The sequence below is a fragment of the Pelobates fuscus genome, chromosome 10 (assembly GCF_036172605.1).
Source record: "Pelobates fuscus isolate aPelFus1 chromosome 10, aPelFus1.pri, whole genome shotgun sequence".
NCBI classification, from domain to species: Eukaryota; Metazoa; Chordata; class Amphibia; order Anura; family Pelobatidae; genus Pelobates; species Pelobates fuscus.
In genome coordinates this window covers 134,068,912-134,141,000 of record NC_086326.1, presented here as the reverse complement: position 1 = coordinate 134,141,000, position 72,089 = coordinate 134,068,912, and the positions used below count along the sequence as shown (strand labels likewise).

At 42.6% G+C, this 72,089-nt stretch overlaps 1 protein-coding gene across 1 annotated transcript; it reads left to right on the top strand.

The window, feature by feature from the left end:
• The first annotated feature begins 26,779 nt into the window (after positions 1-26,779).
• On the top strand, positions 26,780-61,079 carry LOC134575400 (protein NDNF-like). The gene is made up of 4 exons (XM_063434702.1): positions 26,780-27,255; positions 54,859-55,036; positions 58,448-58,572; positions 59,679-61,079. The coding sequence occupies exons 1-4, from the start codon at positions 27,249-27,251 to the stop codon at positions 61,031-61,033; spliced, it is 1,665 nt and encodes a 554-aa protein (XP_063290772.1). The 5' UTR covers positions 26,780-27,248; the 3' UTR covers positions 61,034-61,079.
• The last annotated feature ends 11,010 nt before the right edge of the window (positions 61,080-72,089 follow it).

Below are 72,089 nucleotides of genomic sequence, written 5' to 3'. Positions count from 1 at the left end.
ATGTTGCGGTGTGCGATGGTGGTCACCCGTGGGGACCAGGATGACCCCCCCAGAGGGGGGGGGGTTGGCAGACCGCCGGCCAGAGAACTGGGTGAGCGGCCGTCCCACCCGAGCTCAAGCCCGTAGGCCTCAGGCCTCGATCGGGTGACTTTGGTGCCTTTGGGGGTCCTATTGGGTATCCCCTGAATCGCCATCGCCTGGGAGATTTTGTGATCGCATTTTCAGGCTGGTGTTTGCTCATGGCCCGCGGTTAACTCCAATTTTCCCAGCTCCGAGGCAGGAGCTCAGACAAAGTGTGTCTGATCCGACCAGCGGCCAGGCCCCACCCCTACATATTCCTTCCTTGAGCCTCATATTTATAACTGCTTAAGGATCACAATATTACCCTGGAGATTCTATGCTAGGAAGGAATGTCTTGCCTATTTTGCATGTGCCTCTATATACAGCTCTACATTCATTACATGTGTGACATTCCGTTTTAAAATAGGATCCTTTTTATGATGTATCATTACATCATTAGTCCTCAACAGGTTACAGGTGGTCCTCACTTTGCGACCTACCTGTTTTGCGACGGCTCGCACTTACCACCGGCTCTCTAGCGTGGGGATCAGGGCCGCCACAAGAAATTTTGGGGCCCCTAACTCAGCTCAGGGTCTGGGCCCCCTGAGGCCCGCCTCCAAATACCGTTCACTGGGTCCACACACAGACACAAACGCACACACTGATACATACTAAGACACACATACTGAAACAGACATACACGCATACAGGCATACATACTGACACACACATACTGAGACATACACACAGGCATACATAGTGACAGACAGACACACATACATACAGACACCGACATACATACATACATACACACACACACACACACACACATTCATACATACAGACACTGACATCCATACACACATACATTCATAATGGCATACAGACTGACATACATGCATACAGACATCCATACACACATACACACAGACCTACGTTCATAATAATATGCAGACATACATTCATACTGACATACAGACATACATATATACATATATAATGACATACAGAAATACATATACACATACATAGACATACATACAGACATACATGCATACAGACATACATGTATGCATACATACATACACAAACATACATAGACAGACATACATACGTGCATGCAGTCAGACAGACATAGACATACACACAGACATGCATCCAGACATACATACATACATACACACAGACCTACGTTCATAATAATATGCAGACATACATTCATACTGACATACAGACATACATATATACATATATAATGACATACATATACACATACATAGACATACATACATGCATACAGACATATACATACATACAGACAGACATACATACATAGACATACACACAGACATACATACATACACACATAGACATACAGACAGACAGACATACATACATGCATACAGACATACACGCATACAGACAGACAGACAGAGACATACAGACAGACAGGCATGCATCCAGACAGACATACATACATAGACATACATGCATACAGACATGCATACAGACATACATACACATACATGCATCCAGACACACAGACACACACGCATACAGACAGACATAGACAGACAGACAGACATGCATGCATCCAGACCTACATACATAGACATACATGCATACAGACATACACATACAGACAGACATACATGCATACAGACATACATTCAGACAGACATACATACACAGACATGCATACAGACACACATACATACATACAGACATACACGTACATGCATACAGACACACAGACATGCATACAGACACACAGACATGCATACAGACACACAGACATACACATACATGCATACAGACACAGACATGCATACAGACAGACAGACATACACAAACATGCATACAGACATACATACAGACAGACACACATACACATACATGCATACAGACAGACACACAGACATAGATACAGACACACACACACACATACATACACATACATGCATACATACAGATACATACATTGCTGCTTGCACATCTTATGGGACATGTTTTACATTACCCAACTTTTATCAAGGAGCACAGTTTATGCTGGTGACACACCTCACCCCATAACAGCTCTATAATTACCAGCACTACCACCAGCACCCCCAGGTAATGGTCAAGGTCTAAGTTTTTGTCAAACTGCCCCAAAGTTGTTTAGGAGATGGCACCATAAAAGCCATCTCACAGACAGACAGACAGACATACACATACATGCATACAGACACAGACATACATACATACATGCACACACACACACAGCTCATTTTCCAGCCACCCTTCTGTCTCTTACCTTTTCTTTGCAGGAGGGTGGCTGGGGATGATGGGAGTCGGCGCTGCTCCCTCTTCATTGCCGGGCTCTCCCTCTTCATTGCCGGGCTCTCCCTCTTTACGGCTGGGCGGGCGGGCGGGCGCGCTCCTCCCGCGCGGAGTGAGCTGGGAGGAAGTGAGCACTTCCTCCCAGCAGCACTTGCGGCTGCTTTTTTTTTTTTTTAAAGGGGCCCGGTCGCGCTATACAACGGCCATAGCGCTGACCGGGCCCCTGAAGGAGGGGGCTCATCGGGTGGCCCTAAGTGTGTGGGCCACCCGATGGGCCCCACACGTGGGGCCCGGGCGGCCGGGCCCCCCAGGGCCGCCGGGCCCATGACAACTGTTATGGTTGTCATGCCCTGATGGCGGCCCTGGTGGGGATTCAAGGGATTCTCCACGTTAAAGAGCTGGTCTATGATCGGGGAATTTTTCCTGAACATAGATTAGAGGTATTCCCTGCTCTGGTGCATATGTCTACGTTCGGGGAGATTTACCCGAACATAGACAAGCACATCAGAGCAGGGAATCCCTCTAATCTATGTTCGGGGAAATTTCCCCGATCATAGACCAGCTCTTTAACGTGGAGAATCCCTTGAATCCCCACGCTAGAGAGCCGGTGGTAAGTGCGAGCCGTCGCAAAACAGGTAGGTCGCAAAGTGAGGACCACCTGTAACCTGTTGAGGACTAATGATGTAATGATACATCATAAAAAGGATCCTATTTTAAAACGGAATGTCACACATGTAATGAATGTAGAGCTGTATATAGAGGCAAATGCAAAATAGGCAAGACATTCCTTCCTAGCATAGAATCTCCAGGGTAATATTGTGATCCTTAAGCAGTTATAAATATGAGGCTCAAGGAAGGAATATGTAGGGGTGGGGCCTGGCCGCCGGTCGGATCAGACACGCTTTGTCTGAGCTCCTGCCTCGGAGCTGGGAAAATTGGAGTTAACCGCGGGCCATGAGCAAACACCAGCCTGAAAATGCGATCACAAAATCTCCCAGGCGATGGCGATTCAGGGGATACCCAATAGGACCCCCAAAGGCACCAAAGTCACCCGATCGAGGCCTGAGGCCTACGGGCTTGAGCTCGGGTGGGACGGCCGATCAAAGCCTACATTGCCTCAGAAATGGCGGTCCTGAAAATGGACCTCAACACTCTGGCAAGCAGGATCACCTCCACAGAGGACACTATCCCAGCCTTGGAGTCAAACAAATCACAGCAACTCAACCACATGAGGTGTCACATAAGTGTGCAGAATTAACAGCAAAAGTGGGACAGCTGGAGGACATTGCACGGCAGTGCAATTTAAAAATCCGTGGGATCCCAGACACTTGTAGCAGAGAAGAGTGGCAAACAGGCACAGACTCACCTCGGCGACGCAGGTGGACGGCTTCCAGCAATCTCTGGGACTGGCTGCTAAAGCTACTTCTAGGCCGAACAGACTTATACATCAGTGGGACGCTGACAACATAGCTGTCTTCGCGCCTGCAAGCTCAATGGCCCCAGGATGAGGCAACTAACTGAATGGCCAATTGTGGTCCTATGCAAACCTATCCTTTGTCGTTAAATTGTTTACTACACGATTGTCCTGCGCACTTACTTAGCTTTAAGGTTTTATGTTCTCACCTTGATATGTCCTCTGGGAAACTAAGACCCTTATGAGTTACTGCAATACTGCGCAATATGACAAGATTTAAAGTCGCTCTGCAAACGCAACATTCTTCCCCCCCTAGAGTTTCTAGGTTAAGGATTTTACCTATCACCCTGTACCTAGCCTAATCTCAACTACATAATTCTCATGCAACACAATCTTACTTCATATACTAATGTTCGCTTTTGAGAATCGTTAGATACATTAAGCTTGTCCATATAAATAGTGAAAAAGGTGTTACTATTCATACCACTGTCAAGCCTGTTTATATCTGTGTACGCTGTTGTGGCGTTCTGTGTTTATTTGTACCTACCTGCACAATAAAAATATAAATTAAAAATAAAAACATAAATAAAAAAAACATAGAGATGAGGAGGAACCCAGACAGACTGGAGGTGGGTTTACAGTAGTGTAACACACATCTCTACCTGTATAAGAAGATCATGGCGGGGGAGCGGAGGGCCAGGTTAGTTATGACAATGTAACTATTTGCCCACTGGCTGCTAGTGTTTTTTTTTTTATCTGGGGGTGGTTTTGAAGCCTTTGGGCCCAGATTTGAAGCATTCAGTCCAGATTTCAGGTGTTCATTGGCTTCCGGCCTAGGCTGAAATCCAGACCAAATTTAGGCCCATTTCGTTACCTGAATCCCTGAATCCCAAAATCCACACATTGTTAAATAGTCTGAACAATGTTCGTATTATACAATCTGGATGGTCCAGCTATACACAGCTGGCTGGTTTTGGCCATTTGGACTTTAGTGAATAACCCTATTACACAATATCTGGACCAGTGGCGTCACTGGGGGGGGGGCAGAGGGGGCCATGCCCCCCCCTACATTATGCAGTGCCCCCCTTGTGCCCCCCAATTCAAATTAAAGTCGGGAGCTCTGCGTCTCCCTTCTCACGCTGCAGCAGCACTGTAACTGGAGGGCTTTTCCTGCCTGCGGCCGGAGGGGGCGCTGTGTGCTGGGAGGACTTCCTCCAGGATCATAGAGAGCAGCGCAGGGGAGAGACAAGGAGAGGAAGATCAGCTCTGCACAGAGGCATCCAGGCAGCTGCTGGTAAGTGTTACTAAGACTGTGGGGGTCAGTCTGTGTGTAGGGGGTCAGTCTGTGTGTAGGGGGGATCATTCTGTGTGTAGGGGGGTCAGTCTGTGTGTAGGGGGGATCATTCTGTGTGTAGGGGGGTCAGTCTGTGTGTAGGGGGGTCAGTATGTGTGTAGGGTTCAGTCTGTGTGTGTGTAGGGGTCAGTCTGTGTGTGTGTGGGTCAGTCTGTGTGTAGGGGGGGTCAGTCTGTGTGTGTATGGATCAGTCTGTGTGTAGGGGGGTCAGTCTGTGTGTGGGGGGCTCAGTCTGTGTGTAGGGGGTCAGTCTGTGTGTGTATGAATCAGTCTGTGTGTAGGGGGTCAGTCTGTGTGTGTATGGATCAGTCTCTGTGTGTATGGATCAGTCTGTGTGTAGGGGGGGGCAGTCTGTGTGTGGGGGGGGGGGGCAGTCTGTAAGTGTATGGGTCAGCCAGTGAGTGTATGGGTGTGTGGGGGGGTCAGTCTGTGTATGTATGGGTCAGTCTGTGTGTGGGTGGTCAGTCTGTGAATGTATGGGTCAGTCTGTGTATGGGTGTGGGGCGTCAGTCTGTGTATGTATGGGTTAGTCTGTGTAAGGGAGCAGTCTGTGTGTGGGGGGCAGAGTGTGTGTGTATGGGTCTATCTGTGTAAAGGTATGTCTGTGTATGTGTATGGGTATGTCTGTGTATGGGTCTGTCTGTGTATGTGTATGGGTCAGTCTGTGGGTTTGTATGGGTCAGTCTCTGTAAGTGCTTGAGCTCCAAGAGACAGAACTCTCATCTCGTGAGCCCCCCTGTACCCGATGGATAGGCAGCCTTCTCAACCACCATGGATCTGATTGTGACACCCCCTCCCTGCAAGGTAAGATGAGGGAAAGGGGAATACAGTATTCTTTTTTTTTGTAAACAATTATTAAAGTAAAAATTGTAAAGCTGTTCACTGTCCCACTCTCTACACCCCCTGAACACAGTACACCCTCACAGACAGTGAAACCCCCCACATACAGTACACTCCCGCCAACACAGAGTACACCTTTGCATACACACACAGTGCACACCTCACACATCATCTCTTCACCCACATACCTTTACCCCCACAAACACATGCATATATGCATACATGCTTTACCCCATTACACACCATATCTCATATATATATATATATATTAATTAAAGGACCACTATAGGCACCCAGACAACTTCACCATTTCATCTCAATTAAGTGGTCTGGGTGCCAGGTCACTCTAGTGTTAACCCTGCAGCTGTAAACATGGCAGTTTCAGAGAAACTGCTATGTTTACACTAGGGTTAATCCAGCCTCTAGTGGCTGTCTTACAGACAGTCGCTAGAGGCGCTTCCGCACTTCTCACTGTGAAATTCACAGTGAGAAGACGCTGACGTCCATAGGAAAGCATTGAGAAATGCTTTCCTATGGGCGGTTTGAATGCGCGCGCGGGTCTTGCCCCACATGCGCATTTGGCGCTGACATGGGCAGAAGGAGGAGAGTTCCCAGCACCGAGGGAGCCCGGCGCTGGAGAAAGGTAAGTGTTTCTAACCCCTTCAGCCCAGCGGGAGTGGAACCCTGAGGGTGGGGGGGACCTAAAGACCCTATAGTGCCAGGAAAACGAGTTTGTTTTCCTGGCACTATAGTGGTCCTTTAAATATATATATATATACAACGCCTTAATAAGCACACAGTGCAACCCCAATACACATTTACTCACAATGCAGCCCCTAAATGCCCACACACACACTTTACAGGCCCTTCCAGCACACACACATATTTTCTCACACAATCACAATTTAATATTTTTGTTTCAATTTAAATCCACCCAGCCTTTGGAAAAGCTGAGTGGATCTTTCCCTGGCGTCCAGTGTGTCTACTCCCAGTCTTCCTGCAGTTTCTCTCTGCTCCTCTGCGCGCTCTCTGAAGTGATGCTGGGGGCGGAGTGACATCATGTTACTAAACAGCGCACAAGGGAGCAGAGAGGAACTTCAGGAAGGTTACTGCTCCCTCACGCACCATCTCCATGCTCCCTGCGGCGGCCGGCTCTAATGTTTCCTGCGCGGCTTAGCAAAGGGCTGACAAATGCCAGGTGCCAGGGTGAAATGTCTAGTCGTCATGGCAACCTGGCGCCTGGAATTTGTCGAGCCCTCTGTGTGTGTATGTATGTGCCCCCCTTATTTTGTCCCTGGCTCCTTATGTGCCCCCCCCAAGTATGAATCCTGGAGACGCCACTGATCAGGACCCATCCGTCTATATCTTATTTATCTCTTTCTAACACAAGATACTATCTGCTGTTGTGAAAGAAATGCTTTAATATTGGCTATGTGATAGACCTACTTGTCTATACGTGCACACAATTGTTATTTTTGTATGGACTTATAAGCATGAACTGGGTGTTGTGTCCCAAACCACATAAAAATCAAATATCTTAAGCTATTTCTAAATCATTGTTTTTTTACCCAGTGTCTGCTATTGAAAACTGGTTTGCATTATCCACATATATTCTAGCATTTGGTACAATAAGTGCACTAATCTAAAATCCCAACGCATGCCTTCAGAACAAGGATAATATTACTGCGAGCATACCACAGTCTATAGATTTTCAAAGGAACGTTGACATTCTGATTCAATTACTGTCTTCAGAAATGATACAAAAAATTATTTTCAATAATCATGTCAAAATGTTCCCTCGAGGGAGAAAAAAGCAATTGGAAAAACAAAAACGAAGAAAAATCTCTCTCTATTTTTTGAAAACAAATTAAGTATTACATGTGCCAGAGTTGTCGAGAAATATATGCTATAATTGCTGAATTACTTTTTTTCCATTTCTATCTAGAAGTACGGAAATGATGCTTGCAATGGGATATTAAATTGTTATCCTCGGAATTCTCAGCTGGGGAACGTATTATATAAAGGCAGATGCATTTTCTAAATATATGTATTGCCAACCAATATTGATTCAAGCTAAACACTACTATTATTAATGATTTAGTGAAAAATAGATGATCCGATGCATAGAAAAGTGGTGTATCAAAATGTCAGCTGAGGCAAATTACATAGGGGATATACACTGGTCTACCGCAAAAATGATAAATGGCAACTCACACATACATAATTTATCCTCAATAGAAAAACGGCAAACACTAAAACATCTGTAGAATCTTAAGATTATTATTCATTGGACTGTTCCTTCTCCTGACATTTCTGCTACTTGTTTTTCTGTAGAAAGGCAGAGTAAATTGAGGTTATCGGAAGTCATATTGGCTGAGCAAGAGTGTGTTAGCTATAAATTCTACAATTAACACTGTGCAGCTGAGTTATATGAAGACCACTTGAACTTAGGTACTACCATTACTGATTCACCATCATTACATTAGTCAGATACATTTAGACTACAGTCTAAAAAGATCCCAATATATTTTCTCAGAATACATTTTACACTACATAAATATATATGCAACGAGTTGAAACAGTGTTTTAAAATTCCTTTGACTGTAGTAAGTTTCCAAATATCCAACATTATTTTATTCAAAAAATCTAACTTTATAAAATGTGATCCGATAGGTGGATAGATATTAGCATACAGTACTTTGGTAAAATATTAATATTAAATGAGTCGTTAGTAGTGAGGTCGCGAACGCGAACTTCCGCAAATGTTCGCGAACGGGAGAACCGCCATAGACATCAATGGGCAGGCACATTTTAAAACCCACAGGGACTCTTTCTGGCCACAATAGTGATGGAAAAGTTGTTTCAAGGGGTTGTTTCACCTAACATTCCTAAATTGTTTGGAATAACGTGCTTTAAAACATCAGGTATAATGTTGTATCGATCAGGTAGTGTAAGGGTTACGCCCGCTTCACAGTGACAGACCAAACTCCCCATTTAACGCACTACAAACAACTGCAAACTATCCATTTGCACAACCGCAAACTCCCCATTTGCACAAGGTTGGATACCAAGCTAGCCATGTCCCGTTCCATGTCCTCACTGATGTCCTTGAAGGTCTCTTCCTCCACCTAGCCACGTACAACACCAAGGGTCCCCGAAAGGTGACAACAAGCCCCCTGGGACGCCTGTTGTGGTTGGTCTTCCTCCTCCTCCTCAAAGCCACATTCCTCCTCTGACTCCTCTTCCTCACAATCCTCTTCCAGCGTTGCCGCAGGTCCAGCAAGCGATGCTGATAAGGCTGTTTCTGGTGGTGATGGTGACCACAACTCTTCCTCTTCACGCTCATCTACGGCCTGATCCAGCACTCTTCGCAGGGCACGCTCCAGGAAGAAAACAAATTGTATGATGTCGCTGATGGTGCCTTCGGTGCGACTGACTAGGTTTGTCACCTCCTCAAAAGGCCGCATGAGCCTACAGGCATTGCGCATGAGCGTCCAGTAACGTGGCAAAAAAATTCCAAGCTCCCCAGAGGCTGTCCTAGCACCCCGGTCATACAAATACTCGTTAACGGCTTTTTCTTGTTGGAGCAGGCGGTCGAACATTAAGAGTGTTGAATTCCAACGTGTCGGGCTGTCGCAAATCAAGCGCCTCACTGGCATGTTGTTTCGCCGCTGGATATTGGAAAAGTGCGCCGTGGCCGTGTAGGAACGCCTGAAATGGCCACACACCTTCCTGGCCTGCTTAAGGACGTCCTGTAAGCCTGGGTACTTATGCACAAAGCGTTGTATGATCAGATTACACACATGTGCCATGCACGGCACATGTGTCAACTTGTCCAAATGCAATGCCGCCAACAAATTTCTTCTGTTGTTACAAACCACTTTGCCGATCTCCAGTCGGTGCGGAGTCAGCCACTGATCCACCTGTGTGTTCAGGGCGGACAGGAGTGCTGGTCCGGTGTGACTCTCTGCTTTCAGGCAAGTCAACCACAAGACGGCGTGACACTACAGTATCCGGGATGTGGAACAGTACCTGGGGAGCTGGGGGGGTGCCGTTGATGTGGAGCAAGACGCAGCAGCAGAAGAGGACTCAGCCGAGGAGGTTATGGAAGAGGATGGAGTAGGAGGAGTAGAGGAGGTGGCAGCAGGCCTGCCTGCAAGTCGTGGCGGTGTCACCAACTCCTCTGCAGAGCCACGCATTCCATGCTTGGCAGCCGTCAGCAGGTTTACCCAATGCGCAGTGTAGGTGATATACCTGCCCTGACCATGCTTTGCAGACCAGGTATCAGTGGTCAGATGGACCCTTGCCCCAACACTGTGTGCCAGACATGCCATTACTTCCTTTTGCACAATCGAGTACAGGTTGGGGATTGCCTTTTGTGCAAAAAAATTTCGGCCGGGTACCTTCCACTGCGGTGTCCGAATAGCTACAAATTTTTGAAACGCCTCAGACTCCACCAGCTTGTATGGTAAAAGCTGGCGGGCTAAGAGTTCAGTCAAGCCAGCTGTCAGACGCCGGGCAAGGGGGTGACTTTGTGACATTGGCTTCTTACGCTCAAACATGTCCTTGACAGACACCTGACTGTGGGCAGATGAGCAGGAACTGCTCAAGCCGAGAGACGGAGGGGCGGATGGTTGAGAGGGGGCAAGGAGGACAGCAGTGGTTAACGTGGCTGAAGATGCTGGACCAGGATGAGGATGGCGGCTTTGAGTTTGTGTGCTGCTTGTACTCATGTGTTGATCCCATAGGCGTTTGTGATGTGAGATCATGTGCCTTCGCAAAGCAGTTGTACCTAGGTGGGTGATGGACTTCCCATGACTCAGTTTCTTTTGGCACAGGTTGCAAAGGACATCACTGTTGTCAGAGGCAGACACACAAAAAAAATGACACACTGCTGAGCTCTGCAATGACGGCATTCTGGTGGTGGCAACAGCATGCGTTGATTGGCGTGCTGTCTGGCTGACCCCGGGTGCCGATGCATGCTGTCTGACTGTCCCACTAGCTCCTTGCGACGACCTCTCCCTGCTTCCAACTCGTCTCCTTCTCCTCCTCTCTGTCTCCCAATCTGAACTTTCCCCCTGTTCTTCTTCTCTTCTAGCGGGCACCAACGTGACATCCACGGACGCATCGTCATCATCAACCGCTTCACTTGTATCTGACAACTCAGCAAAGGAAGCAGCAGCGGGTACAACATCATCATCATCATCATCACACCGTACGTGTGTAATGCTGTCTGACTGAGACATATCCCTGTTATCTACATCCTCTGGCAATAATGGTTGCGCATCACTCATTTCTTCCAACTGATGTGTAAATAACTCCTCTGACATACAAAGTGAAGCGTCTGTGGTGCTAGTGTTGGTGGTGGTGGCAGGCAGGTGAGTGGTAACTTGAGAGGTGCCCGAAGCTAAGCTGGAGGAGGATGGTGCGTTGAGGTTCCGAGCGGAAGCTGTAGAAGATTGGGTGTCCTGTGTCAACTATATCCTCAGAACTTTTCAAGTTCAGCGTACGTGGCCTCTGAACACTGGGCATTATTCTAGGGCCAAAGGGAATCACAGCACCACCACCACGACGGCCCCTGCGGGGTGGCCTGCCTCTGCCTATCATTTTTTTTTCGATTAGTGGTACTATGCTTGCAAGCTACTGTGACAACAGATATGAGTGGCACTGGTGTGACACTGTGCCCTGGCAGGCCCTGAAACGCACACTCGTGAAGGAAACTGACTGCTATTATATTACAGTCCAAAAAGTTTATTTTTTATTAAATGGAAGCTATTGGGACACCAGATATGAGTGAGTGGTGGCACTGGGCAGGCCCTGAAACGCACACTAGTGAAGGAAACTGACTGCTATTATATTACAGTCAAAAAAGTGTCGTTTTTTTTAATGCAAGCTATTGTGACACCAGATATGAGTGGTGGCACTGGGCAAGTGGGCACAGTATACGCTGTGAGCCTGACACACACGCTGGCAGACAACTAACTGCTATTCAATCTATTACAGTCAAAATTTTATTATTTTTTTTTAAATGTACACTACTGTTACACCAGATATGAGTTGCACTGGTGTGACACTGTGCCCTGGCAGGCCCTGAAACGCACACTCGTGAAGGAAACTGACTGCTATTATATTACAGTCCAAAAAGTTTTTTTTTTAAATGCAAGCTATTGTGACACCAGTGAGTGAGTGGTGGCACTGGGCAGGCCCTGAAACGCACACTAGTGAAGGAAACTGACTGCTATTATATTACAGTCACAAAAGTTTAGTTTTTGTTAAATGCAAGCTATTGGGACACCATTAAGTGAGTGGTGGCACTGGGCAGGCCCTGAAACGCACAGTAGTGAAGGAAACTGACTACTATTATACAATTTTTTGGGTTTAAATGCAAGCTATTGTGGCACCAGTAAGTGAGTGGTGGCACTGGGCAAGTGGGCACAGTATATGCTGTGAGCCTGACACACAGGCTGGCTGGCAGGCAGGCAACTGCAATTACATTACACAGAAAAAAAAAAAGCAGACTGATGTTCTAGCCCTAAAAAGGGCTTTTTGGGGTGCTGTCCTTACAGCAGAGATCAGATGAGTCCTTCAGGACTGTAGTGGACACTGAATACACTAGCCTAGCTATCAATTTCCCTATCAAATCAGCAGCAGCTACACTGCCCCTACTCTCAGTAAGAATGCAGCTTCACAATGAATGTAAAAATGGATGCTGTCAAGGAGGTGGGAGGGTCTGGGAGGGAGGGTCTGCTGCTGAATGTCTGGAATGTGTCTGCTGACTGTGAGGTACAGGCCAGGGTCAATGTTTACTCAATGATGGCGAATAGGGGGCGGACCGAACAGCGCATGTGTTCGCCATCTGCAGCGAACGCGAACAAGCGATGTTCGCCAGGAACTTTTCGCCAGCGAACAGTTCGGGACATCACTAGTCGGTTTTTACTGGTAAAGGGTTGCTCCAACCAAAAAAAAAAAAAAGTTTTAATACATCGGGGATCCCTCTTGCTTCTTTTATAGGAAAAGAAATAAAAGAAAAAAGAAAACGCCCCCTCTCAAAGCGAGCATGTTGGTTCAATGCTCTTTCAGGGCTGCCCATGCACAGAGCCTCGCTGAAGAGCTCTTGCATGAGAAAAAGGCCCCGTGTTTATGTTGCGCAAGCAAATTTAATGACACACTTGCGCTGTGTTTGGTTGTGACTTGTCTCTGATGTCTCCATAAGTGACCAGAGACCCAAAAGCGGATTATGTATGTGTTTGGAATCTGTGTGTGGGATTGTGTGTGTGTAGAGTGAGCTAAATGTGATGTTTCCTGCAAATAGGTCAGTTTCAATTGTGTTATGTTTGTGGTGTAATATGTGTGGCTAAGGGCTGTAGAGAGTGAGAGTTTGTGAATAAGTGGCATAGTGTGTACAGGGCTGTATTGTATGTGTGTATAGGTGATGTAGTGTGTGTGGGACTGTGGAGAGTGGGTGTTTAGGAAATCTGTGTGTAAGGGGTGCAGTGTGTGTGGATAAGGGGTGCAGTGTGTGTGAGGAGTGCAATGTTTGAAAGTGCTGGGAGATATTTGACCTATATTGTGTGTGTGGGGAGGGTGAATATATTCATTTTTTTAAAATAATTTTATTTAAAATAAATAATACATGAATACGATTTATATCCCCCCTCCTTTCTTACCGTTGGCCAGGGGTTGGGGGGGGGGGCACTTTAAACCCCTGTGGTCCGGTGGCATTGAGTGAACTCTAGTCTGCATCTCTTCCGGCTGGAGTTTGATACTCTGGCAAGATTCGGCACTATCGGAGCATTGCCATGGTTACTGCGGCAATGCTCCAAGCTCGCAAGAGGAGCATACCCAGTAGAGCAGCATGCTAGACATCTGGATCCTCCTTCCCTCGTCTTTCCTCTCCTCTAGCCAGCAAGCTATAAATGCCTTTGAAACTTTTCACGTACAGACGCTTTAAAAAAAAAAAATGTACAGTGGAACCTCGGAACTCGAACTTAATCCATTCCAGAAGGCTGTTTGAGTTCCGATTTGTTCGAGAACCAAATCAACATTTCCCGTAGGAATTAATGCAAATTTGTTTAATCCGTTCCAGACCCCCAAAACTACATGGATGGGGATAGGTAACTGTTCTTCTGGCATTACATACAAAAGCATATAAAATGGCTGTATCAGATCAAAATATCTAATATCCCTCTTTACTCTGCTTGTATCCTTATGTCCATAGTCCCTCTTCCCTTACTTGTGTCCCTTTTTCCTCTGGTGTCCTTCTCCTCATATTGTCCTCTTTCTCCTTGCATAATAATTCTGTCTATATCCCATCACCCTTTACTTGTGTCCCTCTGCCCTCCTGTTTTCCTCTCCCTATATTCCCCTCTCTCCCTTTACATAGTCCATCTGCCCATATTTCCTCATCTCACACTTGTATCCCATGCTTCCCCACACTCATGTCCCTCTGTGAATGCCACATGATGTGTTCGGGTACCGAGGATCTTTCGCGTACTGAGACATTTTTTACGCAAAATTTTAGTTCGACTTCTGAATTTGTTCGAGAATGGGTATGTTCGAGTTCCGAGGTTCCACTGTATTTATTTTTTGTAAATATTGTTTTTATTGTTAATTTTCATTTTTCGAAAAAAAAATTCCAGTTGCAAAGATCACGCATAAAAGTCATAGGATAAAACAGTGAGACACGCAGGTCTCATAAGAGAATTATACAGTAAACGTAGTGGTTCAATGGATGAGTAGACTTGCAGGTCTGCAAAATTGGAGTGTAACAATGAGACTCGCAGATCTCAAACTGGAGACAGAGTATCAGTAATAGTTTATCAGAAACTCTTATTTAGTCTCGGTATATCAGGACATGCATATACTCAGCAGACGGTCATCAAGCTTTATCATCTTATCTGATGTTACGATATGGTTATGGGGCTTTTTACATGGCTATTCCCTGCGCGCGGTGCCCAACGTAGCTGGCCTTTATATGTCTATCGGTTGGATACCCCGGCTCATTCTCATCATGGTAAAAAGAGAAAAGGTGAGGTAGAGGGAAAAAGGGCAGGTAGGCAAGGACTGTAGTGGCGGAAGTGAATTACGAGGGAGAAGGGAGGAAAGATGAAGGGTACCAAAAGAAAAAAGGGGGGGTATTCCATCCCCACTGCCACGCCTAGTTTTCTTGTCCCGGAATATTGCGACTATGCGGTCCCCCGGAAGGGGCAGTTCTAACTCAGGTTCAGTGGGTAGAACTTATAATCTATTGTGTTAGTGCTTGGAAGTCAGCTGACTCCGTGGTAAGTAGCCAGTGAGTCCAGACACCATAGTATACCTGAGTTCTGCCATTCGTTTGGAAGGTGAGATCTTCCATGGAGCAGAGCTCTTCCATGCATTGGAACCAAAGGGTTATGGGTGGGGTGCTCCCTTTTTTCCAAAAGAGTTGTATCAAGCACTTTGCTACATTAAGGATTCTAACTGTCAGGGACTTTTTATAGACAGAGATCTGGAGTTTGGTATGATGGAGTAGGAGCGGGGTACCAGTGAATTTTTGCATCGTGTTTCCAGACATATCGGGGCACAGCTCCACAACAGATGGAGAAGGGTGCCTACCTCCCTTTCTCATCTCCAGCATTGCTCATCAATGGATGTATTATGATGTGTAGTACCTGTGGGGTCTTATACCAGAAAGTTAGCAATTTATGGTGTGTCAGGTCAAATATTTTTTGCCATTGTGCTAGGGTAAAAGTCTCCCTTAAGGCTGTCTGAGACTGTCTCCCATTTCCCCATTAAACTGCGAGGTGATTGCCTCCTCTGTGTCATAAGAAAGTTGTATAGGAAGGAGATCATGTGTTCCATTGGATCTTCCTCCATACAGATGGCCTCCAACGAGGTGAGGGCATGTTTCATAAGTTGCCTCTGGGGCATGGAATAGAAAAATTCTGTTAGCTGTTTGTAGAGAAACTGTTGCATAAAGTTTGGGTTCCCTGTGCCCATCAATGACTGATTTTACATTAATGGCACAGATTTCTTGCTGTGTTGGTGTTGGCTTATTCATATGTTTATTTATAACTCGACACATAACCTAAACATCATGTTACAATAATTTAGTAAAATACTTCTGGTTTCAAATATTTTCAAATATTAAAATCACAATAGTTACTACTATAATTAATAACAACAATAATAATAATTTATTAAGGTATTTAAAAAATGTTACAACAAAATGCACGTTTCAGGTGTATATCATTATTAGACCATTTCTTAAAGTATTTATTTAGCATCTTATGTAACTGGGCTTATTGTATCTCCCAAAGTGTGACCCAAAATATTATTTTAATCATGTACAATCATTGTAATGTTTTTGCCCTTATTACGTTTATTATTATTAATATTATTATTAACATTATAACAATTATTATGTTAATGTCTTGTAAAATTAGAGATAAATACTATATCCAGTGACGTAAAAAAAACTAAATATCTTAAGGGTCTGTAAATTAATTTTATATACACGGAAACACATTGTTTTTTTTTTTCTTTTTCTTTTTTTTCTACTTTTATTTTCCAGAATTAAGGTAAACATTTAATTCCCCTCCCCATAAGTGCATATGGCCTTATCTCTGTTACACTGTGTGAGAATAGATTCTCAATAAGTCAATGTTTTTTTCTCGTCACATAGATAACAATTTACTTAGTACAATAACTGTGTTTTTTTTTTTACATCTTCTCAAGAGTTTTGTACGATCAATTAGTAACAACAACCCTAACAGATGTTAATGCTCATTTCTAAAGACAGCAGGACAAGATAATAGGATATTTCTTAAATCGTTTATTTTCTTTCACATCCGAAATTAAAAGAAACATGTTTGTAATTTCCTTATAATTAGGTTAAACCATTTCACTGTGTTTATGAATATTAACAATCAATGAAAGGGTCTATCAATGCAATTGTGAGTTATGATCAATTGATTACTGACTTTTAAATTTAAGGAAATAGTCGGGGGGGAGGGGGAATCAGCAATTTGATGGAGATTTTGTAGGTTCTCAAATCAATACAGCTCTCTTTTAGTATATAAAACCCATAGTCATCACAATTCAGTTTACAAAATGTGTCAGGAGTGATTTGAACTATTTCTGCAATCCTATTTCTGTTAATATAATTATTACATTCTCTTCAAATTTGATATAGTTTTGGTACCAGATGAGATCTTTGCTCTTGTGTGTTCAGTTGCCTTGATAAGTATTGTTAGATTTGGTTCTTTATTGCCTTTATGACTATGGAGGATTGGATTCTCTAGCTACACTTTCCCTTTTGTTAGGCTGTCAATACGGCTCAGTTCCTTTACCGAAACAACTCTGTGGGGTCCCCTTGTTCGCACCTTTTAATTACCGACCACTCCTGGCTGTTAACCACAAATTGGATATTAGTTCAAGTGTTCCGCTGTTTGGCCGCCGTTTGTATAACCGAACGCACGTATTCAAACAATTGGCGACCATCTTGTCTCCTGAACGTGGGCAGCGGTACATAGTCCTAGATGGCGTGGAAATAATATGCAACCCCGAGAACGCCTGGGAAACTGGTACCGTTGCCCATGTAACTTCCCGAACAGTTAGGGGAACGGCATTTGGGAGGCATAAACTACCAAACAGAGGGAGCATTCATATACTAACAGCCGGGGATAAATTCATCAGTGTTCTTGTGAGAACCCCCGAAAGATGACCGGCCGTTGCCTTGTTTTCTCTGGAACTGTTTTGGGGCATCACCTCGGTCAAAAATTCAAATTGCATTGCCGAACCACCAAAGGGATCTGAGGGATATTTTGGCAAAGTGTGCACTCAGATCAAAGCTATTCGGTGATATGACTTTCGTGGGGTTCTGAAGTTATTAAAATTTATTTTTCTATGTTTTTAAATATTGTAGTTTTTTGGTACCTGAGAGATAATTGAGGTATAGTTTTTCACGCAATTATCTCTCAGGCACAGAGGATCTTGGGAAGAAAAGCCCCGTAATTGTGACTAAGAAACCCCATACTAGGAGCAATGTATAAAAGCCGTGTGTGGCAGGAAGAAAGGTTGTTGTACTCCCAGAATATCTACGGTGTGTTCCTGATTTTACTCTGATAGGACTATGGCTCTGCTACAATGACTTTTATTTTATTTATGGTAAAAAAATAAAAAAATATGAAATTCCAATCTTATATCTGGATTTTATCGACATGTTAATGGTTGCTGATGAGTTGGTAACCTTGGCAAAGCGATCACAACCCCACCATTCCGACACTTTTGCCTTTGAAAAAAGAGCCCTTAACCTTAGCCACAAGTTTTTGTAGATGGTAATACTGCCGATGAAGAGTTAGCAACGCATTAACGGGACTATAAAAAACATAGCACATCTCAAAGGACTTGAAAAATTGTTCATTGGCGCAAGAGTAGAATGAACTCTACAAACACCAACCTGACTTGATGTCATGTGCAAGCATTGCTAACTAACAATTCCTCTTTAATCAGTCGCGCCAATTAAAGGACAAATAAGCACTGTAGCTAAAATACAACCTAGGAAAGTTGATTATATAATACACATGGGCTCAATACATGAAAAGTCCATTTAGATTGTCTCTACGGAACATAATTAAATGAATCACACTTCTGTCACCTATAAACGCCATTAAAGCACTTGGCTCTGTAACGATCACTGTGAGATGTATTTTGCCTCGTTTCCACTGAGCGGATCAGTTCGGGCTGGTACAGTTTGGAAGGTTTAGAATGGACCAGCCCATTCTGGTGAGCGTTTCCACTGCAAGTCAGACCTTCAGGGCCATGCGGGGTTTAGAAAAAATGTTTTTCCTGTCCACCAATCAATGGATTGTATAGTAGATCCGCCCTAACCGAACCGTTCCATTTTCTATGGCCCTACATCTGAAGCAGGACCCTGAATCGATTGGTACGGTTCGCTTGTATGGACCACTTTCATAATGGAAACACCCAAAATAGCGAACCGTACCGAACTGAACCGAACCGATCCGCTCAGTGGAAACGAGGCATTTGAAAACCCTGTAATGCTGGCAGTTTTTTTTGTTGTTATGAAATCAGGATGTTTGTAATGATACAGAGAGTGTTTGGGTGCAGTTGGTGCAGACTCCATAGTTTGTGTAAAAATGTTTTAGAGTGGATTTGAGAAAAAGTAGGGTTCTCTCCCACTGCCTTATGGCGGGCACATCTGCTGTGGTTATAATAATGCAAAACCGAGCTTCTTTCATAGTGGCAGGTTAGCCCAATGCTTTTAGCTAATCCCTGAAGGACTCACATGAAACTTTTTTTTTTTAATCTTTGACATTTTCTCTAGCCCAGTGGCCCCTACCCAGCCCTCCATACACACCAACTGTCCAGGTCATTGGAACGTAAGTGGAGAATGCCTATGGACTGCTGGTGTGACAACTCTATTAAAAACCATTGCTCTACCATAAAATAAAAAATGAAATAAAGAATGCTCAGTTAAATATATTAATATTGTAATTTTCAGCAGTTTCTTGAAAGAAGAATAAAGTAATTGGTTTTCAAATGCAGTGAGCATCTAATATTTCACAAAATCAGGTTACGTGATCTTTTCCAAACATTGGTGGGGTTTCAGAAACAGGCTAGCTAAATGTGATAGGAAATATAATATATTTAATAAAATAGTTCACGATATTTAACTTTTAAAAGCTTTTTCGTAGACCAGGAAAAATTCAGTGTGTGCCTGGTGTCTAAATTGTTATTGTTATTTTATTAAGTGTGGGCTTTCTAATAAACATCTACGGAATTAAATAACTACTTATATCAGTTACTTGATCCAATTTGTTGATAATGTTATAAAATGTCAAAGGATTTCGTGCTTTAATAACCACACAATATAAACTCACAGAATGTAAGGTCATTGTTTTATGTGAAATAATAAAGTCATTTTCCAGGTTCCCCCATTAAAAGAGGTTTGAATATTGGATCAGTTTCAAATATTAAAGGGACACTCTAAGGACCATAACAACATATGCTTGTTAGTTTGCTTACAGAACCCATTATATAGCCCCATTGCTGTGTCCCTGTCTATTGTAAAATTCCCTACTGTATAAGATTGCTACTTCTGGTGCGGATGTCAAACAAAATAAAGATGTTTTACTTCTCGATATTCACAAGCCATCCATTAGTTGCGTATGGTCTTCAGTTGCTTAGTTCCTCAAAGTCACACTGTGCACTACTGAGGTCTTTGATTTGGAAAAAACCTCTTTGCACAGAAGGTTTAAAAATGTGTGAATGGAGCAATCAACAAATTGCCATCAGCTTTTTGAGCAGTCTTGCTCATCAGATCTGATGAGTGAAGCTGAAAAGAATTTAAGGGGATAATATCAAACTGCACAGACAGAAATGAAAATGTTCTGGTTGCTCGGGCTTCTACCTGGTCTAGAAGGGTTGCCTGCTGATTTATAATGTAGAGTGCAGCCGATTAGGGAAAAATTAGTAAGTTTGTTTTTGGCATTTTGTAATTTGTAAATAATTATTATTTCACTTACAAATATGCACAAAAAAAGCTAATGTTATTAACATTTCCCAAAGCTGCTGCTCACGAACTCTGCATTGTACTGCGGCAGATGGCCAATTTGTTAAAATATTGTATTTTTTTAAAGCAGTAAATGCTCTTTAACTTACATTAAAAAAGCAATAAAATATATTTAGAAAATATAGAAGATTAACATATAAAAGATAAACAATATTTAAATATGCATATTTATTTAAGAGAGACCATTTTTCGAGAGAGGTTCTGACACCTAAGGCAATTCCTAGAGATACACAATAGTGTGCCTTGTGGGGGATATTCTAAGATAACAGTTACTTTTTGGCCATTTTACAACCCAATAAACTCAGAATATACTTTTTATTGGCAAAAACGTTTAACGATAATTTTAAAGTAACCAATTAAACTAGGTCTTAGTAGATTTGCTATGATGGTTCTCTCTTTTTTCCAGTTAGCAAGTCATGTGACTGCAAGTACGCAGTCATTATCGAGTCATTATATAGACCAACAACAAGCGGAAATATTATTTGTCAAAACCTTCCCACATACGATGCCAAACTGTACTGGCGTTCTCAATACCCCTTTATTAGTAGAAATGAAAAAAAATGATCTGTGTTGTCCATGATCCCTATTAAAGGAACACTCCGGGCACCATAACAACTTCATTGGAATTAGTCATTGATTGGCTGAGAGCGCTGCAGAATATGTTGGCGCTTTACAAACAATGATTATAATAAGGGCTTGGTTCTCTTGATTACACTGGTACTTGTGTTGGTACTGGCAGTGAGGGGGATTAGGTACTCTATTTTTATTTTAATGTACTGACTTTGTCATCTCGTCTGCTAAATCGTTTTCAAGGCTGAATAAAGATTGAGGCAAACTGAGCACCACCTGGTGACAATGAATGAAAACCCTTTGTTTTTTCTTCACTGTTTGTACTTGTCTGTGCTGCTTTATGTCTTCATATCGTTTACTCTTCTCCTTTTGCATATCTGTGTTAGCTCTGATTTGGGTGAACCATATTTCTAAAAAGGAAAGTAGGAGGTAGCAACTGTGCCTCCAATCCAGAGACGACCAGACTCCAACGGTGATGCACAATACGAGAAACGATTGGGCGCAGGTCTATGGTGCAGGCAGGCTTACTGTATTAAGAGCTGCAACGTGTAGGCTCCTAATAGAGCCTATATCAAGCTTGGTGAAGGCTGTGTTATGAGAAGAAATGTTGCTGCTTTTAATCCAATAAATTAGACCTGTGCCCAGTCTTTTTCTTACTGTTGATCACTAGAAATATTTCATGTGAATTTCGGTTTGACTCTGCTGTATTTCGGCACCAAAAAACAGTGCAGTGACCGAATCAGACGAGCGAAAATGAAGCGAAAATGGGCTAATCAGTGAACTGCAAAATATTATATAATATCTGGCAGGACACTGATAGGAGCATTGTCATTATTTGGTTCATATAACAAGTGAGAAAAATTAACCAAGAGAGGGAAAACCAGGAGAAGCAGTACAATAAACTATATTAACATATTATATCAAATATCTATAATAAATATATAATACATACAGATGTATTTTCCCCGCTCTTGCTTATTTATCACTTGATCTATGACTACCAACATTTAGTGACTGTTCCCTAATTATCAATCATCTTTTTTTTACCCATCAATCATCTCTTTTTTGATGCCACAGATGAAATCCAAAATCACGACCCAAAATAAATCTGCTTGGCCACTGGTTTCATTTTGCATGTTTATGTTTATGAATATGCCCATATGAATGCATGTTATATATATAGTAAGCATATGAATTAATTTAGGCATTCTTGGAAAACTCTCCTGAATGTGTTTTGTATTGTATATAGAATTATTATTGTGAGGAATATGGTATCATAAAGGAACACTGTCTGCACCCCCAAACAGTCCCAAGTCCAGCGGGACAATCTCAGTTTTGGGCTTTTGCCTCTCCATCTCAGTTTTGTTACATGGTGAACTTCATCGGTGGACATTGGGGAAATAGTTCCCAACAAGAGAAATACAATCACATCATTAGATTTTGTTGCACTGTGAAACATTCACGTAGCTCATGGGGAGAGTGCAGTGCCCTGTTCATGTGCAGCCCCATTGGGGCAATATGACACACCCCTTTTTGGATGATGCTGTTACTTTGCTCGGAAGGTTTTACCACAAGGCAAACAAGGCATTTGCCTAGGGCGGCACTTTCGGGCGGTGCGCCACAAAATGCTACCCCAAGCTCCCAGACAAATGCCTTGTTAGCCTCGTGTTCTGGGCCTGTCCACCTTACTGTGAGTGAGTGAGTGAGTCTAGCTGTCAGTGTGTGTCTGTGAGTGAGAATGGGTGTGCCTGTGAGTGTGTCAGTGTGTGTGTGTATGTAATTTTATGTGTATCTGAGAGTGTGTGCCTGTCAGTGAGTTGGTGTGTCAGTGTGTGTCTGTCAGTCAGGCCCGGACTGGCCATCGGGCACACCGGGCAAATGCCCGGTGGGCCGCGGTGGCCATGGGCCGAGGCCGGCAGGGGAAGTCCCAGGATCTCCCCTGCCGGTCTATGCAGGGCCGGCACTATCTGAGCGCCGACCCGTTGTTTTCAATGAAGGGCCGGTGAGGAGATCAAAGATCTCCCTCACCGGCCCACTTAAATAGAGCTGCGGCACATGCGGCTGGGGAGGGAGGGAGAGGACCCGGCGGAGCTCTATCTTGCAGCTCCGCCGGGTTCCTCTCGCGAGATCCGGCGCGTTGCCATGGCAACGACCGGATCTCGCGAGAGTGAGAGTTCACTCACCCACTGGACCACCAGGGAAGATACCAGCGTGCCGGTCCCCTCTCCCACTCACCAGCGTGCCGGTCCCCCCCCACCTCCCAGGCTAAAGGTAAGAAGGGAGGGGGGGGGGGACATAATGCTACACTCAATCCCTTCTAACATTCACACACAGCACAATCACACACAGCACTATCACTCCCATCACACACTGCACTCTTACTCCCATCACACACAGCACTCTCACTCCCATCACACACAGCACTCTCACTCCCATCACTCTCAATCCCATCACACACAGCACTCTCACTCCCATCACTCTCATTCCCATCACACACAGCACTCTCACTCCCATCACACACAGCACTTTCACACACAGCACTCTCACTCCCATCACACACAGCACTCTCACTCCCATCACACACAGCACTTTCACACACAGCACTCTCACACATCACACTCAGCACTCACACACATCATCCACAGCACTATCACACACAGCACTCTCACTCCCATCACACACAGCACTCTCACTCCCATCACTCTCACTCCCATCACACACAGCACTCTCACTCCCATCACACACAGCACTCTCACTCCCATCATTCTGACTCCCATCACACACAGCACTCTCAAACCCATCACAGCACTTTCACACACAGCACTCTCACACACATCACACTCAGCACTCACACACATCATCCACAGCACTCTCACACTCAGCACTCTCACACACATCACACTCAGGACTCACACACACATCACACTCAGCACTATCACAAAACACATCATACACAGCACTATCACACACATCACACTCAGCACTCACGCACATCACCCACAGCACTATCACACTCAGCACTCTCACACACATCACACTCAGGACTCACACACACATCACACTCAGCACTATCACAAAACACATCATACACAGCACTATCACGCACATCACACTCAGCACTCACGCACATCACCCACAGCACTATCACACTCAGCACTCTCACACACATCACACTCAGGACTCACACACACATCACACTCAGCACTATCACAAAACACATCATACACAGCACTCTCACACACATCACACTCAGCACTCACGCACATCATCCACAGCACTATCACACTCAGCACTCACACACACATCACACTCAGGACTCACACACACATCACACTCAGCACTATCACAAAACACATCATACACAGCACTCTCACACACATCACACTCAGCACTCACGCACATCATCCACAGCACTCTCACACACATCACACTCAGCACTCACGCACATCATCCACAGCATTCACACTCAGCACTCTCACACACAGCACTCTCACACACAGCACTCTCACACACAGCACTCTCACACACAGCACTCACACACTACTCTCACACACATCACATATCACACTCAGCACTATCACAAAACACATCACACACACAACACTCTCACACACAGCACTCACACACATAACACACAGCACTCTCACACACATCACACACAGCACTCTCACACATCATCCACAGCACTATCACACTCAGCACTCTCACACACATTACCCTCAGCACTCACACACATCATCCACAGCACTATCACACTCAGGACTCACACACATCACACTCAGCACTATCACAAAACACATCATACACAGCACTCTCACACTGCACCCTCACACACATCATACACAGCATCCATCATACACACATACTGCACCCCTCACATACACACAGAACCTCCCCAACACACTGCACCACACACATACACAATACTTCCAAACATATATATATATATATATATATACACACACACTACATTCCTGACATACACACTCTGGATCCCCTATACACACACTAGATTCCTTGTAAGCAAACACATACTACACCCCTAAACACACACTCTCTACAAACACTACATCACATATATACACACACACACACTATAGCCTGTATGCACACACTTGCTACATCCCCTATACACACATTCTCTACAGCCCCTTGCCACATATGCATTACATTACACCACAAACACAACACGACTAAAACCGACCTTATTACACAATACCACACCACAATCAGCTCACTCTATATACACACACACACACACAATCCCACAAGCAGGCTCCAAACACAGCACAATACTCTTTCCTGGCATTTTTGTCTCCTGGTATCCATTTATAGAGACACCAGAGACAAGTTGCAAGGAAACACAGTGCAAGCATGTTATTAAATTTGCTTGCACTGTGCAGAACAAATACAGGGCTTTTTTCTCATGCTAGAGATCTTTAGCAGAGCTCTGCGCATGGTCTGCCCTGGCCTGCACTTTGTGAAGGGGGTGTGTTTGTCGTTAGTGACGACAAAACACACCCTCTCTGCCCCGCCCCTTCTTAGTGGGCCGCTCTGATAAAAAAATGCCCGGGCCGAATTTTTATCCCAGTCCGGCCCTGCTGTCAGTGAAAGTATGTGTTGGTTAAACAGTGTGTGCCAATGACTGTGTATCTGTCAGTGAGTGTATATCAGTGCATGTATCAATGAGGGCATGTGTCAGTCGAAAAAATGGCCTTGACACGAATTGGGGGGGCAAATTTAGATTTTGGGGGTGCCCGAATTTAGTCGTGCCTAGGGCAGCACAAATCCAAAATACACCACTGTAGCAGACACATATTGCTAATTGTCTTCTAGTCCTTAAAACCCATTGCTGTATTCGATACGGACCATATAAAGAGACTTAAAACTTTTGAGTGGAATCTGCCCTTCAAATAATGGATTGACATTTTGTTTAAATTTGAAGTTATTTATTTATTTATTTATTTATTTATTTTGAGTGTGAGCATTTCTCAGAGAACTATAATTAGGTCCATTAGATAACATCACAGCACAATTATTTTTTTTTAATTTTTATTAAATACTTGCATTTTTTCCCCCAAATAGTCTGTTTTGATATGTTAATATACAATCCCTTAATACCCAATACTCCACAATACTCTCTCAATTCTCCGCTATTCCTAATTTACTGATTTTGAAACCTAAACTGCTTCAGGCATTTTCTAAAGAAATTGTGAACACAACAGAAATAAATTAAATTAAAAATCCTCTACTAAAGTACACGTCAATGACTGTCATAAAATGGAATAATGTACACACACATTTTCTCCAGCGTTATATTTTGTACATAAAATCACAGAGGACTTACCGCAGGATTAATCTTTCCTTTATCCTACAAAGCAGCTATGGTTAATTAAAGAGACAGATTTGATTTGCTGTGCGGGATTTAGTTTAGGTTAGTGACCCCTTCTAAAAACATAAATTGAAATTGACACTCCAATCTCAAGGCATTAATGTCTCAAGTGTATGTGGAGATTGTGTTCTGTGAATGTCTCCACTTGCTCAGAACACATTGCAGCCCCTATATTCCATATTAGGTATCATATCCCTGTGTTTTATTGTGATTCCAAAGTACTAAAGGGGGGAGGCTCAATCAATCACAGCACTCAGAGGTATTAAACTGATATTCTATGTTCTGAATAATTCCAGATTGTTGACATTGTCAGGTCAGGCTCCCTTTAGAGCTATGCTCATGGCTTAGAAGGGGTTAAGTGGGTGTCCCCTTAAGCCCGTCTCCCATTCTGTTATCCTTTTGCAGATCTGCCAAACACAAACTCTCAGAATATTGGAGAGAGAGAGAGAGAGCAGGGACTGAGAATTCTTGTGAGAGGGGAGTCTAAATCCTCTCATCTTTCAAACAACCAAATAAGAAGAATCTCAGAAGAATTAATATTCTACAAGAAGAGATCCTCAGATAGGAAGAAGAACACATATTATTCTAAGGAAAGTCTCCTGTCAGGATCACCATGAGCTGCTATAAGCCTTGGGCATGTTTTATGTCACTTAGAAACAGGAGGATTTAATGTATTGTATTTCATTTGAGTGCAGCAAAGTATCTTGTGATCTACTTCTTCAGCATGGCAGGTAAGTACCTTTTATACCAGTGGTGATCAAAAGGTAGGTCCCCAGCTGTTAGAGAACTACAAGTCCCTTTGATGCTTTATAGTGCTAGGATGAGAACGCATCATGGGTCTTGAGGTTCTATGCCAGCTGCTGAGCTACCCTTGAACTCATCATTTTAAGCCCAAATTTGATGGAAAGGGGGGTAGAATTTTGAATTACAAATTGCTGCGGACAATATATTCACCATTGACTCACTCAGCTCATGAATTCATCAGATACAAAACATTTCATTGGGTTTACCTGAGCAAGTGCCCTCATGTGAGTTAAAGTGAGAGCTTATATTATCAAACAATCTAGACAGTGTTTTCATAACAAAACCTGTTTCTTATAGGGACACTTTATTAAAAGGATTCTAATGCATGCACCTGTTTAACATTGCACTCACATGTTTTAGAGTAATAATATAAATTCTTGTTTATATATATATATTTTTTTTTTATGAATATCAATTGGATTTATGTAGTTAAAATATAAGCTGAACATTTTCAGCTGTCAAGCATATACAGTATACCAAAAAATCTGTATATATATATATATAAATATATATATACATTTAAATTTGTAAAAAAAAATACTAAAATATTTTTTTTCTATTAATTGTAAACTTGCACATGTTTATGCCTAGATATTCAGTGTATTTCTTTAGGATGTCCACCAAATGGATTTTTTAAGGTTTTTTTTTTTTATTTTTTTTTACATAAAAAGATGATATTTTATATAATAACATGGGATCATAAATATTCATAATATGAAATCACGAATGACATTTATTTTTATTCGTTAACTATAAAACTTAATTGAGTTTCAAAAAAATAAAAAAAAACACAAAAACTACTAAATATTAAAATAAAATCTTTAAAAGAAAAAGAGACACAACATTTTAAATATTAATATTTTTCCAAGTATATACACAAATAATATATATATATTTTAAAAAATTATCCTTCAGCAGATAATGAGCTAACCCAAATTTTCATGAAATTCAACATAAGTACTTGAATTGTATACAGGGTACATTATACGAAAAGGTCCCACCCTTTGCACATGCCCATATGTATATATTGTCTTTTATAATGACATATTGCAGTGTGTATGTCAGAGTTGTGATGGTAACTTAACAGTTAAATATGAAATCGCAGAATGTTAGAGTAACTGTTGAGAATGAAGGCAGCTTCAAGGATCAGAGGTTTGTGGGACTAACCTAACTATTGTTTTTAAGGAAGGAACATCATTATTAAGAAAATGCAATAGGCGTAGATGCTATCAGACATTTAGAAAGCCCAGTTCCTGTATGCCTACAGCTATGACTGTTACGTTAGCATGATGGGGAATTCTGTGTCAATACACACAGAATGCAGTACGTGTTCTTACCCTGACCTACTTAAAAATAAAATAAACTTTAAATTCAGCCCACATACAGCAAAGTCTGCCGTACTTTAACAATTTGATCAAATCTAGATTTCTGCTGATATTTTTAAATTAAAAAGATTTTACAGAAAGTCATGTTATTCCTTAAACCACAAAAACAAATTGCTGCAATTACTGTTATAAATGTTCCCAGTTGTGAAAGGTTTGTAATGTTCTATAGACTTAATTTTAGCATGAGTCTCAATAATATATTTCCCTTCACATTCAAATGATGGAGAGATTTGTTTTATTTGTGAAATATAGTGAAAATGAAAGATTACAATTTTGGCAGCTGACATAAAATTTGTGTAGGTTTTTTAAACTGTCTTGGACGTCCAGAGGCAAAAAGTGATTTATAACATTCAGGCTGAAATAGCCAATCTCGCAGAATTCTCTGACTCACCTAGTCAAAGCTTGGCTGGTCTAGCCTGAATATTGCAAATTAGTTTTCAGTGCATTTCTATTTAATTAATACAACCCATTGTCTTGACAAATGTTTCAGGTACACAGTTCGAAGTGATACATTTGACTTGGCTTTACACTTTAGCAAGGCACATTGATCCATTGGAGAGGCCAACGTTACGACCCTGTCTATTCAAACCTTCATGCTGCTGTCTAAGCCACGTGTTGTCATTATCAGGATTCTCAGTCGTGCTAGGCTTTACAGTGTCAGTGTTATTTAAGAATTATATATACTTAAGAGTCCAGGTTTTTTGGTCGAATACCAAGAAAATAAATTATGTTAATTATGATAATTCCAATATGGCGTTATCTTACAGTCAGTTTCAATGTTCACAACAAGTTGCATTGATCCTATTGCTTGCTCTCCCTGGTACACAGTTTGAATATTGTCATGTTAAAGGGATACTCTTCTCACCAGAACCAATACAGCTTAATGTAGTTGTTCTGGTGTCTATAGCCAGTCCCTGCAGGCATTTTAATGTAAACACTGCCTTATCAGAGAAAATTGCTGCCTGAAAATGTACATTGCTGCCTAGTAAGACCACTAGGTGCAGTAACTACTTCCTAGTTCTCTTCATGGAGGCGGTGACCGTTCCTATAAGGAGATGCTGACTGGCGCAGTCGCACAATGGCCTCCCATTGCTTTCCCATGGAAAAGCATTGATTGGCTGATATCATCAAGTTTTATGATCTAAACCAGGAATAGGCAACCTCCGGCACTCCAGATGTTTTGGACTACACCTCCCATGATGCTTTGTCAGCATTATGGGTGTAAGAGCATTATGGGGGATGTAGTTCATAACATCTGGAGTGCTGAAGGTTGTCTATCCCTGATCTAAGCCATGGAGGTGAAGTACATTGTGGGGAAAAAAGGCGAGTTTAAGCACCTGTTACTGCGATTTAAAGGGGGTTGGGGACCATAGGTAGGTAGGTAGTTTAACATTATAGTATCAGGTTCCTAACACTATAGTGTTCTGTTAAGTAACTGCTCCTCTGGGTCATATGAATGGGTCCTAGAATCAGCCCCTGGGAAGTAGCATGGTACATCACATAATGGTTGATTGCTCTGTACTGACCATATCATATATACCTTTTTGGCACTTGTTACTTCGTGAGCTTGTCTCATTGGTTACTTGGAGTGCTCCATGTATCCTTATTTGCTAACTCCCCAATATCTTTCAGTGTGAACTAGTGATGTCCCGAACGGTTCGCTGGCGAATAGTTCCCAGCGAACATAGCTTGTTCGCGTTCACCACGGACGGCTAACATATGCGATGTTCGGTCCGCCCCTATTCATCATTATTGAGTAAACTTTGACCCTGTACCTCACAGTCAGCAGACACATTCCAGCCAATCAGCAGCAGACCCTCCCTCCCAGACCCTCCCACCTCCTAGACAGCATACAATTTAGATTAATTCTGAAGCTGCATTTTTTATTTTTTTTATTTTTTTTTATTATTTTTCTGTTTTTTTTTTAGACAGAAGTGTGTTATATTTGAGTGCCGGGTTCGCGGCTTGAGGTGGCGGAAGCTTTTGTCGGGTGGTCGGATCTGTCCCGGTGGTGCTTCACGTCCGGTGCAGGATTGTGGTGGCTTAAGGTGGAGGCGAGTGCTTGATGTGGGGCAGGCTCTGCATTTCTGTTTGTGCCTCCGGTCCCATCTTTGACGCCTTTTGCGTTGGTGGATTTTAATGGGGACTGCTTCGCTTAGCTGTGGTGGAGCTTGTTGGGGCTGTGGTGGAGCTTGTTGGGGCTTCCTGCTTGTTATTTGCTTCCAAAATTGATTAAAGAGTCTGTCCAGCTTAGACTCAATATCCTGCCATGCTTTGCTGGTACCAGGAGGACACGTGGCTGGGAGAGTCGCAGATGAGTATGTCAGCCTGGGCGGCTGTGCTCTGTGCGTCCATTAGCTCCAGACAGCCTCTCAGGGGTGGACCGGGATAACCCCCACCGGTCCGAGGGGGGAGGAGGGGGTAACGGAGCTCCTGCCGGGAAGTAGCTGCTCCTGGGCATCCCAGGATCGGGAGATCGTCCGCCTCTCCCGCCCGGTGAGCACCAGGCCACTCTTGCCACGCGGAGGTAAGTAAGACTCTGTCGAGTTGCTGACCGCTATTAAGCATGTCGGGTCGGTCAGGTAGGAGCAACATTGCTGGGTCATCCCCCTTCTGGGGGGAAATTTGCTTGTTGATAGCTGCTTAAAGTGAGATATTGAGGGAGCTCACACGAAGTGCGTCTTTCCTCCATGACCGCTAGGCCCCGCCCCCCGGAAGCTGCATTCTTAGTGAGAGGAGGGACAGTGTAGCTGCTGCTGATTTAATAGGGAAATCGATAGCTAGGCTAGTGTGTTCAGTGTCCACTACAGTCCTGAAGGACTCATCTGATCTCTGCTGTAAGGACAGCACCCCAAAAAGCCCTTTTTAGGGCTAGAACATCAGTCTGCTTTTTTTTTTTCCTGTGTAATCTAATTGCAGTTGCCTGCCTGCCATCGTGTGTGTCAGGCTCACAGCGTATACTGTGCCACAATAGCTTGCATTTAAAAAAAAAAACCTAGAAATTTGACTGTGAAATAATAGCAGTCAGTTTCCTTCACACGTGTGCGTTTCAGGGCCTGCCAGGGCACAGTGTCACGCCAGTGCAACTCATATCTGGTGTAACAGTAGTTTACATTAAAAAAAAAAATACAGGGGGCTTGTTGTCACCTTTCGGGGATCCTTGGTGTTGTACGTGGCTGGGTGGAGGAAGAGACCTTCAATGACATCAGTGAGGACAGGGAATGGGACATGGCTAGCTTGGTATCCAACCTTGTGCAAATGGGGAGTTTGCGGTTGTGCAAATGGACAGTTTGCGGTTGTTTGCGGTGCATTAAACGGGGAGTTTGGTCTGTCACTGTGAAGCGGGCGTAACCCTTACACTACCTGATCGATACAACATCATACCTGATGTTTTAAAGCACGTTATTCCAAACAATTTAGGAATGTTAGGTGATTAATGCCCTTTATGGATTAAAACCAGACTCTGCATCAACTATGTAATTTTCCATGGGAGTTTTGCCATAGATCCCCCTCCGGCATGCCACAGTCCAGGTGTTAGTCCCCTTGAAACAACTTTTCCATCACTATTGTGGCCAAAAAGAGTCCCTGTGGGTTTTAAAATTTGCCTGCCTATTGAAGTCTATGGCGGTTCGCCCGGTTCGCCCGTTCGCGAACATTTGCGGAAGTTCGCGTTCGCCATTCGCGAACAGAAATTTTTATGTTCGCGACATCACTAGTGTGAACTGAAAGTGGCACTGTCACACTCCACTAAAAAATGAGTATTTCATAAAGATAGAATCTATACTCAGATCCTCAAAATACTAAACCTAATCAAGAGATATACTAAGAAAAGGATGGATAACTTTATTTCTCTTTATTTCCTTCGCTTGACATTCTTGACTCTGGGTGAAGCTACAGTGTCAGTCATGACATATGTCACTAGTAACGGCTGCAGGGAAATGTCTCTGTCTACAGAGAGATAGACTTCCTATGAAATGCTCATTTTGACTGTGTTGGAATTACAATGAAATTCCAGCCTAGCCAAGACTCAGGGCGGAATCTAAGAGTCAATCCCAACAGCTATGGCCAGTGAAGGCTACTGGGAAGTAGCTGTGTCTATGTCTCCATTGATCTCAATACTGTACTCTCGCGTATGAGTGAGAATACAGAAGTGATGTCGGCTCCTGACACTGAAAAGCCAGGAGCTAAAGAGGATTTGCCAGAATAAGATGGCTGTGTGCACGATGGACAGGTTCAGGTAGGTAATTCTAACCTTTACCTGGTCACTGACCACCAGGCCCCAAGCAGCGTTGTCACTGTCGGGGGTCTTTGCAAATTCTGGTGTGTGTGGTTTGTGTTTAACCTCTAAAAGTGGCTTTGATTCATAGTTACATCTTAAGTGTGTCCACTCACTTTTGGTGCTAAGATATAACTATTAATGCTTGACTCATTTGACAGAGATCAGTTTCCGAGCATTGAAAAAGGAGTGCTTACAAATAGTTGCTGAACAATGGAAGTATATTTGAATAAATTCAACTTCTGCTAACCCAAGTAGTGGGGCAAGAGCCATGTTCAGGTACATTATCTGGTTGTCCTGTGCATGTGCATAGTGATATGCTGAGCACCTTTAAAGCTGAAAGGGGATGCAATTCATTTATATACAGTTATTTATATAGTGCCAACATATTAGCACTGCAGCACTGTACACTAGAGAAAAAAGAAAACAAAGAAAGAATTCTGACAAAACACATTTGACATATGGGGACAGTAGATGAAGAATGCCCTGCCCAAGGAGCTTACAATCTATTAGATATTATTATATTATAATAAATTAGCCGGAAAATCTCCACAATTTTCTGGATTCACATATAAGATAGTTGTAATCACCCACAAAAGATGGACATTTCCAGATAAAGGAGGTTATTTATCAAAGTTTTCTGTTGGAAAAAGTGATGCAAATACAAGAAAGTGGAATTTTCCTGCTGGTTCTACTGGATTCTATGGTGGAACTTCTGCTGCTCTGCTCAGATGAGAAACTGACAGCCAAATGGATTGGCCCCAGCATCTGGGCTATTGGTAGAGACATTTGTTCGACAAGCAATGATGCTTACAGGATATTGATCCACAACGATAAGTAATAGGCTGAAGTAGCCAGTGTCATGACCCTTTCTAAATCTTCGTACAACTGCCTAGGTCACTTGTCGACCTTATTAATATTCTTGACCATGCATTGTGTTTCATTTAGGAAGTACAGACATTAACCGGGTATCAGTGCTCATAATTATATATTATGACATTAAATGAAACTTGGGAACAATAATAGATTGGCAACAGTATGAAATGCCGGTCTTCCTTTGCAAAAGATAGTATGGTGGTTTTGTGTATAAAGAGGGCTTTGGTTTACGTAACCCAAATATAACTTTGTATAAATCTAGTTCTGTATAAATCAGTGGTAAGACCAAACCTTAGAATATACAGTGAATTATGGGCACCAGTTTTGAAGAAGGATATTGCAGAACTAGACAAATGTGCAGAGGAGACCTACAAATTAATGACCTGTTCATTAGTAGGAATATAGAACTCACAAGAGAATATCCATTGAAACTGGAAAAAAGGCATTTTCACTTACAGCAGAGCAAATGGTTCTTTACAGTAAGTGGAATGATTTTCCTGAAGAAGTTGTCTTATCAGATTCTATAGCTATATATATTTTTAAAATGCCTTAATGTTTTTTTTAATGCAGAATATTTAAAGATTGAATTAATTGTAACAGGTTGTTGATCCAAGGAGAAATCTGATTGCCATTATGGAGTCAAGAAGGATATGTTTTTAACTTTTGTGGCACACTTGGCCATTGCTTTTAATTGGGATTGTATTTTCTTTTGGATCAACAGCATAAACAGATGGGTTTTAAAGGTTGTACGTGATAGACTCGAGTCTTTGTTTTAACCGTGATTACTATCAGGGATGTACACTTTAGTCTGAGTGGCCCGATCCAAATGGGACAAAACCATCTGGCTGCATACTGGGCCGACCTACCCCCAATCCATTAGCCACCCATCTTAAAATTAAGTCCCTACCCACCCCTCCTCACCCTAATAATAGTGGAAATAAAACCCAGAATTCTTGACACACTAATTAAAAAGGCCTGATTTAAAAAAAAAAAAACTATGGAAAAATAAAACCATGCTACTATAAAAAAAATAATCCAATCTTGCCCGTTTTATAGGCTTTCTCATGCTATAACAGCTATCGCAAAGCGTGGGAAAAGTTCCCATGCTTCACAATATGACCAAGAGCTCTCTGATTGGTTGGCTAGTAAATCAACCATTTAGAGAGCTCTGGCAGACAAGTCTCGAGAAAGAAGTTAATTGTAAATTGGTTCAGATGCTGATATTAGCAATTTTCCAAACTCTTCCTAAGGTATGTTACAGAATTGATTGGACTGACCGCTTTTGGCTGTAATAAATCTGGAAATTGCCAGTGTGGTCGTTATTTGACCATTTTAACTGTATTTTGTCCAAATGGTGTCTAGTGAATAATCCTTTATGCAACTTTATATATATATAGTTAAGGCTGTGGAGAATACAGCCCAGGTGCAGGAACGTATAACCAAAAACAACTTACCACGAAATACAGGTTGAAGTGGCACTATCACTGTCTGGAGAATATGTATAATTTGCAAAGACCCCCAGCAGTGACAATCTCCACCGGGGAACCAGTGGCTGGGGGGGGGGGGGGAGGTGAAGGTTCTGAAGCTGTCCTTTTTTTCGGGCGCCACCATATTTTTCCGTGCGTCCTCTTCTGCTCTTGGAGTTTCCATGTCAGGAGCCAGCGGCACTGCTGTACATGCTCTAGAGTACAGCATTAAATAATTGGAGGATCCAGTGAGCCCGTGGGATCTTCCATAGACAGAGACAATTTCCTAGAGCCCCCATGGTGATGACTGAGGGATTGACACTCCTTGATGCCCAGTCTCAAGAAGAGTCAGGCGTAGGAAAAATACATAATATGTGCAGTCCCTAATTTGTGCAAAGCCTGTATGTACTATGTGCAATCCCTACTTTGTCTTTTGTTAGAAATAGATTTAAAAAAGAGGAAAAGAATGTCATATTACAAACACAAAAATGACTGTTACGCATCTTGGACATATCTTACGTTGGACTGGGCATAGAAACTGAACAATTCATGTTTTCACATCTATCCCAGAGTTCCCAGCTTTGCATGCAAATGAGCACAGACAGTCATCGCATTTCAAACGTCATGCTGCATTTTTGCAGACTCCCTTAGCAATGGACACACTTTTAAACATAGCTTTAAAAAAAAAAAAAAAAAAAAAAAAAGAAAAACAGACCATGAGCTATAATCCATAGCCCATGCTCTGTTTTTTTGTTGTTGTTTTGTTTTCTTAACCCCTTCAGGACGGAGTCAATAGTGCACGTTCTGATCAAAACAAAACGTAAACAAAAACTGGAATTTGCGCTATATGTCTGTTCACCCGTAGTTCCCCTCTTTCAAATTATATGCACCCACACTTATTATATATCATTTTGTTCAGGAGAAACAGGGCTTTAATCTATCATTAACTATTCATATATGGAACATCATTTATTATGAATAAAAGTAAAAAAAATGTGAGAAAATAAGATTTTTTTTTAAATTTGCATTTCCGTCTGACATTTTAACTGTGAATGTCATAATACTGTTAGGTTTTACTGCAAAAAAATGCACATATTTGTAATCAGCGATGTCTCACGAGTACAGCAGTACCCCCCATTAACAGGTTTTATGTTGTTTTGGAAAGTTACAGGGTCAAATATAGAACATTACATTTTCAAATTGAAATTTGCCAGATTGGTAATGTTACCTTTGAGACGGTGTGGTAGCCCAGGAATGAGAATTACCCCCATAATGGCATACCATTTGAAAAAGTAGACAAGCCAAGGTATTGAAAGTGGGGTATGTTTAGTCTTTTTTAGTAGCCACTTAGTCACAAACACTGGCCAAAGTTAGCGTTCATATTTGTTTTTGTGTGAAAAAAGCAAAAAACGAATATTTGGCCAGTGTTTGTGACTAAGTGGCTACTAAGAAAGACTGGACATACCCCACTTGCAATACCTCGGGTTGTCTACTTTTGCAAATGGTATGCCATCATGGGGGTAATTCTCATTCCTGGGCTACCATACGCTCTCAAAGGCAACATAACCAATCTGGCAAATTTCAATGTGAAAAAAATGAAATGCAAGCCTTATATGTGACTCTCTAACTTTCCAAAACACCATAAAACCTGTATATGGGGGGTACTGTTATTCTCGGGAGACTTCACTAAACACAAATATTAGTGTTTTAAAACAGTAAAACATATTACAACAATAATATAGTCCATAAAAGTGCCGTTCGTTTGTAAAAAATGCAAAAAACTTCACTTTTACTTAAAATATCATCGTTGTAATACAATTTACCAGTTTGAAACACGAATATTTGAGTTCAGCGAAGTCTCCCGAGTAAAACAGTACCCCCTATGTACAGGTTTTATGGTGTCTTGGAGAGTTACAGGGTCAAATATAGTGCTTGCAAATTAAATTCTCTGCACTTTCTCCCTGTGTTGTCAGGCATGTCAATCAAATTTTAATTAATCAAATCACATAATTACGTTAAAAGATTATTTAAATATACACGTAGAATTTTAATATATATGCATTTATAGGTATTTAAATTCTACGTGTATACTAATGTAATCTTTTATGTAATTATATGTATTTATCTATATATATATATTTGCGGTTATTTGTATTTTATATATATATAGAATGTCATTCTAAGTGTATTTTGTTACCGATATATATATATTAATAACAAAATACAGTTAGAATGAAATTACATATGCATATATAATTTATATTAAATTTTGTTTCAATATTTTATTTATTTATTTTATTATTTTATTTATTTATTATTTTAATTATACGTATTTATATATAATATATATATGTACATCTATTATATATATAATATATATACATATTATATATATGTAACGTCATTCTAAGTGTATTTTAATATTAATATATATACTTATATTAATATTAAAATACACTTTGTATGACGTTACATATATATAATATGTATATATATTATATATATAATATATATACATATTATATATATATAAAAATATATTAAATTTATTTTTACACTTGTCTTTTATTTTTTTTTATACTTCCCACCAGCAGGGGGACTGTCTGATATTTCAAACAGTCCCCCTGCTGGCATATCCACAGCCAGCTATAGGGGGCCATGTGATCGCTCTTTGAGAGCGATCACATGGCCCCCGGGGGCCTGATTTGCCGTGGGAGGGCTGCCTGGGCTGTGAGGCAGTCCTCCCGAAGCGGATCGCGGCGGAGGTAAGTATAACTTACCTCCTGGGGCTGCAAGCCGTTACGGCGTGCTATGCCGTCATAACGGCGTTAAAGCCCACTTAACCCGTGACGGCATAGCACGCCATAACGGCGTTAAGGGGTTAAAAAGCTGTGTTTAAAAGGGTGTCCATTGCTAAGGGAGTCTGCAAGAATGCAGCATGAAGTTTGAAATGCGATGACTGTCTGTGCTCAGTGACTAGAAACCAGTGCAAGAAATATGTACCAGTAGAAACAATCTAGACATCTATGGAGGCCAGCTGTGATCTCCCCAACCTCACAGGGGGAGTTACGTATATACTCGAGTATAAGCCGACCCGAATATAAGCCGAGGCCCCTAATTTTACCCCAAAAAACTGGGAAAACTTATTGACTCGAGTATAAGACTAGGGTGGGAAATACTGGTAAATTTCTAAATAAAATTAGATCCTAAAAAAATTATATTAATTGAATATTTATTTACAGTGTGTGTATATAATGAATGCAGTGTGTGTGTATGAGTGCAGTGTGTGTGTATGAATGCAGTGTGTGTGTATGAGTGCAGTGTGTGTGTGAATGCAGTGTGTGTGTGTGAATGCAGTGTGTGTATGAGTGCAGTGTGTGTATGAGTGCAGTGTGTGTATGAGTGCAGTGTGTGTATGAATGCAGTGTGTGTGTATGAATGCAGTGTGTGTGTGAGTGCAGTGTGTGTATGAGTGCAGTGTGTGTATATGAATGCAGTGTGTGTATATGAATGCAGTGTGTGTATATGAATGAAGTGTGAGTGTGTGTGATGCAGTGTGTGTTTGTGTATGTGTTGGTGGGGGTGGGCATTTTGATTATTGTTATTTTATCAATTATTATTTTAATCATTTTTTGTTATATTATTATTTATTTTATTAATTATTATTTTAATTGTTTTTGTTATATTGTTATTTTTGAAAATTATTATTATTTTTAATAGTTTATTATTATGTATTTATATTTTCCATCCCCCCTCCCTGCTTGATACATGGCAGGGAGGGGGGCTCTCCTTCCCTGGCTGAGAGTTTACTTACCTCTCCTGCAGCTCCTGTCAGCTCCCTCCTCCGCGCCGGTCCGTGCAGCCCCCCTGTCAGCTCACAGTGTAAGTCTCGCGAGAGCCACACTATGACCCCGCGGCTCTCGTGAGACTTACACTGGGAGCTGACAGAGGTGCTGAACGGACCGGCACGGAGAAGAAGGAAGCTGACAGGAGCTGCAGGAGAGGTAAGTAAATGCTCTGCAGCCCCCACAGCCCCCTGTCTGTATTATGGCAATGTAAATTGCCATAATACAGACAATTGACTCGAGTATAAGCCGAGTTGGGGTTTTTCAGCATAAAAAATGTGCTGAAAAACTCGGCTTATACTCGAGTATATACGGTAAGTCTATAGAAGTAAGAATGGGTACCAGCCTCACTATCTCTATTTCCTGGGAGGTATTGTTACCTGTTGGAAATACAGCAAGGTGGGGAGAGTTGCAGACGCCCTTCCTCCATGTCAGTGCTGGTGCCAGGAATTTTGACGCATTTTTTCCTCCCCACCAAAAAGTGTTTTCACCCATGTGTCTCTTTAACTCCTTACTTCGTATTTCTTACGCCCCTTTAGCCTCTTTTGTGTTTCTTATCCCCTTTTGTGTATCCTATCCCCCTTTTATGTCTTACACCCCCCTCCTTAAGTGTATCTTATCCCAACGTTTCACCCTTTGTCTGTATTTCACTACCTTTAATGTATCTTATCCACACTTGTGTGTCTCTTACAACCCCTCCTTGTGTGTCCCCTACTCCTCACCATTGTGTGTCTCTTACAACCCCTCCTTGTGTGTCCCGTACTTCTCACCATTGTGTGTCTCTTACAGCCCCTCCCTGTGTGTCCCCTACTCCTCACCATTGTGTGTCTCTTACAACCCCTCCCTGTGTGTCCCCTACTCCTCACCATTGTGTGTCTCTTACAACCCCTCCTTGTGTGTCCCGTACTTCTCACCATTGTGTGTCTCTTACAGCCCCTCCCTGTGTGTCCCCTACTCCTCACCATTGTGTGTCTCTTACAACCCCTCTCTGTGTCCCCTACTCCTCACCATTGTGTGTCTCTTACAACCCCTCCTTGTGTGTCCCATACTTCTCACCATTGTGTGTCTCTTACAACCCCTCCCTGTGTGTCCCCTACTCCTCACCATTGTGTGTCTCTTACAACCCCTCTTTGTGTGTCCCATACTCCTCACCATTGTGTGTCTCTTACAACCCCTCTTTGTGTGTCCCATACTCCTCACCATTGTGTGTCTCTTACAACCCCTCCTTGTGTGTCCCGTACTCCTCACCAATGTGTGTCTCTTACAGCCCCTCCCTGTGTGTCCCGTACTTCTCACCATTGTGTGTCTCTTACAACCCCTCCTTGTGTGTCCCGTACTTCTCACCATTGTGTGTCTCTTACAACCCCTCCTTGTGTGTCCCGTACTTCTCACCATTGTGTGTCTCTTACAACCCCTCTTTGTGTGTCCCATACTCCTCACCATTGTGTGTCTCTTACAACCCCTCCTTGTGTGTCTCGTACTCCTCACCAATGTGTGTCTCTTACAGCCCCTCCCTGTGTGTCCCGTACTTCTCACCATTGTGTGTCTCTTACAACCCCTCCTTGTGTGTCCCGTACTCCTCACCATTGTGTGTCTCTTACAGCCCCTCCCTGTGTGTCCCGTACTCCTCACCATTGTGTGTCTCTTACAACCCCTCCTTGTGTGTCCCGTACTCCTCACCATTGTGTGTCTCTTACAACCCCTCCTTGTGTGTCCCGTACTTCTCACCATTGTGTGTCTCTTACAGCCCCTCCCTGTGTGTCCCCTACTCCTCACCATTGTGTGTCTCTTACAACCCCTCCTTGTGTGTCCCCTACTCCTCACCATTGTGTGTCTCTTACAACCCCTCCTTGTGTGTCCCGTACTTCTCACCATTGTGTGTCTCTTACAACCCCTCCCTGTGTGTCCCGTACTCCTCACCATTGTGTGTCTCTTACAACCCCTCCTTGTGTGTCCCGTACTCCTCACCATTGTGTGTCTCTTACAGCCCCTCCCTGTGTGTCCCGTACTCCTCACCATTGTGTGTCTCTTACAACCCCTCCTTGTGTGTCCCGTACTCCTCACCATTGTGTGTCTCTTACAACCCCTCCTTGTGTGTCCCGTACTTCTCACCATTGTGTGTCTCTTACAGCCCCTCCCTGTGTGTCCCCTACTCCTCACCATTGTGTGTCTCTTACAACCCCTCCTTGTGTGTCCCCTACTCCTCACCATTGTGTGTCTCTTACAACCCCTCCTTGTGTGTCCCGTACTTCTCACCATTGTGTGTCTCTTACAACCCCTCCATGTGTGTCCCGTACTCCTCACCATTGTGTGTCTCTTACAACCCCTCCTTGTGTGTCCCGTACTCCTCACCATTGTGTGTCTCTTACAACCCCTCCTTGTGTGTCCCGTACTTCTCACCATTGTGTGTCTCTTACAACCCCTCCTTGTGTGTCCCGTACTTCTCACCATTGTGTGTCTCTTACAACCCCTCCCTGTGTGTCCCGTACTCCTCACCATTGTGTGTCTCTTACAACCCCTCCTTGTGTGTCCCGTACTCCTCACCATTGTGTGTCTCTTACAACCCCTCCTTGTGTGTCCCGTACTTCTCACCATTGTGTGTCTCTTACAGCCCCTCCCTGTGTGTCCCCTACTCCTCACCATTGTGTGTCTCTTACAACCCCTCCTTGTGTGTCCCCTACTCCTCACCATTGTGTGTCTCTTACAACCCCTCCTTGTGTGTCCCGTACTTCTCACCATTGTGTGTCTCTTACAACCCCTCCCTGTGTGTCCCGTACTACTCACCATTGTGTGTCTATTACAACCCCTCCTTGTGTGTCCCCTACTCCTCACCATCGTGTGTCTCCTTCAACCCCCTCTTGTGTGTCCCCTACTCCTCACCATTGTGTGTCTCTTACAACCCCTCCTTGTGTGTCCCGTACTTCTCACCATTGTGTGTCTCTTACAGCCCCTCCCTGTGTGTCCCCTACTCCTCACCATTGTGTGTCTCTTACAACCCCTCCTTGTGTGTCCCCTACTCCTCACCATTGTGTGTCTCTTACAACCCCTCCTTGTGTGTCCCGTACTCCTCACCATTGTGTGTCTCTTACAACCCCTCCCTGTGTGTCCCCTACTCCTCACCATTGTGTGTCTCTTACAACCCCTCCTTGTGTGTCTCCTACTCCTCACCATTGTGTGTCTCTTACAACCCCTCCTTGTGTGTCCCGTACTTCTCACCATTGTGTGTCTCTTACAACCCCTCCTTTAGTGTCCTGTACTCCTCACCGCTGTGTGTCTCTTTCTCCCCCCACCAGCCCCTTTGTGTATCTTTTACCCCTTTCAATGCCAGCTTACCCCCTGTTGTAGTGTGGCCTCATGGACCATGGTAGTAGTAGTAGTAAATTAAGTAACAGGCAGTAGGATTGGCGCTGTGCATCCCCTCCTGTCGTTCACCTGGACATTGCACCCTCCATGCCGGTGTTATGATAATGCAAGTTCTGATCAATGTCAAAAAAGGGAAATATGGAATATTCACATTCAGTGACAGTAACTGGCTATCCTACAAGGCACTTACTATCATCCTTTATGCTCCACCTGAGAATGTAGATGCTGCTCTTACAGAATGAATGATAGTGATAATGAATGGATATTTTAAAGAATCCTAGAATTGGTTGAACAATCTGGTAAATGTTATAGAGTGAATGTGGAGGTATTGAATTAAGTGTAGATGCTTTCCCAGTTTCATTTCTTTCCTGGTTAGTTACGATATTAGTACCTGGTGCTGAATGGGTGATATTATTGGTGTGGGTGTGATAGATATACGGTGGGTGATTTATGGGTGCTGTGCAGTTTATTTGTACAGATACTGATTAAGCTGATATTGTGTTTCAGTATATTCAGCTCAAACTACTAGCTTTTTTATTTGCTTTTGCTAAAGCATTTGGTATGATGTGAAGTCTCATCCGATTAACTTTTTATTCCATCAGTATGTCCTAAACCGTTTATACTTCATTTCAGGACCTGTCATACAAATAACAATTAGTTGTCATTTAGAATAGCATTTGTTTTATCTGTATATTGTGATAGTAGAATCACTAGCAAAAGTGTAGAAAATATTGCTTTACCTGTTAACCATCCAATCTCAGTAAAAGGTAATTTTACTCAGCTCTTCTCCCACAGCGGTCTAGTCTAATCGTAGCTGGCCCGTCTGACCTCCTCCATGGTTGAGATAATCAATCTTTATGCTCTCCCATAGAAAAGCCTTGGGAGGCTATTGCGCATGCACGACAAAACTGCACCACTCAGTATCTCATCGTAGAGATGTATCAAATTAATGCAGAGAATGTAGAGATGCTGAACATCAGTTGTACAGCACTGACCCAGTAACCACCTCTAGTAACCATCTCAATGGCTGCCACTGGAGGTGTCCGTCGGCAGCAATGTAAACACTTCCTTTTCTCTGAAAAGGCAGTGTGTACATGAAAATGCCTGCGGTGACACCAAATCCTTACATTTAGCTGTAGTTGTTGTTCTGGTGACTGTTGTGTCAGTTTAATAGCTCCCTTTGCAATGCAATATAATTTATCTTTATAATTAATAATATACTAATTTAAAAAAGGTTACTCCAAGAACCATTGAATGATTTGAAGTGGTCATGGTGTTTGGAACCTATACGTGCTGTAATGAGACATTGCACATACAGAGTTTAACCCCTTTGCTGCTGAAGCTATAACTCCACCTCTGACAGAGTCACTATGGCATCATTAGCAGACCCGGACCAAGAGTTTTCTATAACTCTGTGCATATTGGACGTCTGTGATCAGCACACCCAACATGCTGGCGACAGACTACTTTTGGCAGTATTCCCCCCTTCTATACCCACCCATTGTACAGCACTACGGAATTTGCTGGCGCTATATTGATAATAAAATAATAATATACCTAGAAAGCCCTTCCTTTAGCCGGCCCACCCTGATATCTATTGTCCTCCAAGGAGAGTCATATCACTGTAGAAGGATTGTGCTGCTGGGAGAACTTGCTGCTGGAATGTAATAATTGTATCTCCTTTTTTTTTCATTTTAAAGTGGGTGGAGGACCAGAATAGGGAGGGTAACTCTGACCTTAAACACTTTTATTAAAATACTGTTTTTGGCTTGGACTAATCCTTTAACTATAGGGTCATTAGGTCCCCCGCACCCTCGTGACCCCCCTCCCGCTGGGCTGAAGGGGTTAAAACCCCTTTAGTCACTTACCTTTCTCCAGCGCCAGGCTCCCTTGGCGCTGGGAAACTCTCATCCCCTTGCCGACGTCAACGCCGAATGCGCATGCGCGCGCATTCAAACCGCCCATAGGAAAGCATTACTCAATGCTTTCCTATGGACGTCCAGCATCTTCTCAGTTGAGGGACCTGTGACCCAGATCACTTCATTGAGCTGAAGTCGTCTGGGTGCCTATAGTGGTCCTTTAAGTAACAACAAACCAAGAAATGTAATCTTGACAGTGTCCCAAAATATACATCGTGTTAAAATCACAAAAACACACGCTGGGTGATCAAAATGACTCTGGCATAATTGGTGCATTTAAGGCATAGTCCTTAGAAAGATTGTAGAAACGTAGAGATAAGTAGTTCTATACAATTTACAATCACCATGATTTATGTTCCTTTAAATCTTCCCGGTATACATTGATACGTTGACTCAGTTAGGACAAAGCATCATACTTAATCATTGAACAAACTTCTGAAATTGTTAATATTTATTAATAATTATACATATTGATACCGGAGAAACTGACGGAAGCCAAGCACAGAGAGATGGACACAGGTTTCTTCAGGAAGGAAGAGATTCTTTATTGGATCACTGATCGGGACTCAGAGGGACTAATGTCACCAAAATACAGCAAGTTCTGAGCCCCGGACAATAGTGCAGGCTCCTTATATAGGCATATAACTCCTCCCATATTAAGCTCCACCCGCACATTCTCTTGACCAATCAATACAAATAAGAATTAACTTCCTGCTTGACCGCATGGCTTGTCCAACACAATGGAGGAGGGGAATACTACATCCTGTATTCTTGCACATGCTCCGTACACTACTGATCGTATCTTGCCTCGTGCAACCAACTGATCGATACGTCAGCATATGCACGTACACATGCCACGTGGTAATCTCGGCCTACTAAATTTATTTTTACCGAGATTCCACCACATTCCCCGCTTTGATGCCTCTTGATATTTCACAATTACTTGAGGCATCACTTAACCTTAGTTTGCATACACCGCAAGTTACCTTGAACCAGACCAGACTTATCTTATGATGTGAATCTTCAACACTCATCTTCCTGCATTGGTTCTCCCTGATCTAGAGCCTTATATTTATAAATTGCCATTATCTGTGCAGCAGCCTTCCTCTCTGCTATATTTTCTATCAGGCTTTGCACAGACCTAACTACTAAGGGTATAAGACACGGCAGGAGTAGACACAACATTAAAATCAGTAGGACTCCACCTACCACTGCCTTAAGCCCTCCAAACCACTCATACCAGCTACCAAACCAACTACTTGGATTGTACCCTTTCCATACCTGAGTAGGCACATGCGCTAGTTTAACCATATGGCTAGTAAGCTCAGCTATTGCTTGCCCTTCGTCATCTATTTGAAGACAGCAATTGCTCAGGTTAAACTTCCCACATACACCTCCCTCTACTGCCAATAGGTAATCCAAGGCTAATCTATTTTGGTATACTGCTGTCCTCATCCTGGTATTATGCTTCGCTAGAAGATTGAGCGCTTGTGATGTCTCGTTAGTAATGATCTCAACCACCGCCTGTAATCTTATAATACGGTTGAGCATATAAATTGGGGTTCTATAACCAAAGGTACCGTCCTCTGCCCACGTGGCTGGCCCATAGTAATCTATAATACGCTGGGGAGGCCATTCATTATCTTCCCAGGCGCCTATCTCTATGGGTCCCCTTTTCTTCCTATGATTCACATCATACACTTTAACACCTAAAGTCTCACCTGTTTCAATAGGTAACAAGAAGAAGGATGGTTTGAGCATACCCAACACACATGCCCCTTCCCAGTCCTGTGGCAACTCCGAATAGGCTTTCTTACCACAGATCCAGTACAAATTTGCTGGGGCTCTCCAGGTAGATGTGATGGATAGGTCAAACCACACATCCTTTAAATTGGCATATCTAGCAAACGGGTTAGATGGTTCTGAGACATTTGAAGCCGACCACCAAGTTGTATTCTTTGTATCATCATCATAAGCTTTTTGCCCTAGACAAGTTAATTCTCCTACAGAAGTATTATACATCATTCCTTTCCTTGCTATGCAAACATAACCTATGATGGAGGTCTTTAATCTCCACTCAGATTTACCTCTAACACTCATATGATAATCGGCTTGTGTAGATATTAATTGGTCAACTGCCTCAGAACCGGACATTACCTCCTTTGCTTCCCAAGGCCATTGGTCTCCCATGTTAGTACCTCCACACACATAGCAGTTGGTAACATTAAGACTACCGGCAATACTTTCGGCTAAATCAATAAACAGGTTTTTAGCATTATGGGGGATCTTATTATCTATGCTCATCTCTTCATAAAAGGAATGGTATACTTGATGAGTCTGGGAGGATACCGTATCAGTCTCTATCCCTATAAACAATACTGTCCCAGGGTCTAAACCCGTCCCATATATTTGAAACCCAAATAAATTACCATATTTATCTAAGAACTTGTCGGGGTTATTTATAAGTATATGGATGGGATTGCATTCCATAGACTTACAATATGGGCTGGTAGGCAACTTAGTCACAATCATGTCCTTGTCTACTGTCTGTCCCCACACAAGACCAATATGGGCAAAAGTTATAATCTCTATTTGGGCATCTAGGACTCACATATTTATTTTTACTACTGGGACAAATATATTTATCGTTAGACCCATACGTCCTCTCCCATCTAAGATCCCCACATACATTCCACGGCTTTCTACCACTTAATATCGCCTTACACGCATCAAATAGCAGAACACCCGAAGAATGTACGGATTCTAATACCGTCTTATTAATTAGGGTCCCCTGAGGATCTCCATTCCTGAGAGTCAACCAAATTGTACGAGGTTGATACTCTGGACTGAAGCACTTAGGTTCTCCTACTCCTAAATGGCACACACTATATTCTATATTTAGGTATCTACATCTTGATACATCTCCTTTACACTCGTATTGTGAATGCCAAATTAGGGTTTGGGAAATATGGTTACCTGTTCTTGTAGTCTTAATGCACACCTCACAGCTAGGAGTGTCGGTACCTCTACCTTCCTGAATATAAAAATACACATAAATAAACATTATCATAAACACATCTTTCGTCGTCATCCTCAGTCTTCATCCGTGCGAAGGCACCTCAGCTTCCAGGATGTAAGGGCTGCAGGGAATGGAGTTCTGCTCGTCTTCACAGGGGTCCCTTCGAGACTTTTCCTGGCTTATACACTATACGTCGGTGAGCGGACAGGCTTTATTATGGCCTTCTCACTCACTTACCAAATCTCTGAAACAATAAAATTTGTAATCCACAAAGTTCCTCGTCACTCCGACTGAGTCGTGCGTTTTAACCGGATCTTGCAGGGATTCTCTGGATCTGCTGTAACTTGCCAAGAATCGACTGCTGCTGGTTTAACCCTGGAGTGATGTATCCACGGAGTCACTTCGGCTACTTTTATCGCTGTAGGGGTAGACAAAAGAACAACATAAGGACCTCTCCACTTGGGCATTAACGGTACATTATTCCACTCTTTAATCCACACTTGGTCTCCTGGGTGGTAACTATGAACTGGGGGATAAATATTCACAGGTAATCTATCTTGTACCCATTTCTGTACCTCCTCCATAGTCTTACCCAACTCTACAACCTGCTGCCGGGTAATTCCTTCTCCCAACTGACTCAAATCCCCCCTTAAGTTACCAAGTACGGGAGGTGGTCGCCCATACATGATTTCAAAAGGAGAGAGGCCCATCCTTCTGGTAGGTGTACTGCGGATTCGCAATAGAGCTATGGGTAAGAGAACGTTCCACTTAAGTTGGGTTTCCTGACACATTTTAGCCAACTGATTCTTAATAGTTCTATTCATTCTCTCTACCTTACCAGAACTCTGGGGTCTATAACGCTGTATGAAGCCTCCACTTTATACCAAGCATATGAGTCAGTTGTTGTAGGCACTGATGAACAAAAGCTGGACCATTGTCCGATCCTATAGAGCAGGGTAGTCCATATCGGGGTATTATTTCTCGTAGCAGGAATCTCACAACTTCTCCTGCTTTCTCTGTATGAGTAGGACATGCTTCTACCCAGCCTGAATAGGTACACACAACTACCAGCAGGTAGCGATGTCCACCCGATTTAGGCATCACTGTATAGTCAATTTGTAAATCGGACATGGGGAGTCCCCCCATAAACTGGACTCCTGGTGGCTTTACTGGTCCTTGCCTTGCATTATTTTTAGCACACATTACACATCTTCGTACAATGGCCTGAGTCAAGTTGGACAATCTTGGTATGTAGAAATGTTTTCTGAGAGATTCTTCTGTGCTGTCTCTCCCAGAATGTGTCCCGTTGTGACAGTTTTGGACAATTACTATAGCTATATGCCCCACATACTCCTGTCTTCCCGATTCAGCGGCACGCTTAGCTGCACTATCTGCCATCCGATTTCCTTTGGTTACATCACCATCTCCTCTCAGATGCGCTCGACAATGTATAATACCGACTTCTCTCGGCTCCCACACTGCTTCCAATAGTTGTAGGATTTCAGCTGCATACTTGATTTCTTTGCCTTCTGAATTCAATAGTCCTCTTTCTTTATACAAAGCTCCGTGGGCATGAGTGGTTAAAAACGCATACTTGGAGTCCGTGTAGATGTTCACTCTTAAACCTTCAGCCAATTGTAACGCTCGTGTCAGTGCTATCAATTCTGCCTTTTGTGCTGATGTTCCTTTTGCCAGTGGCCGAGCTTCTATCACCTTGTCTATTGTTGTTACTGCATATCCTGCATAGCGGATCCCTTCTTTTACATAACTACTGCCGTCGGTGTAATATTGAACATCGGGGTTCTGGATGGGAAAATCACGAAGATCGGGTCTACTTGAAAATACTTCATCCATTACTTCCAAACAATCATGTTGACTTTCAGTAGGTTGTGGCAAAAGGGTAGCTGGATTTAAGGTGTTTACAGTCTCTAAATGCACTCTTGGGTTTTCACACAACATTGCTTGATACTTGGTCATACGGCTGTTACTAAACCAATGATTTCCTTTGTAATCCAACAACGTCTGTACTGCATGTGGGACTCGTACATAAAGTTCTTGACCCAGAGTGAGTTTATCGGCTTCAGCTACTAGCAGGGCGGCTGCAGCTACGGCTCTTAGACAAGGTGGAAGTCCGCTGGCCACTGCATCCAGTTGCTTAGACATGTAGGCAACAGGTCTTTGCCATGATCCCAAGTACTGTGTCAATACTCCCACAGACATTCTTCTTTGCTCATGTACATACAGGTAGAATGGTCGTGTGTGATCAGGTAGACCTAATGCTGGGGCACTCATCAAAGCCTTCTTCACATCTTCAAATGCCGTTTGCTGTTCTTGAGTCCATAAGAAGGGGTCGTGCTCTGTACCTTTGATAGCTGCATACAGAGGTTTTGCCAGTATCGCGTAGCTGGGAATCCATATCCTACAGAAGCCTGCTGCCCCCAAGAATTCTCGCACTTGTCTTCTATTCTTGGGTATCGGTATTTGGCACACAGCTTCTTTTCTCTCTGGCCCCATAAATCTTTGACCTTCAGAGATATGGAATCCCAGATATTTGACAGTTGGCAAACACAACTGAGCCTTCTTTCTAGACACCTTGTATCCTGCCTTCCAGAGAATGTGTAGTAGATCGTGCGTTGCTTGCTGACATATTTCCTTTGTAACTGCTGCTATCAACACGTCATCTACATATTGTAACAATACACACTCTCCTGGGATGGACTCGAAATCCAGTAGATCTTGACTTAGAGCTGAACCAAATAGGGTAGGTGAATTTTTAAACCCTTGGGGCAGTCTTGTCCAGGTCATTTGGCGTTTTGAGCCCGTTACAGCGTTTTCCCATTGGAAAGCGAAGATACATTGACTTTCTGCGGCAATTCGGAGGCAAAAGAAGGCATCTTTGAGGTCTAGGACTGTAAAGTAAGTAGCCCCGCCCGGAATTAAAGCAAGCAGGTTATATGGATTGGGCACAACTGGATGTATACTAACAACCGCATCATTGACTGCTCTCAAGTCCTGCACAGGTCGATACTCATCTGTACCGGGCTTTTGAACAGGCAGCAATGGGGTGTTCCAGGGGGAAGTACAGAATTTTAGGATACCATACCGTATGAACTTATCCAGATGAGATTGGATGTTCTTCTTAGCCTTCTGCGGGATGTGATATTGTCTTAGGCTCACTGGATAAACCCCAAGTTTTAGTTCGATTTTAATAGGTGGAATATTGCGGGCCAGTCCTGGTGGGTTGTTCTCTGCCCAAACTCCTGGTATGTTGAATAAGGACTCATCACTCCTAGGGTTTTGGCTAGTCAACGCTGTATAAAGTCGCCACTCTTCTTCCTTTGGTACGGATAATGTCATAATACCTGAAGGTCCATTAAACTTTAAGGATGTTGTTCCATTTGGTAGGAACGTAATCTGCGCTTGTAACTTAGATAGCATATCACGTCCCAGCAATTGGACTGGACATTCAGGCATATAAAGGAATTGATGTTTTACTACGTGGCCTCCCAATGTACAGAGTCGACTTTTAAGAACCGGTTTTGCAGCACTTCTTCCAGTTGCTCCTATTACAGTAATAGTTCTTCCAGATGGAGGAGCAACTAGGTCAGTCACCACCGAATGTTCAGCACCAGTGTCGATCATGAACGCACTCCTTTTTCCCCCTATTGATACATCGACCATAGGCTCCGCTCGACCAAGGGGGATGGAGCCCGGTCGGTATCAATAGTCCTCCATGACTGTGTCAGCCAATCCTACAAAGTCCCTACCTTCTCTATCGCGGGACCTTTGCGCTGCTGGATAGTACCTATCTTCCCTTACACTTCCTCTGTTCCCATTACTCCCTCTATTACCATTGCTCCCTCCGGGGCCTCCTCTACCTCTCGCTCTGCCTCTAAAGTTTCCATAACCTGTCCTAGGTCTGTCTCTCTCATACTGTTCTCTTCGCGGACACTCATTTCTCCAATGCCCTTCTTCCCTACAGTATGCGCACTGATTTCTACTCAGAGGTTCCTCATTCCACTTACTATCGCCTCTATCTGGGCCCCGTCTATCTACGCCTGCGATCGCTACCGCTAACATATCTGCCTTTCTACGCATCTTGCGCTCTTCCTCTTTCTTTGTCTCTGTTTCCCTGTTCATATATACTTTATTCGCTACCTCCATTAGTTGGGTGATAGACATACCTGCAAACCCTTCTAACTTTTGTAGCTTGCGCTTAATATCTCCGTAAGCTTGGCTGACAAAGGCGGAGTTCACCATTCGGGAATTATCTGCGTCTTCCGGATTAAAGGGGGTATACAAGCGGTATGCCTCCAATAATCGGTCATAAAAGACACTGGGCGCTTCATCACTTTTCTGAATCACCTCAACTGTCTTCGACATGTTAATAGCTTTCTTCCCTCCGGCTTTCATGCCAGCAATTATAGCGTCTCTATAGGCTCTGAGTTGAACCATATCTGCGCCATTTACATTCCAATCGGGATCGGTATTAGGGTAATGTTTTGCGGCCCATGCTGCTGGATTGATTCAAAGCACGGGCTCTATCCTCTAGCGCTTTAATGGCCGCTTGATTAATCCTTGTCCTTTCCTCATTATTGAACAATGTCATTAATAACTGCTGGCAATCAGCCCATGTCGGGTTATGTGTCTGAACTATCGAGGTGAACAGATCGGTCATAGCTTGTGGTTTCTCAGTGTACGAGGAATTGTGGGTCTTCCAATTCAAGAGATCGGTAGTCGTGAACGGAACATATACGAAGACTGGGTCAGCATGTGCCATTTGACCTGCGGCATCGATATAGGCTGACCCAGGATTCAGACGAAGAGGCATCTGATAATGTTTTAATTGTTGGGTACCGGTCAGTTGTCGGGTTAGTATGGGGCTACGTGGAGGGGCGTCAGTTAGAGGTTCCAGTCGGGGGGAAATAGGGCATGAGGATGTGGGAGCTTGATTTTGGGAAAAGTTAGTAAATAGAATACTCCCAGCCGAGCTAGAAGAAGCTTGACCGGAAGTTTGAAGTGGCGCCAAATCAGGATATTTAGATCTAACGGGGGTTGGTTCTGGTTCCGGAAGGGGAGGTTTAATACGAGGGGGGGTGGATTCTGTACTAGAGGAGGAAGCGGAAGTGGATGAGGGCAATGAGGGGAGGGGTATAGAACTTCCTGCATTCGCGTCATTTCCTCTTAAAGGGAAGTAAGGGGGCGGCAAAGGAATCTCGGACTCAGGGGGCGTGTCCAAAATGGGCCTAACCACAGTCCTAGTGGACAAACAAGTCCTGGCCACCATTAGGCGACACTGCTCCTCGTGGCATATCTGAATCCATTTTGGCGAGTCGTTTACGGCCTGTCTCCAACAATCAATATATGGAAACTGCCCGTAAAGTTCAGGCCTACGTGACACAGCCACGTGTACGCGCTGTACCAGAGTTGGATCCAAACTGCCACGTGGCGGCCATGCCGCAACCAAAGTAGGCCACTCCCTAGTGCACAAAGTGACCAAAGGAGACATTTTAACCCCAAAATCACATGTTTTGAATCCCTTTTTAAAATTCTTTACCATACAACCTAAGGGATCCGGAATCGTTGACTCCGACGCGCCCATACTTATCAATGGAACGTCGTTGACAACGAATACTATGCACGCGTACTATTCAACAGTCACACCCGTTTCCTCTGGCAACAGCACCACGTGGTACGGTTACCAAGTGAAACGTACACAATAACACAATAAACACTCAGGGAATTCCCGTACACACACAGCTGTTACACCAGTCACTAGATAATCAATATTATGCCCTTTGGCGAAACTATACAGTCACCCACGCTATAATTCTCTATATATGAATTACCCGTCTATAACACACCCCAGTAACATCGTCTTTTACAAATAGCGGTTACAGTACGGTTAGCATAGGTCAAAGCACAATTTAAGGTCACAATACAATTATTAGTGGTTATGGTGTTAAACATGCAATGGACGACAGTGATTAGTACTTATATACAGTGTCAGTAAATATACACGGTTATGGTACCGTGCACTATGATACAGCAACACACTATTAACACTCCCGCTAGACGGCTGAGCTCGCGCTATCTAACAAGATATACACTTTACTAACAATCTTTAACACATTTACAATCCCAACTAAACTATTGGCCAGTACCTTGAATGGACTACCTAAAACTATCTACATCCGTTTTGGTTAGCCACACTGCCCAAGCACCACATATAGCGAACTAGAGGACCGAATTTACACAGACGCCTCTTAGTCGATTACTCTATCAAAAATCTAGTGGGTTCCAAATTTACACGCCTTCCCACTTAGCCAAGATAGGTTGAGAGCTAGCGAACCGAATTTACACAGATGCCGCTTAGTCTCCCGGTCCCTCCGACCTAGCGAACAAAATATACACCCTAGAACGCTAGTCTAGACAAGACACCGGTGTCCGGCTAGGGCTATTTACACCAGAACCCCGCCTGACTAACCAAATCAAACGGTCTTACTAAAGAGCGTTCGATTGAGCGGTACACCTTCGCTCCTTCCCTCCGACAGAGGGGGCAGATTCCATACACAATTCAAACCCCTTATGGGCCTACCGCACAATCGGTATACCCCTAGTGGGTCTGCCGTCTAAAACAGCAGTTGTCTTACCTCCTCGTTCCTGAACCTGAGTTCACACTCATCGACGGGGACACCCCAGCACTTCTTACGTAGAGGCCGATGATCTCCTGGACAACAGACCAGTGGCGCCGAGACGAAGGGAGGTCCACGCAGAAGTTCAGGGGTGCAGCCGTAGAGAACGTGGGCAAAGATAGACCGTCTCACGCCTCTGCCTCTCAGCTACCGTTGAACGATGAGCTTCCCGGCCAATGCACCAAATGATACCGGAGAAACTGACGGAAGCCAAGCACAGAGAGATGGACACAGGTTTCTTCAGGAAGGAAGAGATTCTTTATTGGATCACCGATCGGGACTCAGAGGGACTAATGTCACCAAAATACAGCAAGTTCTGAGCCCCGGACAATAGTGCAGGTTCCTTATATAGGCATATAACTCCTCCCATATTAAGCTCCACCCGCACATTCTCTTGACCAATCAATACAAATAAGAATTAACTTCCTGCTTGACCGCATGGCTTGTCCAGCACAATGGAGGAGGGGAATACTACATCCTGTATTCTTGCACATGCTCCGTACACTACTGATCGTATCTTGCCTCGTGCAACCAACTGATCAATACGTCAGCATATGCACGTACACATGCCACGTGGTAATCTCGGCCTACTAAATTTATTTTTACCGAGATTCCACCACAATATTATTTGGATAACAAAGATAAACCACTAACTATTTTTTTTTACCCATTAATTATAGGTGCAGGCAGAAGTCCCCTTGTGGTTTTCCTGTATGTAGTGGTTGTAATATCTGGATGTCTGTGCATTTCAAACATCGCATCATCTGCCAAACTGAGGAGGAATCTTTTCAACCAATATCACTCGCTATTACTTCCCGATGGAAAAGAAAGTACAATCTACTTGCTAAAAGACATTACAAAAAGGTAAGACACTAAAGGATATGCGCCCTTTTTATCAAACGGAGCACATTCTTTGCTATGTAATCAAACGGATACTCCAAACCCCTAAAGCACATTCGTTTGCTGATGTGCTTTATGTGTGAAGTGTGTCTTTTTTTTCCATTTAATAAAAAGTAGAGACTTCAATAAAAATTTGCACTTTTATAAATGAACCTTGTTACACCCCCCTGGCTGTCACTCAGACCACCGTTCCTCTTACTTCCTGGTTTGTTTAGCTCAGTTGAGTTAAACTAAAGAGACAGGCAACCTTATTGAGCTGCATTGACAAGTCTGTGATTGGACAGCCACAAAAGCTCTAGGTTGGGTTAGAAGGGGAAGGCTTGCAAACCCCCAATGAAAAATGCCCGATTCAATAGATGCATGTTTTCATTATATATAGTAGTATATGTACTAACATTTGATTTTTTATTTTTTTTTAGGCAGTGTAATGTCCCTATAATTAGAGTAGCTTTCTTCTTCATTCCTAGCCACAAAAACAAACACATTGTGACATATTCTACATTTCATGATACATTTTTTTAGTGGAAAAAAACCTTTTCATGGATGCAACAGGTCTGAAGGCCCAGCATGCCATGTGCATTATGCAAATTAACATAGACAGCACAGTCACATTTTCAGAAAAATAAAAACAAAGTTCAAATGCTGGAGAATGAACTACTTACTTTTAGGAAAAATGCTGAACGTGGAGACATTTACTTTGAAAAAGTTTGACTTGCTAAGCAGACTCAATATTTGTCAATTTATCTCCCTTTATATGTTTTAGGGGAACCATCATTTGTCATGATTCTTAATGTTATATTTCCCTATCCGCTCTATTCAACAATATATTTTTGTGACATCTAAATAAATTAATTAAATGTGGAAATCTACAATTTATCCTGGAACTGGGAGCACCCATCGCGGCTTGTCATATATTATAATAAAAGTTGCCCTTTTCTGCTGTTGAACATAGTGGAAGAGAAGAGAAGAAAACAAAACAATGTTTATTTTCTTTGTCTCTTCCCCTACATTTGCATTGTGTGCCTTGGCTGTGCCTGGTCTGAACTAGATTGTGATGTCACTTGCAAAATCTTTAATAGACATTTTAAAGACCATTAGGCATCATACAGAAAAAAATGGTTAATACAAGTTATAGTTGATTTTCCGCCTGTAATTTGCAAAGAAGTGACATTTCAACTTTAAGTTCTATAGCACAGCTCTAATGAAAATAGACGTATTGGTCTTCTTAATTAAAAACGAAAATATGTGTAAATTTCAAGGAGGAAAGAGGGGGTGACCTTCATGGTGTGGGGTTGCATTTCATCTAGTTGTGTTTATTAAATTTCTGAGTTTGTAAACTCCAAAATCTATGAAAGACACCCTCCAAACACCATAACCACTACAGTCAATTATTGAGGTTACAGTGCCTATCGTCATCCCATGGCTAGTAGTCAACCCATTTTACTATGATTTCACAACTTACCTGGATCCTGCCTTGCTCCCAGTCTTCTCCTGCTTGAGAATATGGTTAACTGTACCGACCTAAGCAGCGCCATCCTCTCATAGTCCATAGTCCATAGGCCATGCTTTATCCCATTGAGATCAGGTGCAGTGTGAGTGACCCAGGTAAGTTTTCATACAATACACAAAATGTTTGACTAATACCGTGGGACGACACCTAGTCACCCTGACTCTATAACCACTGCAGCAGGAAGTAGTGGTTATGGTGCCTGAAGTGTCAATTAAACTGTAACCAATGACCAAAAAAATTTATAAAACTTAACCAGTAAACCTTGTCTAGTCAGGTCCAACTTAAGTTTAACTCAAATCTACAATCAACCACATTGAATTAAAAAAACGCTAGATTAAACAAACAAAAAAAACTATTTAGATTTATTTAATGGTTTTGATTTCAAAATCTTGTAGAAGGTACCTTTGTTGCTGCCAGCAATTAGTTATCAAAGGAGGTGTTCCTATTCACTAAAACGGTATAATAGAATCACTTAACCAATCCATGAATAGTTTTAATAATCCATATCAGTGCAATTATTTAGTAAAACGACTTTTAAAAAATCCCACATATTTCTACACCAAGTGACCTTTACATTGGAATGTCCTTTGTGTATCAAGCTAGAACATATTTTTACGTAAGAGAACATTTGTGAGCTGTCGGATTCTGTCTCCGTGAAACCCACGGCATTCTAATACCATTAAGAGACCCTTGTGAATTCCCCAAGTTGAAGAAAAGGTGTTTAGTATAGTAAACAAAGATAGAAATTCCTATTACTGGAGAGATTGCGTCTTTATAGACCTGTATAAAGTTTGCTACGTGTCTTTCTTTTCCAATTAACATAGAGAGAAATTCGTTTCTATGATGATGTTTGCACGTTTCCTTGTTTCCTGTTGCTCCATAAAAGTAACAATCTGCTGTGTTATGGAGGATTTGAATTTCTGTCACCCATAAACTTCGCTATAGGGTTACGGTTTATGAATTGTTTCCATCTCGGCCGTCTGCAAGAATGGAAAACATATCTTAATAATGGAAAGAAAATACAGTCTGTGCTAGGATTGTTGTTGCATAGTAGGCTTCGTCGACTAATTTTTTACAACACAAATCGTCTTACGGGGTTATTTACGAAAGTGAGAATTCACGGTAAATTTCACATTTAAGGCCACAGCTGGCTTAGAGAATTTTGCCAGTTCAACTATTTATATTTTAGATTTGAATACAGTTTGAAGTCACTTCGAATTCTAACGTAAGGGAATAACCCTGCTAGGGTAATCTCTGTGTCTCAAAAACACATACCTCTGTAAATTCTTTTAATTCAAGCGCAATGAAAGGTCTTATTGTTTTGAGCTTTAAAACAAAGTTACGTGGACACGGTTGAATTTACATCTTGAGTGCCTGTAGGTGCAGAATTTCAAGTTGCCCCCCAATAAAAAAAATGATGTTTGCTTTGTTGCTTGCTGTATGGTTTGGACAGTGCATGGACTGCATATTTTACGTACGCCCTCCGCATTTGTAAACGAAGTGCAATTATTATGTAACAAAACAAAACAGTAAATCAAGATAAATACAAAAAGGGAGAATATGGATTTTGAGGTCTGGCCAACAAGTTGGTTTCCATGATGATCAGTCTACATTGCTCCACTTGTTTAATTTATGTGAAAACATCAATAAAAAGATTAATGGTTTATATACTGTGCTTAACTGTGGTTCTGTTATCTAAGGAATAAGAGTCCCTCAGCTATAAAACAGTCAGATGAAGAATTATGGCAAGTAGAATTTGCTATCAGTTTTATAGGAATCCACCGCTTTTTGCGTTGACAACTCCAGCACGTATTCCACGTTGTATCTGAATGCATTGCTCAGTTTTTGCATGTTGTCATTTGCAGGTACTACTTCTTCCTGGAAGAAAATGCTACACCTCACTTCTCGATCACAGTGACTCCATGTGATGTGCCCATTGAATGGAGCATTCTACACTACAAAGCCCACGTATCCCACGGAAAAATAGCAGGTATATATAGCCATTTAAACCGTCAATTAGCTGGATATATAGTCTGCAACTAGCATGGCAACGCTATATATTTTGTGTGTTTTTTCAGGAATTCAGAGAGGACTTTCAGTGCAAGGAGTAGATGGGCAGCCATGGGATTCGTCAATAGATAAATCTGGAATAATTTCAATAGAATAGATGTAACACAGGCTACTTGCAAGGTTTCAGACACCTAAAATTAAAGGCTCCTTGTAACAGTTTTTTTTAACAGCAGACTTTTTCAGGATGAATTTGTCTGGAAATTAGAGAGTTCTGGGGCAAAAAGCAATATTACCAGAGTCCGTAATGGTTCTGATTGATGGAGGTGTCAACAGACCAGGTGATATCTTGAACCTTTAGTCTTATTGGTAGATAAAAAGTCATACTCATCATATGAAGAACTAAGGATAAGAACATTCTTAATAGCTGGGAGTTACAGAAAGCCAGAAAACTTTGAAATAATCTAAGTACAAGGGAAATACAAAAATACAAAGCACGTCCTCTATCAAGATAGGTGTAATTATATGATCTTCACCAAATTTTGCCAATCAATAGTTAATTCGGGCTTAAGTGATAAAACCATAACACTTGTGTTTTCAGGCATACTTTGAACACTAGTGCATATATGCTATAAGCAGCAAAGTGCATAATATTTGGTTATTTTTGTTTAGCTGATGGGTTTTATTGGGTTTAAGATTTTCTGAGTAGAATAATATAATTCTAAAAAATGGTTTATTGAAAAAAAAAAACATGACAATATAGTTCATGATATACTTTATTTTAACCTTGTATTTTTCCACCAAAATGGTAGAAATGAGGTAAAGGGAAATCGCAAACTTGAGGTAGTCATATCATTTCCAATACATTTACATAGTTATCAACTCATAGTTTCCTCAAATTACGTACTAATCTTGAATGGTTAGTTTATTAACTAAAAATGTATTTATTTTTAGTATGGTTCTTTATCTAATTATGTACCACAATTCAACCACTTCACTGCGTGGGATAGTCCTGACTATTTTGGACTATTTTGGGTTACTGGTGGTCCATTGATATTAAGCATTACCCTTTGTTCCCCTTTATTCTAGATGGGTTTAGATTCTTTGATGACCTGAAGTCTCAATCGTTTTCCAAGACAGTGTCTACACTGTTCCACTACAAAGGAAATTCTGTTGAGAACTTTATTGGAGCGGCTGTACAGTCATCTCTGTTTGTCCTGGAATTGCTGTCTACAGAGAGAGACACTCATATTTCTGTATATTTAACAACTGACCTTACACATGGAAATTTGTTTCCTGAGCTTCCGGGAGATCCTCGCATTGACGTCACCTCACTCAACCATAACTCTGCTACCTTGGTCTGGAAACCAAGCCCTTCAGCCATCAGAAACAAGGAATACATTGAATATTGCCTTCTCGTTAACGAAAAACACAACTACAAAAGTTTGTGTGCTGCTGACACTGCTATAAGATCTGCTGGAGGGAAACACACCAAGTCATCTACTTTTCCTATCTCTCAATATGTAGATGACAATGACAATGTTATGATTCTGTCCAATAATGAGTTCAGTATCATTCACAAAACAAGTAACTTGGATGTTAGACAGATATGCATTGGTAATAAAAATACATATACCGTGCATAACTTGAGCTCAAACATCCAGTATTATTTTGATGTATTTGTAGTAAATCTCCTTACAAATGCTAGCGCTGCATATACAGGGACATTTGCTAAAACTTTGACAGAGCCCAAACCCAAGGTCTCCTACTTGAAAGATGGAAAAATAGTCCAACTTAACTTCAATGGAAAGAGACAAAAGGTTTATAGTTTTCAATATCAGGCCCAACATAAAAAAGTCCAGTTCACATTCCAGTTATGTAGAGGACAAATCCGAGCTCAGATATTAAAAAATGGAAAAATATTAGTATCAGAAACCATTCAAGGTCTAAGGCATATTACACTGAAAGGCAAACCGAATGAGAAGTACATAGCAATAGTCAAATCAACTGAGCTCGTGTCAAATTCTTCTGTTATGGTCCAGGCATCTTCGCATATCTTCAAGCCTTTATTTCCTTTCTTTCCGGATAGCTTAAAAATAAAATCTTTCAACAAACTGCGAACATGTGACACAGTCACCATTGCTTGGCTTGGTACACAAGAGAGGAATATGTATTGTGTGTATAAGAAAAAGGTTCAGGAAGATGAAGTTTGGAGAGAGATGTCCAATGTTGACAGGTGCTCAGGCCCCAACTCTCGACCAAAATCAGAGAAAGTTATATGTAAATATTTTCATGATATCAATGTCCAAAGAGCAGTGACCTCAGAGACCATAGGTGGTCTACAGAGAGATACTTCATACCTAATCGATGTGTATCTCATGGGCAACTCTGGAATACTGGTGAGGTATCACAGTAAACTTGTTAAGACGAGAAAAAATTGTTAATGGTCGAACCAACATTTTTACATGACATCTTGATAAAAATGAAAGAAAGAAACAAATGTTTATTTAAAGGCTCATTTTTTATTTTATATATGGACACAATGACATCTATGTTTTGTATATGCCAGTGTTCTCAATGAAGGATGTATTTAATTAAAATAATGTTAAAATGTTTGATAGAAACTGTCGATTGTAAGTTTTATCTTTTTTGTGTCTTTAGCTACCATATATTTTTGTGTAATATATTTTCTGTCCTTGGAAACACTTTCTCCCTACAATTAACAATTTAACAACCAAGCTCTCTTTTGGAAAATTGAAGTAAGCATACAAAAGCCAATTTTTACTTTTATATATGAACACCATGTCTTCTATGTTTTGTATATGCCAATTTAAAAAGCTGAAGGATGTATTTCATTAAAACTCTGTTAAAATGGTGTAAAATGATGGCTGGATCTTTTCATCCCCAACAAAGAACTTCTGTGTGCACATGTAAATAAGGCTGAACATGTTAAAGGGACACTAGGCAAGGCATAGGTAACCTTCGGCACTCCAGATGTTGTGGACTACATCTCCCTTGATGCTCTGCCAGAATTATGACTGTAAAAGCATTATGAGAGATGTAGTCCACCAGATCTGGCATGCTCAAAGTTTCCTTCTCTGCCTCTAGACAGTATAAGAATGTCCTCTAATTGAATTGGTTATAATGAACATAGTCCCTGGGGCTGTTCCTCGAATGTTCCTTGAAAAAAAATAAAACTGAACATTTGTTGAGGGAATTAATCCTATCAATATGCAAGTACGCACTTGCTTTCAGAGATACACACATGAATACACACTGTGGCGGGACCGCTGCTGTTCGTGAATTGTATGTAATATCCCCTGTGAGTCCCCCCATGTAATTGCGATGCATTCCTATGCTTCCCCTGCTCCCCGTTCGGGAGAGCTCATACAAACTGGTTCCATTCGCCTCCCGAACGGGGACCAGACCGATACCCCATTTAGAATGTTACTTTAGAATGTTCACACCTCTTAACGAGGTGCCGAAACCACAAACCGCAAGGTAAGCCTCGGTGCGTGCCGACCCTGGGTGGCGGCCTGTTAGACGAACCCCATCCAGGGGGAGCATTGGTGGATTGCTTCCTACCTCGTTCACTTATCGAACGAGGACCTCCCTAGTGCCCTTGGAGTGTTCACACCAATCAATTAGAACATTAGCAACTTGCAACGTAAGTGTGAAACAGCAAGGGAAGTAATTAATGAGTGCTTCCCTGGGTGGCCGCCATTCGTATAAACAAGCGCTGGCCAGGGGGAGCATTCGTGTCCCGAAAAGAGACGCTTCCCTTGCCTGGTTTCACCCAGAGACCCCCGCGAACGGAGGCAGTTCGTGACGGTTGCTGTTCTGGGGGTCCCTGAGATTGGTGGGGACACTCTTTAGGGACAATGGAGGTTGGCAGGGGTACCTGGGAGTCACAGAGGCGGGAAACTTTCCCATGCTGGGACTCCCAGGAACAGAGACTTATGTGATACAGACCTCCTGGTCATCTTAGGTGGGAAACCCTGAGGATGGGTGGCGGGATCAGGGGACAAAGGAACTGGAGTTCCATCAGGAGCTCTGTATAAAGCAGAGTGTGGGCAATAAAGTGGGGTGGTACCCCTGGAACTGTGTGTCATCCAGTTACTGGAGAAAATGGGTCTCTTCCTTCATTAACAGCGGGGTTAACCAACCGGGTTACTCAGGGCCCGCTACACACACAATAGGAATATTATCATTATAACCCATACATATTATATTGTGTGCATGTGCTCACAGAAATTACTGGCAGACTCTCCTGTAAGGTGAGCTGGAGCACTGTATTAGCAGTAGGGCTGAGATATGAGAAGGAATTCCAAATGCAGAGACAGATTACCCATAAGGTATCATGAGCAGCCACCAAGGGCCCGGCTCAAGCAGGTGGGCCCCTATATGTGCCTGGAGCACTGGCTATGTCAATAGATCTATCTGCTCGGCCCTGTGCCCCCTCACTTCACCAAGGGAGAGTTGTGATCTGCACCTGATAGAGGTGCATAATACCACAATACTCCCCCAGCGAACCACCAAAGAATGCTTTCCACTTGACCACCCTCTACATCTCCACTCGACCACTCGGTATAACCTCCCGCCGAAAGGTAAGCAGGAGGGGGCAAACAAAAACATCCTCTCCCAACACTCAAACATCACACAGCACAGCTCCCCCACCCCATTAATCTGTAGTAATTCTGGTGCTTAGAGTGTGCCTTTAAGTATGTTCTTGGAGGATATTGAAGCTTTAACCTTAGTCATGTTTTATAGAAATTAGATAATTATATAGCAGAGCTTCACTTTAACTTTAAATTCAGTAATAATCTTCATTTACTTCATTGCACAGCGCTACGGAATTTGTTGGCGCTATCTAAATAATAATAATAATAATAATAATAATATGTTTTGCTTCTGTCAATGCCAATTTTAACGTGGAACTGTCATTTCCAACAATTTTTTTATATTATGTTTACTTATTCCTATATTTAACAGATATGTACATGAGGAGTGAAAAAGAAAATGAACAGGGCTAAATTCACTTCAAATGTCACTTGTATAATCCTATAAATGTAGAAATCCATACCGACAATGGGCGCCTCCATCCAGCTGTCAGTCATTGTTAGAAGCTCTGTCCTTTGACCTTGGCAGACAGCAGAGAGAAAGCATATAGAGAAGGGGAGATATAAAACAGAATGGGAGACTTATCAAAGTGTCACCTTTTCCATCAAATTTTCAGCAACTTTTTTGATGCAATGTATTGAATCTATTGGATTTCTCATGCATTTTGAATATGCATATTTTTTGTGTTGATGCAATTGATTCATACATATTTTTGCTCTTTTACTGTGGAGGAATTTTTCAGCCACTATAAATTTGTCAGTCTTCTCTTCTGAAATGCAAATTTGTATACAAACTGGCAGAATTTTAGATTACAGTATGTTTACTTTAGACGTTCTTTTTTAATTCTCCCTTTCTGTTTATTGAACTTTAATCACATACAGGAGGCTCTAGCAGGCTATTAGAGCCGGAGAGAAGAAATTCTAAATTAAACAGACTGTGTAATTAAGGAACTTTAATCATTAGATCTCTCTTTGCATGTGATATGTAGGGAGGCTGTGTAGGTCATGTGCAGGGGAGGTGTTCTAAGGCTGCATAAACAAAGTGATTTATCTTCTAAATGGCACAGAATTGAGCAGTTAGACTGGACCGTTATGATCTATACACCAAAACCACTCAATTAAAGTGACACTATAGGTACCCAGAGCATTCCATCTCATTGAAGTGGTCTGTGTACAAGGTCCCTCTTTTCTTAACCCTGCAATTTAAAACATTGCAGTTGTTGAGAAATAGATTGGTCTGCATTGCAGTGTGGACTGCCTATAATGACTGTCTACTGTACTTACATGGAGTTTGACTCCGTGAAACGACGCTGGACGTCCTCACGCTCTGCATGAGGATGATCAGCGTCAAGCCAAACACCATAGGAAAGCATTAGTCCACGCATGTGCTTGATGTCCCTTTATGTGTAGGGAAGCAACGCATAACAATTAAAGTCCTTGTGTGGACTCCAAACTCCTTGGCTCCATTGGACTCCACACAAGGACTTTAATTGTTAAGTGCTGCTTCCCTACATCCCCCACTTTGACATCAGAGGAAGCAGCACAGAGAGACATTGGCACCGGAATCGGGTAAGTGAATAAAGGGTCGTTCTGTGGAATGACGCTGACGTCCTCGCGCTTTGCATGAGGATATTCAGCATTTAGCAAAACTCCTTAAGAAAGCATTGAGCAGGAAAGCAGAGGGACACTATTGTGCTAAGAATACATCTTCATATTCCTAACACTGAAGTGTTCCTTTAAGCTAATGTTGTTTTCATGCTTATAGTGTCATTTTAATATAAATTTAACTGAAATTGGAATGGTTGGCATGTATACATATGCAGTAAACGCATATATGATTTTTAGATATTTTTATGCCTGTGGTGTCCAGTTAATAAGTTAATTAAGTCACTTTAACATCCGTTTATTTGGAGGTGGGTAGGGGGCTGGCACCGGCCGGGTTGTTTCTGAATCCTGACATGGAAATCTGTCCCTGCTGGTGCAGTCAATGTAAAGACTTAAAGGGACACTATAGTCACCAAAACAACTGCAGCTTAACGTAGTTGTTCTGGTGAGTATAATAGCTCCCTTTAGGCATTTCTATGCAAAAAAAATTCAAAGAAAAGGCAGTGTTTACATTGCCCCTAGGGACACCTCCAAGTGGACACTCCTCAGATGGCCACTGGAGGGGCTTCCTGGCTCAGTGCTGCACAGTAAGCCATTCAGCCATTCATCGTGTGGACGCTGAATTTTCCTCATAGAGATGAATTGATTCAATATATCTCTATGAGGAGGTGCAGATTGGCTAAAACAGTGTTTGGCCCCGCCGCCCTTGCTAATTTTATCCAATACAATGCTTTCCCATTGCGAAAACTCTGCAATTCTGATGATGTTACCAAGGGGGCAGAGCCAGCGCAAATGGACCCGCGCCGCGCTGTAAATAAGGTGAGTTTTAATTCCTTTTAAAAAGGCTAAGGGGGAGGGGTGGGCAAGCCACCTAAATGGTGGGTTTAACACTCATTGTGTTCCTGACCTATAGTGTTCCTTAAACGGAGAAATTAAGAGCTATGGAAGATGATGCATGAGTGTTGCTGCAGTCTTTAAAAAGATATGCTAATGTATCAGTTTCTAAAAGAAATGTAAGCCCTATAAACTCACAATTTTGTAATGTCTTTTGGCTTACAACGGCACTTTGGCACCCACCCCAGTTTTGTCATTACCCCATGTTGACTATTTTAACGTCTCACATATATAGAAATTCTTAAACTTTATTATGGATTTCTAAAACTAAAAGGTACTCTCGGAATGCACACAGACTGAAACGGGATTGAGAAATGTGACAATCTCCTAATGACTTAATAGGAACATGTGCTTTGATGTTGTATCATTGAGGCATGTGATTACATTTGTGAACATTATATGCCAAAGTATCAGAAAAAGACGCTATAAAATGAGATGTATTAATCAAAAAAGTCCTTGGACCGGCATTTTTATTCTGTGATTTTTTTTTCATCTTTCCTTATCATATATTTTTCATTATACAGTTATTGTCCATGAATATCACTGACTAAGCTCATGCCCATATCTATAATTTTTAACACAGATATCTAACTCAGAACTGTAACATGTAAAATGTTGGTTAAGCAAAATGATATGCATTTTAATAAGACCGACATTCAGGCTTGTAGGTTTGCTTAATGGACTATTCACCAAATAATGAATTGTATTGATCTGACGACTGGGTGGTAATATTTAGGTCAAAATCTTGCATGTCCCGTTGTTGTGTTGTCGTAACATTAAACATGTCCACTCACCTCTACACAACCCCAAAGCCTTACAATAACACTAAACCTAGCCCTAACACTAAAACTAACCCAAATACTTAAATGAGAACACCCTGACTGTAAACTAAATTCATCATGTAATATTAAGAGCTTGTATTAGGGGACCGTAATGTCACCTTAGGGCTCTAGAGACACGAATATACAATATCTTGTTTGCCTTGGTTGGAGTTTTATTACAAGTCAACAATTTTGGACTGAATCTAAAATTCTGTTCTATCCATCTTGCTCCAGAGAGTATATTCCCTATAATATGTGGCTGCTTAGAGTCAAACCTAAAGATCAGACAAATTGTAACCCTGAAGTTCCTGTAATTTGAGGGCATAGAATCCATTAAAAGAGGCTTGACCTATGTGGCCTATATTTTTGTATCTTGTTCCTGATCTCTTCTCTTAACTTTGTGGACCATTCTTTTGATGTAGCCATATTTCTAACATGCATTTAAACATGACACTCAACAAACCCCTAGCTAGTTCAGGTATTTCAAATGTTCAGCTCAAGCACACCTGGCGAAACTAATGAAACCCTTGATTTTTGCCAGGTGTTGCATATTTGTGCTGTTGTGAAGAATCCTATTCAGGGGGTTGAATAATTTTGATACTAGAAAAGTCATTATAAGTTGCATTTTCAGTTGAATTTGAGGAAACCACTTAAAGCTTTCATTGTGTTGAGCTATTTAAATTGATTTTGTTTGAATTGTTCATTGCAAACAGCTGAAAGTCTGAGAAATTTGACAACAACCCTGATTTTCAACAGGGGTTGAATAATTTTGATTACAACTGTACATGTTGACAACTTGCATTATTCCAGCATCCTTGACATGGACAGCTATGTTCTGGAGACCTCTTACAGGCAGACCAGGGTGCATCGTATTATGGAACTGCACCTGACTTTAGTCACACACGTTCTGGAGTTCCATCTCTAATGCTGACACGCTCAGTTCTTCCCTGGGTTTTTGCTTACCTAAGAACACATTTGATTCATATTCTGATTTTGACTTTGATTTTGTATTTGAAAAACTCTGACCTCAGTAATCCTTGACCAAATGGCATTGTTTATTCTCTGTCTGCTTGCAGACTGTTTTGCTTGTATCTAAGCACTGCGTCAAGCTCGGCTACTCTGTGGAATGGTATGTGCTAAATCTTTTTTCTCTTTCTCTGGTGTTTTGCCTAGGTTTACATATTAGGGTCAAAGACGTCTTGACAATAAGACTTGGCTTGACTTCATCTTGGCTGAATATTTATACATGGATTTAGTTTCATAATGACTACATTAGAATTATACTGCATTTTGCATCATTCCTGACCTGATTCTATCGCCTTGACCACGTCAGGAAACTAGAGATGATCCTCAGCAAGATATTGTCCAGCAACCTACCAAGGGAACATTACTGGACCTTAGAATGGCTGGGCTTAATGGGACAGTATAAGCACCAACAATACATCACCAGTGCTGGGTCCTGTATGTAAATGCTGTGCTCTATGGAACAGATTAAAATTGTCCTTTATTCAAAAACAATATTATATTTGGACATAATGTGCGAAGGGTGGCACAAAGAAGGGAAACACTGACACGTTTTATTCCATGCAAGGCACTTCCTCAGAGAGAAAGCCCTAAAACAACTTTTGTTTCATGTAGTGGTTTTGGTGTATAGATCATGCTCCTGCACTCTCACTGCTCAATTTTCAGCCATTTAGAAGATAAATACAGATGTTTAAACAGCAACTAGATGCATACTTGCAAAAACAGAATATTCAATGATATAATTTTTCAACTGTAGTGTAATAGCTTCTTGATCCAAGGATTAATCTGACTGCCATTCTGGGGTCAAGAGGACATTTTGTTTCCTAGTTTGTTGCAAAATTGGAAGTTCTTCAAGCTGTTTTTTTTTTTGCCTTCTTTTGGATCAACAGCAAAAAAAAAACAAATGTGAGGAAGGCTGAACTTGATGGACACATGGTCTCTTTTCAGTCTATGGGACTATGTAACTATGTAAATCATTGTGTGTATGCAGCCCTAGTAACACCTACCTGCATGTGGCCTACACAGTCTCTTTAAACGAGCATGAACCAAATAACAAGCCAAGTGAAAGCCCTAAATCACAATCAGGAACAATATGCTTACGGACAAGATCCTCAGAACGACGTACGGTGCTAAGAAGACAGGAGTTTAAACAGGACTAGTGATGTCGCGAACATAAAATTTTCAGTTCGCGAACGGGGAACGCGAACTTCCGCAAATGTTCGCGAACCGGCGAACAGGCCATAGACTTCAATAGGCAGGAGAATTTTAAAACCCACAGGGACTCTTTCTGGCCACAATAGTGATGGAAAAGTTGTTTCAAGGGGACTAAAACCTGGACTGTGGCATGCCGGAGGGGGATCCATGGCAAAACTCCCATGGAAAATTACATAGTTGATGCAGAGTCTAGTTTTAATCAATAAAGGGCATAAATCACCTAACATTCCTAAATTGTTTGGAATAACGTGCTTTAAAACATCAGGTATGATGTTGTATCGATCAGGTAGTGTAAGGGTTACGCCCGCTTCACAGTGACAGACCAAACTCCCCGTTTAACGCACAGCAAACAACCGAAAACAGTCCATTTGCACAACCGCAAACTCCCCATGTGCACAAGGTTGGATACCAAGCTAGCCATGTCCCGTTCCTTGTCCTCACTGATGTCATTGAAGGTCTCTCTTCCTCCACCCAGCCACGTACAACACCAAGGGTCCCCGAAAGGTGACAACAAGCCCCCTGGGACGCCTGCTGTGTTTGGTCTTCCACCTCCTCAAAGCCAACTTCCTCCTCTGACTCCTCTTCTTCAGACTCCTCTCTCTGCGTTGCCTCTCTCTGCGTTATTATAAGGTGTGTTAAGTAGTACTATTCCTATCAGTTTAATCCCTGTTACGTCCCCTGTCAGGGGACGTGTATATAAGGCATCGATTTTAGGAACCGGGAGATGGAAAAAGATGCTTGGTCGGTCCTTCTACTTCAAATTTGGGGCATTGCGTGTGCAATCTAATGTGCCACCAGATAGGAGTGGTGTGTTAAGTAGTACTATTCTTATCAGTTTAATCCCTGTTACGTCCCCTATCAGGGGACATGTATATAAGGCATCGATTCTAGGAACCGGGAGATGGAAAAAGATGCTTGGTCGGTCCTCCTACTTCAAATTTGGGAAACTGTGCGTGCAATCTAATGTGCCACCAGATAGGAGTGGTGTGTTAAGTAGTACTATTCTTATCAGTTTAATCCCTCTTACGTCCCCTATCAGGGGACGTGTATATAAGGCATCGATTTTAGGAAGCGGGAGATGGAAAAAGATGCTTGGTCGGTCCTCCTACTTAAAATTTGGGGCACTGCGCGTGCAATCTAATGTGCCACCAGATAGGAGTGGTGTGTTAAGTAGTACTATTCTTATCAGTTTAATCCCAATGTCACGACTACCAGCACGCAGAAACTATGTAAACATATACATAGGCAAGAAAAGGAAAATAAAAGGACAGAGCGTAAACCGGACCTTAGAATGGCCGGACTAATACGCTAGAGACAGAGAATGGTCAAAGGGAAAGGAAGTCAGAAAATACACAATACCGTTTACACAAGCCAAGTCAGGGAAACCAGAATTCAGAATAACCAGGGAAAAGCCAAGATCAGGATACCAGGAAATCAGATTCACAATGATAAAGCACTCTCAGGAAACCAGGAACAGGAAACCACGACAGGGCAAGGTACTGGGGTGAGCTAGGGATTTAAATATCACGCGGCGGGCCGGCAGCCGCGACACCCTGTTACGTCCCCCTCATCAGGCCTTTTTTAGTTGAATGTATCGCCCACTGTCAGTCCCTTCAGGATCCATCCCTCATTCATCTTAATAAAGGTGAGGTAATCTAGACTTTTTTGACCCAGGCGACTTCTCTTCTCAGTGACAATAGCTCCTGCTGCACTGAAGGTCCTTTCTGACAGGTCCTTTCTATCGCAAATTGGGATAGCTCAGGCCACAGGTCAAGTCTGCACACCCAGTAGTCAAGGGGTTCATCGCTCCTCAGAGTGTAGATATCTGCAGTTAAGGCGAGGTAGTCTGCTACCTGTCGGTCGAGTCGTTCTCTGAGGGTGGACCCCGAAGGGCTGTGGCGATGCGTAGGACTTAAAAAGCTTGGCATGTCCTCCATCAACAACACGTCTGTAAAGCGTCCTGTCCTTGCCGGCATGGTCGTGGGAGGAGGAGGATTACTTTCACCTCTTCCCCTGTTAGATTCCCGTTGTGCTGTGACATCACACTTATACGCTGTGTAAAGCATACTTTTTGATTGATATTGGAACTGCTGCATCCTTTCCGACTTGCCGTAATTCGGTAACATTTCAGGCACTTTCTGCTTATACCGGGGGTCTAGTAGCGTGGACACCCAGCACAGGTCGTTCTCCTTCAGCCTTTTTATACGAGGGTCCCTCAACAGGCACGACAGCATGAAAGACCCCATTTGCACAAGGTTGGATGCCGAGCTACTCATGTCCTGTTCCTCGTCCTCAGTGATCTCTCTGAAGGTATGTTCTTCCCCCCAGCCACGTACAACACCACGGGTACCAGATAGGTGACAACGAGCACCCTGGGATGCCTGTTGTGGTTGGTCTTCCTCCTCCTCCTCAAAGCCACATTCCTCCTCTGACTCCTCTTCCTCACAATCCTCTTCCAGCGTTGCCGCAGGTCCAGCAAGCGATGCTGATAAGGCTGTTTCTGGTGGTGATGGTGACCACAACTCTTCCTCTTCACGCTCATCTACGGCCTGATCCAGCACTCTTCGCAGGGCACGCTCCAGGAAGAAAACTAATGGTATGATGTCACTGATGGTGCCTTCGGTGCGACTGACTAGGTTTGTCACCTCCTCAAAAGGACGCATGAGCCTACAGGCATTGCGCATGAGCATCTAGTACCGTGGCAAAAAAAATCCCAGCTCCGCAGAGGCTGTCCTAGCACCCCGGTCATACAAATACTCGTTAACGGCTTTTTCTTGTTGAAGCAGGCGGTCGAACTTTAGGAGTGTTGAATTCCAACGTGTCGGGCTGTCGCAAATCAAGCGCCTCACTGGCATGTTGTTTCGCCGCTTGATATCGGAAAAGTGCGCCATGGCTGTGTAGGAATGCCTGAAATGGCCACACACCTTCCTGGCCTGCTTAAGGACGTCCTGTAAGCCTGGGTACTTATGCACAAAGCGTTGTATGATCAGATTACACACATGTGCCATGCACGGCACATGTGTCAACTTGCCCAAATGCAATACTGCCAACAAATTTCTTCCGTTGTCACAAACCACTTTGCCGATCTCCAGTTGGTGCGGAGTCAGCCACTGATCCACCTGTGCGTTCAGGGTGGACAGGAGTGCTGGTCCGGTGTGACTCTCTGCTTTCAGGCAAGTCAACCCCAAGACGGCGTGACACTGCCGTATCCGGGATGTGGAACAGTACCTGGGGAGCTGGGGGGGTGCAGTTGATGTGGAGCAAGACGCAGCAGCAGAAGAGGACTCAGCCGAGGAGGTTATGGAAGAGGATGGAGTAGGAGG

Coding starts and splice junctions, on each gene's coding strand:
- LOC134575400 (XM_063434702.1), top strand. Junction 55,037..58,447: donor CTAAAAGACATTACAAAAAG/GTAAGACACTAA, acceptor TGTCATTTGCAG/GTACTACTTCTTCCTGGAAG. Junction 58,573..59,678: donor ATCCCACGGAAAAATAGCAG/GTATATATAGCC, acceptor CCTTTATTCTAG/ATGGGTTTAGATTCTTTGAT.